Source organism: Choristoneura fumiferana, chromosome 10 (genome assembly GCF_025370935.1).
Source record: "Choristoneura fumiferana chromosome 10, NRCan_CFum_1, whole genome shotgun sequence".
Lineage (NCBI taxonomy): Eukaryota > Metazoa > Arthropoda > Insecta > Lepidoptera > Tortricidae > Choristoneura > Choristoneura fumiferana.
In genome coordinates, this window is record NC_133481.1 from 18,550,164 (window position 1) to 18,618,187 (window position 68,024).

The window sequence follows — 68,024 nt, forward strand, 5'->3', positions numbered from 1 at the left end:
AAAAATAACATAATGTATGTTTAGTCTGTCTGGCAAATGCAAATGGTTGAATGAACAAATAATTTTAATAAGTTAATATTCAACCTCATATTATTATCAGCGTTATAGCCCTGCCTGGGTAAAGCAAGAAGAGTGATCGCTCTAGTCTAGACACCAGCACAGAATAGATAATAGTACAGTCAAGGGCAAAGATATCGACACAAAGTTGCAAAAATGTGTATACACGGCCTTAATGTTAAGTGCATAAAGACGTGTATACATATTTTTGTAACTTTGGCCGTGTCGATATCTGTGCCTTGACTTTTTCGTATCGTACCGTCCCTCTCGCTCTCGTATTAAATAGTATAAGTGTCGGAGGGACCACACGACACGAACTTCGAGTTTCGAGTTTCGTAGTAGCCCTGCAGATGGCGAGGGGCGTCCTTTTCCAGTTTCCAGTGCAAAAAAAATCATGTTGGCGAATTTTGAGAGGCGCGGAAGCGGTGTAGAGTTGTAGACAATCTATCTCAAAGCTCTACCTTGATCAAGGACTAGAGTCGGCGCCTCGTATGCGTTAAGGTTTTCCTCCTCTTTAAGGGGGTGAAGGGAAGACAGCGTTTGTGGCGGTGCAACCTGAACAACACTACTTATTCAATAACAAACTAATTAGCAGATGGCTAATATCCGAGTACGGGGTGGTGGGATCGTCACGGGTGAGCAAAGTAATGAGGGCTATCGCGTACGAATTCGCCGCTAGAGGCGCTAGTGTAGCGTGAGGTCTCCGAAATGTCAAATCATGAGATTGACAAATAAAGGTACGACAGTACGATACGTGCTCGGGTGCTGGTAGCTTTGTGAATGAACTAGGAGAGTTTGAAACGGTGAGCAGTTTGTGTGGTGTTTGTGATAAGTTTGGTCTGTGTACCTATTATGCACTAGCTTATGCACGCGACTTCGTCTGCGCGGATCTAGGTTATCGCGCGGTGGCGTCCTCTACCGGAATAAAAGGTATCCTTTGTTGATCCTTGGGATTCAAAATATCTCTATACCAAATTTCATCAAAATCGGTTAAGTGGTTCCGACGTGAAAGCGTAACAGACGGATAGACAGACAGTACTTTCGCATTTATAATATTAATATTATATACGTATAGGGATTTGCACGATAATAGATAATAGAGTCAACCGCGTGATTTTATTATTTATTACTGATTCGTTTATTGGACAATTCATAATAGTTATTTATGTGGCTGGTGCATAATGAGAGGCATTAAAGTACGAGTGTGGTTTTATGAAACGAGCCGAAGGCGAGTTTCATAATAAGATCACACGAGTGTTTTAATGCCTAATTTAATTATGTATAGCCGCATACATAACTTTATCTACATGCATATCATAAGTTTTCTATAATATGTTCAGATATGGCCTGTATTTTGACTTTGACTTTGACTTTGACTTGACTTTGACTTTGACTTTGAATAATAATTATTATCTACATGCATGTCATAAGTTATCTACAATATGTACAGATATGCATTGTTAAAAAAAGTATTACCGATACTTTAATGTAAACATTAAGATGCACTGTACTTTAATGTGAACATAAAGATGCACCCGCAGATACCAGGTTTCTTAATAAAGGCCATTTGATAGTCGTTTCTGAACATATAATAGGGAAGTTATGATATGCATGTAGATAAAAAATAATTTTAACCTTTTACCCATTTTTACCCCACTGCTTGAAGGAGGGCTATTTAAAACAAATAAACCAGCCTCAATACACCTTTGATCGTTAAAGGTCAAAGTTTCACAGTTGAATTCTTTTGCGGCTAGCAGATGCATCCGGATTCTAAAAAGAGGGTTGTGGCCATCTGCAGGCGCATCTGTCCGGGCCTGCCGGCCGACGTTCGAAATTCGAACTTTGTATCGTGCCATCTCGCTCACGCTAATAGCTTTTAATAGGAGACTAAGAGGGACGGTACGATATGAAATTGCGAATTTCAGAGTAGCCCCCCCTGTTGCTAAGCAACTGGCGCGAACGAACATTAGGTACGCAGTTTTGTAAGAATTCCAATTTTCAATGCGAATCGAAATCGATCAGATTCCCGCATTACATTCTAGAAGTTAAACTTTTGACGATTTTCATTCACAAAATTACTAGCATACATACGTACATACACCAAGGACTTAATAACGTTTGTTATAAGTACTGTTAAAATAACCTTGGTGTTTTGACAACATTGTGATGCAGTTAAAACGTCAATCTGGAACATTAAGGGGCTGTTTCACCATCCATTGATTAGTATTAACTGACGGTTAAATGTAATGCCGTCTCCGTCTATTCGAACAAAACAAATTAGAGACGGCAACCTTTAACCGTCAGTTAACACTAATCAATGGATGGTGAAACAGCCTCTTAATGTTTCTTTTTTGTTTTATACGGATTAATATTTTTATACTTAGGTATGAGTAAATATATTCCTCTAAGCTAATAAGCCTAAAGCTACACCTACGCGACAGCTAGCTAAGCTGGGTCAGCTAGAGCTTGTGTAATTGGGTCAATCAACTTTTTCTTGCTTTTTATTCTGCCCTGTTGTCCAAGAGACAACAGTGACAGAGTTTCTAAAAACTTATAGAAACTCGTGATTTTAAACAGTTGTCTAAGGGAAGTAACCATGGCAACGAAGTACAAGAAAAAGTTGATTCACCCAATGAGGGCTATCGCGTATGAATTCGCCACTAGAGGCGCTAGTGTAGCGTGAGGTCTCCGAAATGTCAAATCTCACAGTTTTTGGGTGAGCTACGCGGGTTTATTTATAATTAGAATAATTTTGTGAATATTTTACAATATCTGTAATTAATTATGGCAAATATGCGTTCCGGGGCAATGAATGTCTGTGTTTTGAGACAGTTTTGTCTTTCGGAAACCTTTGTCCTCCCTTTTTCCCGAACCAAACGGGGAGATGCAACACTGTGGCATGCTTGATATTTTTATGGTACGGTTTTAAGGTGTATTAAATATGATTTTAATCTAAACTTTGTTTTCACGCCCGTAATAACAGACTTTGAACGCCATACTTAAAAACCTCACGCAACAGTGCGCCATCTAGTGAGACAAAAAACGATAGCCCTCATTACAAACTGCTTTAGATATTATTTACCTACCTACATGAGCGGCAAAAAATCTGGCCCTCAAAATGTTGCAGTAACAGGTAATTTTGTATGTAGTCGGCCAAATTTGGAGCCGCTGAGTGGCTGAGTATAGGTATTATACAAATAAAAACTTTAACAAAAAAAATTAAACCGCCGAAAAAACTGAGAAGCGAAAAATAATAAACCTCTTTTTATTTAAGCTTATGATTATAGGTATTGTTTGAAGTCGGTGCCTCAGCACGAGCCAGGAGGAGTGATAGAAGCCTATCAGGTAGACTAGTTCCACTCCTATAAATTTTTCTTTTTTCAGTTTTTTCAGCGGTTTAATGTTTTGAACATGAAACTACCGTGAGACTCACTCATATTAAATATAATGACCCGGATAACTCACGTCTTAAATCGAGTTTAGCTCGACATGTTTCGGGCTAATCCGTAGCCCTCCGAAGCCCGAAGACGATTTAATACGGTTTAATGTTTTTGTTAAAAAAAAAAATATTTTTTCCACCCTTAGGGTAGTTTTTTTTTCAAATTAATATGGAATCAACTTCGAGGTATAACCTATTCAAAAATAAAAACAAAATCGGACTACTCTGTAAAAACATATGCGTGTTCATGTGGTGGTCATACAACATTACAATCAGTGAGTGAACAATCAATCATCCCCTGTTTTCCTACCTTTACGGTTGGAATTTTTTCCAAATTTACATGGGACCAACTTCGGAGTATACCCTTTCCAATAAAAAAATAATTATCAAAATCGGAGTATTCTGTAAAAAGAGGCGTGGTATAAAAAATATATACGCGTCGACTTGAGAACGTCCTCCGTTTTTTTTTTTCGGTTAACAAGTCACAGACTTGTTAAATAGCTAAATGTATGTTATTTCTGTGTCTGGAAAATGCAATGTCTTATGTCGTAGTGTCAAATAAAGAAACAAACGATCGTTAATTTAAATTTAATGTTTTGTTAAGTTAACGTTTGTTTGTCTTAGTTAAGCTTAACGACTTCATAAAATATTATAAACCTGATGGAGCAAAGCGTTAGTTTTATGAGTACCTAATATGGCAAACTTTAATGAGAAACGTGAAAGAGAAACTATTGGCCAGATTATTTCACGGGTTACCCCGTTTTTCGCGCCCCAAATATTTGGGAACCAGTAAAAAAAAACAGTAAAATTAAATACAAAGCTCTCGTATTTTTACATATATTCCGCCAGCTGAACTCTGTCGCGACTGTAAGATCATGATTTCGATTTGTATAAAAAAAATGATTGTTTAATTTTTTTAAAGTAAATACTCGTATTCGCTGCACAAAATTACTATATGTTAATAGCTGTCTTCTTTAATCTGTCATCTCCCAGGATAACAGGATCAAAGGAATTTGGGCACAAATTTGTGCCTCTGGGAGAGGACAGGTACCTAAAAATGTATAGATAAATAATGCCATTTCTACCTACTGTCTCCCGTAAAAAATCAAAAACACGTATTTTAATGCTTCTAATTCTAACCCTTAAATCAAGAACTGGCAGGACTAGATAGGTGCTGCAACTGTTAAGTGAGTGTTATCCTTTTTCGCAAAAAACATCGACATATAGGTATATGACATGTAAATGTAAATGTAATACAAGGTGAAATTTTAAACGTGATACAAAATCAGTATAATTCTAGCATAGTTTATGCTGGCTGGTTATAATGCATGAACTCAATTGTTTTGATTAGTCTTATTGTATTCTTATAAAATTTCAAAGGTTTACACAGGGAATTTGAGATTTAGGGGCTGTTTCACCATCCATTGATTAGTGTTAACTGGCGGTTAGGTGTGATGCCGTCTCTATTTGTTTTGTTCGAATAGACGGAGACGGCATCACATTTAACCGTCATTTAACACTAATCAATGGATGGTGAAACAGCCCCTAAATTTTATCGAGTTCATGCATTAATTACACAACGTGTTATTTTTGATTTCCGTTAACTTTAAGGGAACATTCAACCGGTCAAATGTTCAGTTAAGTTTTTTTTAAATAAAATTTTACATTATATTTTACATTTAAGTAGGCAGAGCAGGCCACACTGCTTATATACGGGTCCCGCATGCACACAGAAGAAATATACATTGGAAAGGTTCCATAGAGAAAATTTTATTGAAAAATTTGTACTCTCAAATACTTAGGTTTTATTGCTTTTTTTTGACGCTGCTCTGTTGATCGGACTTGAACTTGAAAATAACGATGATCTTCAAACGGCTGAAAAGGGGCCTGAGATTGCTTTGATGATAATTTATGATAAATTACTTAAATTGAACTCGTAGGATAGAAAGGTGCTGCTGGTCACAGGCACAATCACAGGTCTCCTCATAGAATAAGTAGGCTTGGATCGTATGTCGCACGTGAGCCCAGTGTGTGAGAACTTCATACATACTACACACCTTCATACACATAATTGCTTCGCTGCTGGTTTGTGTAGGTTTCTTCTTGTTCACAATATTTTCCTTCATCGTGGTAAATTTCGAAAAATTCAGATTGAGCCCGGATTTGAACCCGACCCTCTGTGTAAGACAGCATGTCAAACCACTAGGCCACCACCGCTTTTTTATCAGCTTACTGTATCAGTACGCAAAGGACTCAAGAACGCCTAGCGTTTTCTTTGTGATAAACATTCTTAGGTAGGTATCGCCTACTAGTTCAAGAGTCAGTTGTTTCTGTACGAAGTCTTTGTGTTTCCAATAACTAATCCTATTTGGTAGCAACGTTGGAGCAAATGATTGCAGCCAACATCGCCTCCAATTCGTTCGATCCAGTACTGTTTAGTTAGTCACACACAACGCGCGACTACGCACGCCTTACCAAGCGAATGCTAGCGTAAACCGTAATTGAAAACAAGGTCGACCTTCCTCGAAAGGGTTAACTTGGAACGCATAATTTTAATTTTAATTAGAATGCATCCCTAATTTTTTCCACGGAATATTCCCGCGCCCAGTGAATTTGGCGGTAAAAATGTGACATTTATATGTGCGTTTAGTTTTCTATTGTTGACTGATTGGTTTGTGTGATAAAATAAACAACTGTTTGTTTTTGTTGTTGATTTTGTATTTCGTTGTGTGGTTAGATTTTTCTACAGGAAAGTAATACTTTAAATTGTGGGAACTTGATAAAATGAATATTAGGTGAGTTTAATACGAAATATGTTTAGTTTTAAACAGGTAAGGATTTTAGTTGATAAATTAATTTTGATTTAATTTAGAATCAAAGTGGTATATATATGCCTAATGCCTATTTATAAAAAAAATCGTATGTGGGTAGTTTTAGGCTCAAGACATGACCTTTAAAAAATAAGTAAGTACCTATTAGTTTTTTTTAAATTTAAAGTATCATAAATCATATAATAAAACAAAATTAAACCAAACAATAAAACAAAATAAAAACTAAACTAAACACTGTCATTAAATTAACAAAATACTTATATACTTACAGTCAAAAAGAATTAAAAAATAATAAACTAAACTAAAAATCCCTTCCCTGCATCGTGCCCGGTTCAAAAGTCCCCATTATCCCGGCAGCATTGCCCCTCTGTACAGCAATGGACACCTGTTGAACCAGCCACGATCCAGACCGGGGATCGCGCCCCCTATCCCTGAGACGAGGACCCAAGTCCCTAAACAAATCAAGGGCCTCCGAACCCCAGGGCCCCGCTGTCTCCACCGCAACCGGCACAAAATCGTACACTGGCTAATCATATAATATAACGCTAATGTGGTTTAATTTAATAAAGTATAGTATTGCATATATGTACCTATTTAAAGTATTGTAGCCTGAAGTTAGCAAATGGCTTATAAGATCTTGGAGTACCATATCCTCTCCAAAATTTTTGATTTTGTCATCTGCAAAATAACAAACGAAGGCAGTCAAACAAAGCAAAAATAGGTTTGTACAAAGACCTTGTTCCGAAGCAGTAACTCCTATTCCCTCGTACGCAATACTTGGGAAGTTAAGAAACAAACGAGTGTTATAATTTGATAAATATTTTTTTAGTTGGCCATGCGAATATAAAACTTAACCTTGGAGTCCATATAAACATGAACAATTCGGAACTCGGTGCACTTGAGTTTTTTAGACGGTCAACAACATTTTTATTTGCCATGTCGCTGACCTTTCATCACGTAGGTAAAGCCCAAAAAACTGTCGTGTGTCGTAATGACGACAAATAAATATGAATAAAATAAAATACTTAACTTCGTAGGTACATACCAACGATTAACGACTGCTTAGGATTTTTGAAAGAAAAAAAAGAAAAGTTAAGAAGTTTAAATTTTTTTGCCCTATTCTAAAGTAAGGTGCTAGTGGACTAATTCTTAAGCGTCTTAGATTTGTGCATTTGCCAAGTAACTTCAGACAATAGAAGGAAAAAACAACATTTGGTAAACACAATCAAATTGAAGGAGAACAAACTTGTGAATTCGAACTAATTAGTGTTTGATCAAGCCAAACGTGATAAGACGTGCTGAAAACAATTGATTCACGGACATAAAAAACGGAAAAGAGCTTAAACGACGGTGGTAAAAAATGGGAACTAAAGTTTTTTCTTCGTAATTCGCTGCCTTTAGTAGGTATTCTTAAATATCATCTAACCTTATCATCTGAGTGACCAAGTTAAAAACTACACGTAGACCTCAACCTACCTACTCCTATTTGTGATCAAAAGGCATAAATAATGTACTATATAGTAGTTTGCGTCTAAGTATCGGGAGCTCATAAGTACTTAAAAAGATAATCGCAGCCTGCATTCCGTAGAAAATATGTCTAAAACCAGCTTTTCCTGGCGTTTTGCATGCTTAAACCATTAATTAGGAGTAGCAGTTGAAAAAATGCGACTTCGCAAAAATTTAATCGTGGATTTCATTAACGTTGGATAAAAAATACCTATACCGTACTTCGTGTTCCTCTTAGCGCTTAAAATTTTGAGATTTTAGCCCAATCGTGTGGGATTACATTCCGGGTTACATTCCAGGTATCTAGCATATCAGCATTCAAATTTGTCCAGCCTACTTAGAGTGAAAGAGTACAAACACACACCCACTCACAAACTTTCGCATTTACTTAATTATAATTATGTAAGAACATATTCTTAGGATTATATTCAGTTTAACAAAAACAGTCCCTTAGTGCTTTTGACAACAGTGTATGACTGTATGTACAATGTATGTACAATCTAGCCTGCCTATCTGATAAACGTTGCTGAAGCAACTACAGACAAAGAAAAAGAGGGCACGATCAATAAGTGCCATGATTTTGATAACAAATCACCTGATAAAACAAAATTTCGCGCTACTTTTATCCAACTGCAGCGAACTGAGCGCAGGTAGGTACAATATCAGAGATAAACAATTCAGTCGATATAAAAATATTATGAAATTTCATATTTGACATCACACAAAATAAATTACATTACATTTAACATTACATTTTTTAAATTCCTTCACAATATAAAAACAATGATCATAATAGCATTTGGTCAACGTATATAGGCCGAAACGAGACGATAGGTGAAATACAAAATATTTGTCAATTTAAGAATAATGAGCGATCGTATGAGAGATTTATGTAGCATAAATATATAAAAATTACAAAAGTTAAAGTACAATCGTGAATGTTGTCGTCTGGTAACTCGGTCAAAGTCATACTTGCATCACAGCGTTTCGAGAAAATGATGGTTCGTATATTCGACTTTAATCTACATAGACGAAATAATTACATTTCGTTACAAACTCATATAGCAGCAGATCAAAGGTTTGATAATTGACTTAAAGATTAATTGGTCTTCATAAAGAACATACATAACATATAATCACGCCTCTTTCCCGTAATGTTAGGCAGAGACCACTTCTTTCCACTTGCTACGATCCTTGTCTTGTGTCTTGTCTTGTTGTTGTGTGTTGTTCTTCATAAAGAACTTATTACATAATAATATGCAAGAGCAAGAGGTAGACAAGGGACGGTGGTCATGCTGGAATTGCCAGTTGCTTCCATTCTCGATGTCGATATCTGGTAAAGTGACCAGCGGAAGGATACTAATTTCGTGATTTTTTGGAGCATAGTGCGAGTACAAACAAGCATGCTCCTGATGTTTAAAGCCGAGTTTAGACTTGCAAGAAAAATCGTGCAAGTTGCATTACATTGCGAGGCCGTAAAGCCAGCGAGTTTGTAGTGGTCAATAGTGCGCCGCAATGTAATGCAACTTGCACAATTTTTCTTGCAAGTCTAAACTCGGCTTAGCAATCTCCAGCGCCCAAGTACACTTTTTTGAGTTGCTTTCTATTTAAATAACTACAGATAGGCTCTTTTCAAATAACAACACAAAGGAAGGAAGCTTCAGCCAAAGGAAGTTCATTCTTAATATTCGACATTATACAAGCGCAGGATCTATCCCAATTCTATGACCCTTGCTTTGACCCTGAGTATTGGTTTGCCAGTGACATAGTTCTTACGTGTTGTGTTACGTTACGTGTTACGCCTATTGTAAATTATATTCTTCTTCGTCATAAAGATCATACTCATTTATAATTTCAACGCAACTGAATTAAGAAATAGGAGCATCATCGTTTGTATCTTCTTCCAGAATCGAGCTCCTCTTTCTCTGTTTTGTGGTTTGATAGATTTTACAAAGTTGTGGCAGCGACTACTAGGGAAATGATCCTTTTTGAAGCACAATCTCTGCAGTTAATATTTTTTGATGGATCCCTATTACACAGGAAACCGGGAATCTGTTTTTTTAGCTTTTAACTCGCGTCACACATATTTCTATTCCTCACATCACCAAAATTGGGTTACTGATAATTTCTGAGGTTTAGTTACTTTTAATCACGGGTTAAATTGTCACCATAACAATCTACTTAAGAGGATAAAAGTCATGATCAGCGGGACAGGGCTACTTTGGAAAGGTTAAGTGGCTCACTTTCCTGAAACTGATGTAGATAAACACTGTGGTCATCTGAGCGCCTTGTAAGACTTGAAATGTTGGTATTTGTTTTGTGGTATAAGAAAGTATACATTGTATTATGATGAAGAAATATTTTCCGCGGTCCCATATTGTTGCACGGTTGATAATTACTTAACTCTATTGTTATTAACAATCAGGGTCGTCTCAAGCCATGTGGGGGCCTTGTGCATACAAAAACATGAGGCTTTTTGGAAATTTACATACACACATGTGGCGATCGTAGGCGAACTCTAATGTTGGCACGGCTCATCCCTAGCCGGAAGCCGCACCGCACTACGCGCGGGCGGCCGCCATGATGTTTTCCGATTTGACATCTCTCGCTCGCCGGCTCGCAAGCTGAGAACACTAACACTTTCCGAAACTAAAGACTTGTACTTAATCAGTAGTTAAAGGATCTCAGAAATACAATTTACCTAAGGTGATAAATGTAGTTTTAATATATGTGCTACGAAACCACCTTGGCCGTCAAAACCACACACATGTTATTAATTAAATAACTATGGTCACAGCTATGGTTAAGTTAATGGCTTCTTTCGGTGTTTTATTTTGAGCAAAATTTGAAAAAGAAATAATGATTGATATACATCAAAGTATTTTTTTTTTTGGTTAAATCACTTATTAAATACGCTCATTTTTTTATTCTCCTTAGCTGTGTAAATAAGCGCTCTCTACCACAACCGGTAATCATTATAGGAATATTGTTACTTTATTATGGTTTATGTAAGGTAGATTTGATATACCTACTTAAATCTGTTGATTCATGTACAGTCAAGGAAACTGATTTGAAAAAAAAAAGAGAGATTTACTTTGGCTCCATAAGTACCTACCACCACCAGTAATAAGACTAAAACGTACCAGGTATTTGCGTACCTTTTCATGATCAATTTCACTATGATTTATTTGGCAGCTGTATGGAATGTCAACATGATATTAATTAGTAGTTAGTACAAAGGTTCTACCCTGATACACGATTCAGTTTCTTTGATTGTACGTAATTCAACTTGGCTAAGCCAACTTTGGCCAACTGAAGTTTCTCATATCATTCGGGGATTCTTGGTTCCGCAAACCGTATAAGTACCTGGACTGTTCATAATGCAAGCTCATGAAGCTCGACTTTGGAAATGATGTGATTCGTATAGTAGATTTGTAAATTAAGTGGTCGTTAGATGGTGTTGTAGTCTCATCAGTTATTATTGACTCTAAAAACTTTTTGTCTTACTAAAATAGAAAAAAAGTTGAATATATTTGCCTTTCGGGGGACTGAGCTGTTCGGCCCAGGCACGGAAACCGTATGCCCATATGGTAAAAACGGTACCTATATGGTATTGTTAATTATAATTTATTTAAGAATCCTCGACAGCGAAGCCGCAAAATTTCATTGGAACCTTCAAACAGTTATTTACATACTAAATTTATGCTTAGATTATTTAAGTCAAGGGTATACTTAATGCCGGTTAGCCAATACCCACAACTTTAGCTGGGAGGGACCAAATCGGCGTATTTTAGGTACCAATAAAACCTAGTGTAAAAGTTAGCTTAATTAAATTTAGTGTATTTCATTATGATTTTAGCCTGTGAATTTGGACTCTCTGGTGTTATCTGGGCCGAAGCTATGGTGGTCTGAGTATGGGACGAAACGGTTCGAGAAAAGGGTAGTACTCGTAGTGGCGTTTTGGCTAGGACACTACCCCCAGAATTCCCCAGAATTCGGATATTTCGCACGGGCGGGTGATGAGATGAATGAATTTTATTGTATATCGTCTAGTCTAGAGTCTAGACCGATGCGAGAGTTGCGAAGGTTGGTGCAGAACCGCTTTGACGTCGTATCTGTATCTTGTCAGCAAGTGTCTTGATCCATGTCGCTCCCACATCGGTCTACTCAGCTACGAAAGACGTTGTGCTCTCTGAACAGGCCACACGCATCTATAGGCCTAAATGTAGTTATATGTGAAATCCACCGGTTCGGGTCGTGAAAATCGCCGTTTTGTGTAATATACCTGCATCGCATTGCAGTGTGATGAAAGTGCAACCGTTGAGAAACGCCAATGCACTTGCTGAGTCGGTTCTAACGATCGCTTTCGTTTTATGCAGCGAGAGTTAGTAAGTATAAGCCGCAATTATTTTCAGAGCGTGGTTTTAAAACAATCAAAAACTTTCATTCTTATTTATGGAATTGTAATGATTGGTTATGTTATCTCGCGGATATTATGCGTTCCGGAATAAAATGTATGATAAGTTTGACTCAAGGTACTTATGGACACATCGTTTTTTATTTTTTATTTCCGTTAACTTTGACTTTTGACGTAATTACTGGAAATGCAAGGGATAAACCTTTGACAGGCAGTGGGACATTACAAGCTAAAAAAAAACTGACTGACTTTTTTTAATATTTTCTTCTGCTAACTTCTCAAAGGTAAAATAATAAATAACACACAGACAGAGACATAAAAAAACTAACTTTTTAACCTTATTTTGCTAAATGTGCGTCAAATGAATGTTCACTAAAAGTTAACAGAAATCAAAATTACCACGTTGTATAAAGGGTATCTGCTGTGCACGTTTAAAATGTTATTACAGACGAGTAAATCCGTGCGGCGCCTCTTTATGTATGAGTGAAAAATAAACTATAAAACCTACCCCAACCAATCATCCTTAATTTAACCAGTTTCCCAAAGTTTATTTATTTGTTGTCTCTTGGCCGGTGGCCGTGATCGTTTAAATATTTTTTATACTGACCGATCACAAGTTTAGTCACACTCTTAGTTGAGAGAAAATAAGACATTTTGATGTCCTCATAATGGAGCGAGCGTTTGCATTGACATAAAGGAACATCTCTTTGATCATGAATGAGTTTGATTGATTGTAAACACTGAGACCAAACTGAGACAATAATGAGACAATGCAACCCGGTATTTTTATTTTGCGGCCCGGTAAAATATCTTCTTTATAAGCATCCATACTAATATTATAAATGCGAAAGTGTGTTTGTCCGTCTTTCACTTCGAAACGGAGCAACGTATTTTTTTGCAGAGATAGTTTATGGGTCAGAGAGTGACATAGGCTACGAATAATAATTATTCATAGGACATAGGCTACTTTTTATTTTTATCCCGGAAAAATACACAGTTTCCAAGGGAATAGCTCGCGATAACCGAATTCGACGCGGACGAAGTCGCGGGCAAAAGCTAGTAGTGTATATATAATAAAATCACTTCCTGCCGTCTGTACGATAGATCTTTAAAAAGCGACGGATATAAATGTGGTGTTCACCATCAGTTACATAATTTTTCACGGAAGGTTTATTAAGTAGGTAAAGTAGGAGCTAAAAAATGTACGTTGATGACTTTATATTGTGTTGTGTAGGTAATATTGATTAGAAAACCTTTTTTTTTAAAACTGTGTCCGAACCAGTATTCAATGTTGTTTGAGAAAAGAAAACAAGAAGTTCGTCATGCGTGACGCTCCAGGTCGCTTTCAAGTTCAAGGCCTGTTTCCTCTTTGTTATGTTTCTCTGTGGCCCAAATACCATGATGTGTTTATTATACACCGAACAGAAAAACGAGCGTTTAAAAAAAAGGATCCAGTAGTTTTTTGGGAAATTTGAGAAAAAATGGTTTTTCCAACTCAGAATTAAGAGCACAATCGATTCCGATTGTTTTAAAAAAGTCCCTATTTTTACATACAAAATTTTATAAGTCAGTTTTGTCACGCCCCATATTAAGTGTATGAAAAAAACGTCACAAGTGTATTTTTTAAACTACTTATCGGAATCGATTGTGCTCTTCATTCTGAGTAGGAAAAATATTTTTTTCACCTCATGCTCTTAAAATGTTACTTTAGTCTGCATATCAGGACTAAAGCTCTTTTTTATTCTCTAGGAGGGATTCGTTTTTTTTAATTTACGTTGGAAACTCCTAAACAGCCAACACGTTGTTTTTGAATGGAAGATTTTTAGACGTGGAAATAACCTCAAAATGACAAATGTGCAAAAATATAAAAAAAACACGATTTAATTTCGTAAAACACAATTAATGATTAGATTACGAATATGAATCTATTCATTCTAATATATTAAAGTTTAATTCATCTCGCTCTGCTAGGGTGGCTAAGCATCTCCAACCATTCCGTTACATACATAAAACTATATATTTCTTTATTTTTTTTTATCCATTGTTCTTATGTTTGTCACGAATAAATGTTTTTCTTTCTTTCTTTCTTTCATCTCGTGTCATTATGGCTTGTTTTAGTCCCTCGTTGAACAATCTACTATTTTTTCCAAAATTTTAAAAAGAAGAAAGGGTACACTTTAAAAAAAAAAATCGGACAAGTGCGAGTCGCAATCGAGTGGAGGTGTCCATCTCCGTACGATATATTAAATATTATATTTAAAAAACTATGTTTTTTCTATGTTTAGTGTAGGGGTAGGTAGGTACACTGAGTCATTTTGCTTAGAAAAGGCAAAAGGCGGGCTCTGCTAGCACCCTCGGTGCGCGAGGCCGACTTGCACGTGGCCGTTTTTTTCACTTGCATTTGCACATGTTATCTTTTGTTATTAAAGTAATGAGTTATTTAGGTAGTGGGTGGAGAAACTGCATGAACACGCATATCTTGCATTACCTATCATAAAAGTCTCGGGTGAGCAAAGAAATTCTTTTAGTTCATTGATATGGACCTCCGCAAAGTAACGCCTGATTCAAAAAACTATAGTTATTTCTTATACAAAAGGACATTAAATTGATACATCATCATCATCATCGTCAGCCGAAGACGTCCACTGCTGGACAAAGGCCTCCCCCTTAGAACGCCACAATGAACGACAACTCGCCACTTGCATCCACCGGTTTCCCGCTACTCTCACGATGTCGTCAGTCCAAGGCCTGCCAACGCTTCGTCTTCCGGGTTAAATTGATACACTAGAGGCAAATAATGTATGTACGATAGTTCATAATGATTCCATCGGGAAAAGTCGGATTTGAATTGGAATACGACCGCACTGTATGAAATGAGTGACATTTTCATATCCATAAAGAGCGTTTATACCTGCTGAGCTGGCAACGTTGCATTTTTGTTAGGTATTCCATAAAAATTGAATGAAAATTAAAAATGTGGTCTGGTAGAACTCTTCTTAATATATAAGTTAATGTGTTTACTCCAATAATTATCCGTTTAGACTTTTCTAGGTATTCTTTAAAAACGACTTTTACGATTTTTAAAGAAAATAAAAGTCTATCACGAATAATTATTTTAGACACATTAACTAATATATTAAGAAGAGTTCTACAGACCACATTTTTAATTTTCAATAAAGTTTTATGGAATAATTGAGAAAAACTAACAAAAATGCAGCTCAGCAGGTATAAACGCTCTTAATACGAAAATGTATGAAAAATTTACTGCTATAAGCAATGGGTGCTGGAGCTAATTCAAAACAGTACGATAAATACGATTTTTTCCGATAAAATACTATGGAATACTATTAATACACTACATCTGTATTTATATTATTGACCCAGTCCAATTGACCCCATTGCGGCCCATCGGAGCCAATGACCGCCGTTGCTACAACGTTCACGCTACTCAGAAGGTTATACAGGGTAAATTCAGATTGTCCTTGAGATATCACTAATGTTATACTTAAAAGCGAATGCTTTTTAGTATGTGTGTGTGTGTGTACGCTTGTTACCTACTACTTCACACTGCAGCTGGAGAGATTTGGAAGTTAGTACGAAGATACTGGACGTCTGGAATAACTTTCTAGGCCACTTTTTATGCCGATACATATTCACACGGAAATTTTATAAAATCCCTAAATTTAAAATAAATTGCTGGATAAATATTATAATATTTAATTGTTTACGCGTGTGAAACTGCCGGTAAAGTCTATTAGGTAGGTATAGGTAACAATATTTACCTTATTATTATTGTATTCTAGTTTGGCCTAGACTCTATCTAGGTCACTGCAAGCAAAAGCTGGTTCCGCCCATTCGGCATAGACACTCGGGTACAGTACGTGACAATCGGGTAAATCATGGCTAGGCAACAAATCTAGGATAGGTAAGTATATAAGTAGTTATTAGAGCAATAGATCATGTTTCCGTGATCTGCTGACTGCTTGCTTAAAGTTTTAGTTGCATATATGCCGACAGAATTTTTCTATGAACTTCCTATTGTAAGAGAGGTTTGGCCATACATACGATCCGAATCCGTAAAAATATTAACAGGTGTAGTTGCTAAATAAGTCACTAAATCTGGTTACCGTCGTTCGAGTTCACCATACAAATAGTTCTACGTCTATACTCGGGACCGTATTTTCAGAGATTCCGATCGGACTAAGAGTCAATCAGAGATTGATAGAAATCATAGAAATCAGTGATAGAAATCACGAAGATTTTTTTAATCAGTGGGGTAGTTCCAGTGTTATTTTTACTATAGTAAAGAAGTAAATCCATTAAACACATGAAAAATAAATAACTAGCCAGGTGAATGAGAATTATCTTTGCCCTTATGGTGAGAATAGAATAGAACATTCTAGAACTCATTGGATTTCACCTTTACGACTCACCAGTCGATGACCGTGATCAGATATAACAATTAATAACGTAGTTTAGTAACTAATATAGTTAAAGACTTCTTTAAGTAGTAGTTAACGAGAGAGGACGTTATAACAAAATTACCAAACTTAAGTACTCATACTAAATAGTAACTAGTAGTATATCTACTTACGACGAGCTTGTATAGCCCTGACTCATATTATTATTATCCATTTTTTCCTATTCAATTAAAAATAGCCAAGCGAATTAGCTCGTTAAAGCGGGAGTGGCAATGGGCAGGTCATGCACCTTGAACAGATTCAGTCGTTATAGCCGAAGTGTTCTCAAATGCAGACCGCGGAACAGATAATGGCAAAGTTCTTGAGTGGAGAACATGGATCGGCAAGCGCAGCGTAGTACGTCCACCAACGAGTATGGACGGATGACCTGGTTAAAGCCGCAGGTTCCAACGGAAGCAACTGGAGGTATATAGTAAGCCTATGTCTAACAGTGGACGTCCTACGGCTGATATCATGATGATGAATTAGTAAGTAATTACTTATTTTAGGCCAGGAAACCCACCATAGGTACAATTTCAACTGGTGGTTAAAAAACAAAATCAAGAGAAAACCTAGTTAATCAACTGACCAGCAATGTAATTACCTGACAAGGTTTGCTTTCTAACTAAACCAACACTGAGCGGTTTTCAATTTTCTAACTGATATCTCTGGTGCTTTAGTGAGATTAACAAAAAATTAAACCTTGGGAAAAAAATTAGGTTAAATGCAAATGGTTTATTATTTTTTGCTTACTTACTTATCAGTTTTTTCGGCGGTTTAATTTTTTGTTAAAAAAGTTTATTTTATAACTTCAAGGTAGGTATACCTACCATATCCATAAAAAAAGAATTATCAAAATCGGACTCCTCTGTAAAAAGTTATGCGTGGTCATTTTTTACAATCAGTGAGTGAAAAATCAATCATCCCCTGTTTTCCTACCCTTAGCGTTGGATTTTAATTTCCAAATTTAAATGGAACCACCTTGGAGGTATACTCTTTCCAATAAATAAACAATAATCAAAATAGGACTACTCTGTAAGAAGTTATGCGTGGTCAAACATAAAAAAAAATATATACGCGTCAACTTGAGAACCTTCTCCGTTTTTTTTCGTCGGTTAACAAAGGTAAATGGCCGATTAAGGATGGTCTTATTGCTTCTTTCAGATACACCATACTCGTAAGGATCTATCGGCACATGGATTTTTTGTAAAAAACTGTTCGAAGATTTATAATAAATAAACCGACCAAGTATCAAAATTAACTCTCCTTTTATTTCTATACAAAAGCCTGTCATGATCCGATAGTATCGCCATCTCTTTTAAGCCGAGAAGTGCATGGTTGTAGTGGGCCTTGCAAAGGCATTAATACCCATACTTACAATGGAAAAGGTCAATAGCAAACTAGGTCGTAGCGCTTGCGTGATTGACGACAATATCCGTAACCAGAAGGGCAACGGCAGGAACAACGGAAAGATCGGCTTTTTCCGCCAGAACACGTGCTGCGGAAGGAATGGTCAATGTGAACGATACGCGCGAGTTGAATTCAGATGCCTTTGGCGCGTCATCTGACCTTAGCTTCGCCTTTTGTATGATAGTATCATCTTTATGGCAGCCCAAAAAATTGTGCGAGAATCTGTACAGTGCAATCAGAATGTCAATGTGCGTGCTGGCTGAAAATCAGCGCTGGGGTGTTTTTAACGCTTCAGCATTATGCTGAGCCAGTGTCCGATTCACAACCGCAATGACGTATACTTCCTTCGTGTTGTCTATTTGTACTTAATAATATTGTTGTGTCTTATGTTGTGAATAAATGTATTTTCTTTCTTTCTTTATAATGTCGCTCGGGACTCGTCGGTTTTCTACATTTTCCTGAAGATTCAAATGAGAAAGAAGAAGAAATATAAATCGTTTGTACCGAGTTCCGAACGACACCATTAGCAAACTAGTTAGTGTATTAAACAGTATAAAGTACTTATACACAGTATAACACATGTGTAACACGAGCAAATAATTAAAATATAGATCGTACTGGCCAAACTGAACAACATTATAAGTTCAGCGCTTTTAATAAAATAATTAGTTTTATTTTTTATTTTTATTACACCAAAGTTTATTCGGAGAAGTAATGTAAAGCAAAATATTTGATATTTTTTAGCGTGACAGGTGACGCCAGTTGGGTTCTAGGATGGCGTAGGTACATTGAATTTACGATTATTTTTTTTAAAAAAAAAAAAACAAAAGTTAACTTTTGATTTTAATTAAGTGGGACCATGATGATCCAATTACCGGTGACCGTTAGAGCCTCTGTTTTAAATATTATTCCCAGTTCTGGACTAAATCAGAATGTTTCTTCCTTCCAGGATGCTCCAACTGTTCCTCGTGTGCGCAGCGCTGGCGGCTGCGCGCGCGCTGCGCGTCGGCGTCGGCATCGCTGACGTCACCGGACCCCCCGCGGAGATCGCCTTCGTGAGTACAATGACTCGTTACCCTTTATAATACCGAATGCTGCACTTGGCAATAGGAAAATTTTGACACCAGAGGCCTACTATAAGCACTTGGAATCACAATAGTGTTCACCACTTCTTTCTATCACTCGGTGTAAGATGAGGGTAGAAAGAGATGGCGAATGCGATCGCAAGCGTTAGCGTTAGTCAATACGGGTTCCCTTTATCTTGCATAATATCGATTCTCCGAAATACACTTCGCATAACAGGCAGCCGAATGAAACTTTGGCATAATCATAACTTTGCATAATTATCAGTTCGAATAATAGTCATTTCTCAGAATATTCAATAGCAGAACACTCTTATTGCCGAATATACTCCTGCAGAATATTAAGTAGTAGAACATTAGTATGACCGATTTTATATGGCATAATGGCTTAGCAAAATACTAGTTTGGACTATTGTGTTTTCACGGAATTTTAAATAGCGCTGACTTTAACATGGCGTAATGTCATAGTTAAAGGAACTAACAGCTACCATAAGAATGGGTTAAGGTTAAAGTAAGGCCAGCAAAGTAAGCAGCAGGCAAAGCGCCAGAACAGAACAGCAGCTACATAGGGGGTTGGGTTAGGTTAGAACTGCGACCACAACAGCGCGCGAGCCTAGCGAGCGAAGCGAGCGTGCCGCGGTAGCGGCCGGCCAAGCGTCAGAATTTTACTGCTGCCTAAATAATAACCGTATTTTAATTGCAAGGAATGTTTAGTAAAATTTTATTCTGCTTTTTATTATCCTTATGCAAAATAATATTACTTATGAGATATATCTTTCTGCGTAGCAACTATTCGAATATATTATTCTCATCGATATTATGTGATGTTAATATTCTGTTTTACAAAAATATGAGAAATGATAGTATGAGAAAATATATATGCGAAAAACAATTCGGTGATATGATGATTCTGCTCAAGGTTGTTATGAGAATCGAAATTATGAGATTAAAAAAAAGTCCATTTCTTTTTTAATTGAAAATTTGGAACAAATATGGTTTTTCCTACTGAGAATCAAGAGCACAATCGGTTCCGATCGTTTAAAAATGTCCCCATTTTTTCATACAAAATTTTATGAGTCAGTTTTGTCACGCCCATACTGAGTTGAGGGAAAGAAATGTCGCAAAACTGTAATTATTTTGGGGACATTTTTTTAAACTATCGGAATCGATTGTGCTCTTGATTCTGAGTAGGAAAAACCATATTTTGCCAAAATAAAAAAAGAAAGGGTACACTTTTTCTTTAAACGCCCAATTCATTGTTTTTAAAAGTCGCTGACCATGAAGGACGTTCAGTTCGACGAGTACCATCTCTCCATCCATCCATCCATCTGTCGATCGGCCCCACCCCGTATAAAGTAGACACTTATTACTCATCATCATGATGATGGTGATGAGAGAGGATGACGGATGGCATAACCCACCATTTAAGTACGAACACACTCTAAAAACACAACACTTACAAAAGCACTGCTCACTTGCTGTGGCGGTCAAGGCCATAATGATGATTGCGCGAGCGCAACGACATGACCGTTTAATTCACGGTCTGTCATAAGATGATATAAGACTAACGTACGCATGCGGCTACCCGCGCCGTCTCTTTCTTAAGCGATACTTCGAAGAGGGACGGCGTGTGAGAACCGCGCGGTTAACCGCATAGCGCGTTCTTGCATTAAAACCAGCAACAGTGGACCCAGTAGTGGTAGATATAAGTAAACTGCATGTTTTAGGTGTTTTAGCGGTAACATTTGATCTGCTAAGTACGTCAAGGATGAAGATCATTAACCGTCATCTTCGTTTATCATCAGACGAGATCAAGGGTTGCCGAGACTCGGAGGGGAAGACTTTCCCCCCCTCTATAGAATGAAGCTGATTAGCAGGAATGCTCACTAACCTCGGCTTGCGCATGCGCAGCCTACGAGTACCTGGGCCAATCAACTATTTTACCGACACTGGGCGTCTCCTGCGTTACCAAAACTGTCTCTGGCGTTACCAAAAAAATCGTACTTCCAACAAGATATTTCACGGTTTAATAGGTTGAACTTACGTAGGATGGCATGTATTCATGTACACCATCTATTATTAAATTACAGAAAAAATATGTTTACTCACAAAAATCTGCAATTGTTTGAAAAATGTTGCGGACAGATTAGTGTGGGTAAAAAAGTTGTTTGACCCACCTTCGTTATATTATTGGTTTTTATCGCCTTGAAACTTGAAATTTGGTTTGAAACTATCCTATGTCCTTCCCCGGGACTCAAACTATAAGTAATATCAGTATACCGAATTTCATCTTAACACAAACAAACTAATTTTCGCATTTATAATATTGTATGTAGGTTTGTAACTTATCCCTTTAAGAGATCTCTACCAGCCAACCTTTGAGTGGATGAGAGGAGCATTCAGTTAGGGACAGGCAAAAAGTGAGTTTAAAAATTAAAATAGATAGTGGAAGCTAATTGTAGCTGTACAAAGCTTTAAATAATATAATACACAAATATAAAAGAATCTAACAATAAAAATACACTACTATCAAACTACTATACAAGGTGTTAATTAAATAAATAATAAATAAATAAATATCATGGGACACTTCACACTAATTGACCTAGTCCAAAACTAAGCAAAGCGTGTACTATGGATACTAGGCAACGGTTAAACATATAAGTAAATACATACATAAATACATATTGAACATCCAAGACCCGAGAAAAAACATTCGTATTATTCATACAAATATCTGCCCCGGCCGGGAATCGAACCCGGAACTTCAAGCTTCGTAGTCAGGTTCTCTAACAACTAGGGCCTTTTCAGTTATTTAATTGACACCTTGTATACAAATATGCATATGCAAACAAAATATGAATAGGTAATACGTAACAACACAATACAATACGCAGCCGTGGTGGCCTAGTGGTTTGACCTATCGCCTCTCAAGCAGAGGGTCATGGGTTCGAACCTCGGCTCGCACCTCTGAGTTTTTCGAAATTCATGTGCGGAATTACATTTGAAATTTACCTCGAGCTTTGCGGTGAATTAAAACATCGTGAGGAAACCTGCACAAGCCTGCGAAGCGATTCAATGGTGCGTGCGAAGTTCCCAATCCGCACTGGGCCCGCGTGGGAACTATGGCCCAAGCCCTCTTGATCTGAGAGGAGGCCTGTGCCCAGCAGTGGGACGTATATAGGCTGGGATGATGAACAATACAATAATCATAAAAAAAATCTTTTCAAACCCTCCCTGAACGATCCCATATTAGTGGGATAGTGGAATGATACAATACCACAATAAAATGACTCTTTATTGTACACCAGAAATAGTAAGCGATACAGCAAATAGGTAAGGTAAAGGCGCCTATTACCGGGGGTATCGAAATCGACGGCCATCACCGCGGCAATTTAAAATACGCATTTTATAATCAAACCGATAGATTTCTTAAAAAATATATTTTACAAGATAAAAGCTTATTTAGTCGACTCACTGATTTATTAGCGCTAGTGTATGTGCATGAATCAAAGATCTTGCAATTCGTGATTTTCCGAAATGGCACCGACGGAAGAGGATTTGCCATACTAACGCGTGACACCGCATACAAGCAGACTCGAATCTTATTTAGTGTTTTACAAAATATTTATGGCAATTGAACTAATGTTATGGTTTTTAAATGGCTTTTTATAGTTTTTGTACGAGTTCTGAATACTTTTTGTATATTTTTTGGCCCGGAAATACGATTAAAATGGAAAATAAAATACAGCGGCGATAGGCGCCATTTTTAACTGTTGGTTGTAATACCGTGGTATATCACGGTAATAGTTAAAGTGGTATTTTTGGTTCTTCAAGCTTTATTTTTGGTATAAATTATCGTTTATATAATTTGTTACAGTTATTCCAATCTTGATCTATTCACGCTTTTAAAAAACTATTTCCGTGGTATGAAAAGTATTAACAAACTCTTATTTTTTAGCAAAAACTTCAATACTGAATTTGTAGTTTCTATAGAAACCGTTATTTTGCCAAGTTGTTTAAATATTGCGATGAAATTTTATATTTACTTACCAGTTATGTAATTTTGGTTATATGCCAAGGATGTAATAAGTATATTTGATTTGTAATTCAAACACAACTCTATCCTATAGTTTTTATAGGTCGGAATTAGATTTTACAATACTCCAAATTAAGCCAATTAACGATGGTATGATCGCATAACCCTCGGTAATAGAATGTTTGGGCATCTATTACCGACCCATTCAATTGTCTTTGGGTCGGTAATAGGTTCTTAAAGAAGTCCCTATTACCGAGTGACATTTTATTTTTCTGTTAAAATAATTCACATTTAGGGTACCGTAAATGCAGATTTTTTTGATAAAGTTGTGACTTTTACTCAGCATGCATACATCAAACTATAACTGGTGGCATAAGCATAATAAAATACAAAGGGCTGGATACACTATTCGAATCAAACTTTAGTTTTTTATTTAAATTTTCTCAAAAATATTTGGTGTACAATACATTATACAGAACCTAAGCCATTACCTTTTTTAATCCCTCGGTATTAAGTTCCAAAACATGTGTCGCGTTCCTTTTACCGATGGTAGAAAATTGCCGTTTTTTTATACCTCGGTAATAGAAGCTCAATTCGCGGTAATGGAATCACAGCCTGTCCATTACCACGGTAATAGAAGATTTGGGTATTTTGATTTCAATAATTATTTTATCAAATACTAATAACTAAAACGAGCCCAAAAAGTTAAGACACTGAAAGTTCAATAAACGCTCTTAAATAAAAAAAATATTCTCGTTTGTTAAGGAGCTTTGATACCCTTAATTTTTGGGACTCATTTGAAAACTTCCTTAAGTACCACGGTAATAGGCGCCGTTACCTTACATAGAGAAAATTACAGGTAATAGGCGGCCGTATCGCTTAAGGGGCTACCCGAGGTTTTCATCGATTTTTGACAAGTTTTGAATCGTATCTTCTACTGTAGCACTACAGATAGAATTATAAGTCAAACGGCTATCGGTTCTCCAATCTTTTATCTCCATTTTTATCTACCGGATTTTGAAAAAAAAAAAAAATAATTTTGTATGATTTTTTTAAACATTCTCTGAAAAAACACTTATTTCGTATCTCTAATGACGTGAAAGATCGAACATATACGAAATCTATATATTTAGGTTCGTCTTTGACGTCTCTAAAAACTGGTCAAGGGTTTTCATTTAAAACTAATTAACACAAAAGTTATGATTGGTTTTTTGGAGTCTTTTTGTATTTTTTTTTTTAATTATTTCAACTCCAAATTTGTTACTTTTACGGGTATCCCGTGAAACCATATCGAAAATCCAGCGATGGTGTAGGGGTTATAGCACGCAGCACGGATTGCTGAGGACCTGGGTTCGATTCCCAGCGCTGGTCTCTTTTTCTGGTTTTTCTGTGCATCCATGTCTCAGTTTGTATTTTCGACAAAAGTTATGGCCAGAAAACTAGTTTTTTGGCCTAAAATTTTTCAACTTTGATGCCAAATATCTCGAAGACAATGAACTTTGAAGTAAATATAGGATACTAGGGGAAGATTGGCACCATTCGTACACTTTTTAGACTTTGATTTTTCAAAAAATTATAAATAAAGATAGAATGCTCAATCAGTTATTATAGCACTCAGCATATGTTCCGCTTCTTATTCAAAAAGTTTAAAGTCAATAACTTTTCAAATAAATGAATGAATTGAATTTTTGCAAAAGCTGTCAAATGTCCGAATCTACCCCACCAATGGGGTACATTCGTATATAAATAGGGGAACATTCAGGCAGTGTGGGGTAGCTTCATACGGGTTAAGTAAAAGAGCAAAATAATTGTAATAATCGTGTTCATTGGCCTTAAATATGCCAACGATAAAGTAAATGACAAAATCTTTTGTTAACAAAAAATATACATCACTTAGAAAAAAATATTTAATAGAAAAAACACATCATGTTGCAGACTAACTAAACTAATTAACTACAAATCAGTTATGAAGAGATCAATCTTTTAGTAATAATTGCACATTAATAAAATAGTTTGACATAAATTAAACATAAACCAAATCTTTAAAATAATTAGGAAATGTGTAAAAGTTAGAAGTCTCTGACCTACTACGTCTATGACTTTCCAATTACGTTGCAATATCGTGAGCCCGTAATGCATTTTTGAACTTTTTTCAATACATTCGTTCTATTGTGACTCTTCTTCAGTAGAAAATGCTTGGTAAATGTGTTTTAAGACTGATATGTAATGCGGTTCGTGCCATCATCATCAGGATTACCTTTTATTTTCTTTATCCGACTCTCTAAAGTAGAAACCTTAATATTATGTTTATCTGCTGCCTTTCTATAAGATAAGTTTACTTCTAAAACATTTTTTACCGCCGCAGACATATTTTTTTCATTTATTATTGTACACCTAGTCTCTTTATTCTTATAATTCCGGACCGTTTTTGAAATTTTGTCTGAAATAAAGTCATTGATGTTATAGGGGGCACATTCAGACGCGTACGAATGTGCCCCTGAAGAAGGCGTACGAACTTGCCCCGAAGGTCAAAAATAAAAGATTTTTACCGACACATAAATCATGCAGAAAAATCTACAAAATAGATACATTATTATGATCTTGATTGTAGTCACTTATCATTAAGCAATAATCCGTTATAATTTGACACTTTCCTAAAGCAAGAAACATCCGAGAACATCAACAAAATATTTACTTTGAGCATGCGAAAACACATTACGCCCTCTCGTGTCGCTCTCAGCGGCCGCACTGGCGGCTAACTTCGTTGACAACCGTCGGTCGCCCGCGCCTACCCACACACGCAAAGCCGTAACAAATATGCTATTCTAACAAGCTGTAGTAGTGACTGTATGAAGGATCCCCGTGTACGAATGGTGCCAATCTTCCCCTATATTGCTTAAAGCCGTTGTTGTTAATATAATAAGCTACAAAAAATATTAGAAAACTAAGGAATTCAGATCGAAGGTCATTGGGGCATGGGATCCCCTTATGAGCGATCTCTTCCAGGCAACCTTTTAACAGAAAGAAGGAATGGAAGGAAGGATGATCGTTGCGCAGTGTTTATATTTGTGAGCATTTCGTACGCTCTGCTAGATTTCTTACTTAGATGATTCGTAGAAAACCTGTTCTTTTGGAGAGCAGTGCGAGTAGATGAGTCATTGTTTACTATTCTATTAGACCTAGATTAGATTCGTGTCGGTTGCAAGCACGCCTAAACTATAAAAATGTGCTTTAGATGCAAAATTATACATGATGTTGTTGATAAATGCAGTTTTCACTTTTAAAGTTTACTACGTAAATTTATCAGAAATCTGCATCTTAGGTACTATTACCACTTTCTGTGAAGTTTAAAGATGTGTAAACGATAAATAGGTAGTTGAACAGAAAAATTTAAGATATCAAGGTAAATGATTCAAGAGTTGCAATGGCATAAGAACTAACGCATTTGCATTGCAAGTAACGATTTACTTGAAAAATCTTTCTTTGGTCAAGTTATTAAGCCCTGATTGTTCCACTTAATCGACAAATCATGGGAAAAAAAGGCAGTTTTTAAAAGATATTACAAAAATAAAGTAAACAAACTGTTAATTACTTGTTATGTCAAAATAAGTTGGACTGCGTACATTGCTGCTCAGTCGGACTTTAAAAAATCGTTACACCTAATTAATAACACTATTTAACAAAATTATTATCCTATATCAGTCGTATTACTGGATACTGTAGATGGATAAAGTATACGCCCGTATAAAATTTACACGCTGTATATGAGAAGTGTAGCAAGGAAATTATCTATGCCTGTAAATAAAAGTCAAGTAAATCGTGCGACAGAATAAGTATTTACAAGTAATCGTGCGTTGCATTTCGTTGCGTCGTTCATTAGAGCACTGGTAATTTGTAAGTTCCTCCGCAGTGTAATGTATGTAGGTATGTACATATTGACACAATTGGCAAACGAGAACGAGAGCACAAAATTTGCCCCACTACATACAAAATTACCTATTCATTACTGCATAGATTTCAGGGCCAGATTTTTTGCCGCTCAGTTTATATATGTACAAAGGCGAATATATCCCTTTGAGGGATCTCTACCAGCAGGGCTACTACGAAACTCGAAACTCGAAGTTCGTATTATACCGTCCCTCTCGCTCTCGTGTTAAATAGTATAAGTGTCAGAAGGACCGCACGACACGAACTTCGAGTTTCGTAGTAGCCCTGCAGTCAACTTTTGCGTGGATGAAGGAGGACAGACAAAAAGTAAGTGAGTGACTTTGAAAAGTGAGTTATAAATCCGTCAGTGAGTTATGTATCCGTCAATTAAAATTAATCAATAGGTGGTGAAACAGCTTAGCCCCTTAATGTACTTACCTAATGAGGTTTACACGATTTTTCTTCCTTGTATAGGTAAATTTTGCAGGTGGTAGGACCTTTGTGCAAGGTCCGCCCGGATTGCTACCACCATCTTGCTCGCTAATCCAGCCGTGAAGCAGCAGTGCTTGCACTGTTGTGTTTCGGCGTGGAGAGTAAGAGAGCCGGTGAAATTACTGGCACTTGAGGTATCCCATCTTAGGCAGAGGCCTGTTGCCAACCTATATAGAGAGGTTGGCAACGCATCTGCAATACCCCTGGTGTTGCAGATGTTTATGGGCGGTGGTGATCTCTTACCATCAGGAGACCCACTTGTTCGTTTGCCATCCAGTAGAATAAAAAAAAAGATATATATATGACTTGAGAGAAATAGGAAATATTACTGCAATGTTCTGTTCTGACACGTCAGAATGCAGCACTGGCACAAACCGTAAACAGTTTTTTTAAATGTCTTAAATGTCTTTTAAATCTCCGTAGGATGCCATAATATCATATTATTTCACTAGCTTTTGCCCGCGGCTTCGCCCGCGTGGAATTCGGTTATCGCGCGCTGTTCCCTCGGGAACTGTGCACTTTTCCGGGATAAATGTAGCCTATGTCACTCTCGGGTCTATAAACTATCTCTATGCCAAAAACTACGTCGATCCGTCGCTCCGTTTCGACGTGAAACACGGACAAACATACAGACACAAAACATACACACACTTTCGCATTTATAATATTAGTATGGATTATTTTTTGGATATTATAGCTCTATCGTAACTGGGTCAATCAACTTTTAAGTGTAGGTACCTAGCTTGTTGCCATGTAACATCTCCTGAGTTACTACTTACTTAGTCTTATTTTAAAAGTACGATTTTATGGAGCACAACTACAAATCTACCAAAAGTTGGGAGCGACAACGAGGGTTTTCACAGAGGAGAAATATCGCTAACACTAAAGAGTTTATTGACCCTACTGTCAATGTAAATAACATGTTATTTTGTTACTAATAAATATTGTCATGATCCGTCATGGCCAATAACTATAACAAGAACTGACCTTGTGTACGGTTGGCGGTTTGTTTACGGTTTGTGCTAGTGCGCCCTACACAAAATCGTGAGCAGCTCAAAAATTTCCATGAATTAATCTTAGCTCCAGGGACGCCAGGGGGTTACTGCGAAATTCGAAGTTCGTATCGTGCCGTCCCTCTCACTCTTGTATTAATATAGCTTTAGCGTCAGCGGGACGGCAATATACGAAGTTCGAATTTTGCACTTCGTAGTAGATCGTGTCATCATAGGGAGTCACTTGATTTGCGAATCGTAAACACATTCATTGCGTTTGCTATTAATTAATTGCTTCGGAAGTTTAGAATTTGCATGTTATTGTCAATCAGCAGTTTGTAATGATTGTTTTTACAACAATAGGGTCAATTTTGCGAATGTATTGAAACGTGTGGTCATAATCGCCAAGATACAGAACAGACAAAATGCTCACTCTCTTGCAAATCTGCTGAGTCTGCGCGACGAATTATTTGGACGCAAAACTGTGTTACACCATAATTGCTTCCGCATACTCAAATTCAAATTCAAATCATTTATTCAGTAAATAGGCCGCAATGGGTACTTTTACACGTCATTTTTTAAACTACCAGCGCTTTCGGAAAGACCATCATTGCCAAGAAGAATGCGCCGCAAGAAACTTGGCAATCATTTTTTCAAAATAAAATAATTACAAATACTTAAAAACAACAGTGTCTTAAAAATTAACAGTAACAATAATACTCACTCATACATACCTACCTACATTCATCGCATCTCGTCTTATAGGTTGGTTATGCGTTTCTTCTACGCTATTTTGAGTCAAAAATTTAAAAGTTACGTATCTACATTTTTCAAATTTAGACTGGTTTTGGCTCAGATTGCAGTTGACACCTCGTTTATATTTCGTTTGTAGATTTTCTACAGTCAGCGGCAAATAAGATTAAGTATGCAGTTTGTTTGCCATATTGCACCACTGCGTTGGCCGTGGTTTCCTGACCATGCCTTTGCAATGTGACCGAACACCGTAGCGCCGAAGCACATGCTATGTAGTTAAACTTGTTTGTTTGTTTGTTTATACTCTTTATTTTACAAAAAAGGAAGTACAAAAAGGTTACAACAAAAAAAAGTGCTAAGTACAGTCAAAAAAATGCCTTTTTAATACAAAATGCAGGGACGAGGGGAGGTAAGCGAGGGCGCCTAAATAGGGGTTTTGCCTCGGTTTGAAAATTTTGTTAGTTTGGTGCTGGATAAAGCTAGATTTATTAACCCCCGGCGCAAAAAGAGGGGTGCTATAAGTTTGAAGCCATTGTCAGCTTGACTGTCAGTCTGTCTGTGACATCGAAGCTCTGAAACGGACGGACCGATTTCAATGCGATTATTTACGTGAAAGCGAGTTTCCTTGGGGTGTTTTTAGCTTAGTATGTTTGACAATCGGTTCAGTCATTATATTTCAAATACTTACAGACAATTATATTTCAATTTTTTTTTTATTTTTTTATACTTATTATATTATATTATATTATTAAATTTAATTCATGTAAATCAATTAAAGAAAGTGCCATGTAAATACTAATTCTAGCATTTCTAGCATGTACATGAGTGTAACTGTAACACTAACAAATTATGGGTATTTATGCCTGAAAAATTGAATTATTGAGATATTGAACTTTGAAATGATAATGTTGGGAGTTTTTAACTTTGGTTATTTTATATTGTGGATAACTTAAGCCAAGTTTAGATCTGCAAGAAAAATCGTGCAAGTTGCATTACCTTGCGGCGCTCGATTGCCCACTACAAACGCGTTGGCTTTACGGCCTCGCAATGTAATGCAACTTAAGCTAAACTCGGCTTTACATTAGCGGCTTAGAGGCACTTGTTAGTCATGTAGTTTACGCAGCGGAACGACTTTACGAGTATTACCTATCAATGGACAAAACAATTTCAATGGCTACTATGTTTATTAAACTAGTCATGCCGTGAATAGGTACGCTACGCGTGTTTAAACCACATTGAAACTTTGTTTGTATTGCATGAGCTAGGCCTTGTCACACAGGATGTCGGTATACGTCCTGCGGTCCGGTCAATCAAATAGATAGGATGTTATGTTATGAGCCAGTGAGATACACCTTTGGTCTCATCTGCACTTGACATCAGTGCCCTTAGTGTATTTTCCCGTTCACAAAATGCGTCTCGATCGCGTTCGCGTTAAAATCTCAATTTGTATCGAAACGAAAACAGCGCCTCTAGCGGAAAGTTTGCACAGCAACTGTTGTGAAGTGTAGGTTTGCTACGTAAATTATTTCGTCTGCGTATCGTAACGAAAACGGGCGACGACGCCGCACCGTGGACATATAGCGGCTACGTATAGACGATCGAACGCTCGATTTACGTCTTCGAATAGTAAACGAATGTTTTGTGAAAACGCCACACTAGAGGCACAGGTGAGATAGAGGTCAATCACGGTTACTATTGTATGTATTGTATAAGGTGTAAATATATACTATACTAGCTTTTGCCCGCGGCTTCGTCCGCGAGGAATTCGGTTATCGCGCGCTGTTCCCTCGGGAACTGTGCATTTTTCCGGGATAAAAAGTAGCCTATGTCACTCTCTGGCCCATAAACTATCTCTATGCCAAAATCAATCAATCAATCAAAATCTCAATGCAAGACACACATTAAATTAAAAGTATCGCTACCTAAAACACAGTTTCCCTGAAAAAAGATCTAATAACTATAGGTACATAGAAAGCTATCTTCGAGATGACACCAGAGAGATATTTATGTGAACGTCCACAATTTATTTTAAATAATAAATGTTAACTACGCGTATTCCTGCGCCTTCGGATATTATATTACGCCCTATTAGTCACAGGGAAGTACGAGTATAATGTCTCCGATGAATCAGTTGTACGTAAGTGGATAAAATAGGGATAAAAACAGTAAAATCTAAAGTTAATTTCTATTCAGTGAAACTTATACCTAAACGAGTACATTCTACATATTAAGTAGTAGGTACTTATTCTGTGGTATCATTTCGCGAGATTCATTAAGAGTCGCAGCATATATATATGTATACTGTACTGTAACGTCGTTTCAGTCTTAAACTTGAATTGATGACGCTAGTAATTTAAGCTTCAATTTATAAGCTTGCAGACGAGCAAGTATAGACTGTGGTATAGAATAATTAACGCTAGTTTTTGTTAAAAATGGCATTTATAATACAAGCTTTTTTGCTGTCTGTACTTTTTGTTAACTTGTAGCATTGTCCTCGAAACTACATTTCCGTGCTTAAAGTCGATACCTATAATACTAACCTTTGTCAGGAGTTCCGTCATAATATACGTGTACCTATTGTGGTTTCGTCCCGCAATCCTAGCCGGACCAAAGGATGTCCCCACCTCGTTATTCTTTCGTCACCAAATTTACAAGTATGCCTCAAGTCAAACCACTGGAAGTGCGACTAACTTGTAGGATTTGCCCCGTACAAACATAGTACCTACATTGCAGGCTAATTAAAATGAAGCTTATAAATGTAAACCTTTGGCCTCATCTGCACATCAGGTGAGATAAGAGCCAATCACGGTCAGTTTAACGTAAAAAAAAATGTCACGAAATTGGCATGTGTGTATTTCACACCAATGCTTACTAAGCAATCACGATTATTACAAAATTTTGCTTTTGAAACATTTTTTGGAAGAGCAAGCTGTTTGAAATTTGAAGTCCGGTCAAAATTTTGTCGGTAAATGTTTGTGTGTAAGTCTTTGATGCTCAAGGAAAACTTGCCTAGTGAATGTAGAACCAGTTTTTAAAGAACTCATGCTAACCGATGTAGAAATTTAAGGGCAATTGGGCAACTGGCAATAAATGGAAACTAGTCTTAAATTTAATGCGTGCCCGCATATATGCCCAAACTTTTGACATGGAAAATTAAACTGGTTATTTGTCGCCATTAGCCATGTCACAAGAAGAAAATTCAGTGATTTAACTGGTGTTACACGTATTTATGTAACATCGACGGTTATGTTTTTCAAGCGCTATTCTTTGGGTCCTCTATAGATACTTACGTAATGCGTAGCCTAAAGCTGAGCGGTTTTCAAAATATGAGGCATCTAGCCATGTCACAAGAAGAAAATGTAATACCTTTATCATTTATCCACTCACTAGGTAGTGCAGTACTATAACAGATAACAGACTCCTCTTCTTTTTCCAGATGGGATACGCGCACTTTCAGCAGATCGGTCATGGAATCCACCTCCGGCAGTTCTCCCGAGCCTTCGTCCTAGCAGACGACAGTGGCAACAGTACGCAGCGGCTCGTCTTCGTGTCTGTAGACGCTCCCATGATGGGCCATGGCGCTAGAAAGGAAGTAAGAACCACTTCCAGTACCTATTTCCACCATCACTACCACTTTCAGTAGTACTCCTAAAATTGGGTGCTGGTGGACAACAGTGGCTTTAGCATTAACGGTAATCAGTATCCTGGGTTAGATTTATATGTCCTCCTATGTGGATATATATACTTTTGTGTCCAGGTGTGGCCTAACATGGCCTATTACAGTACAACTGGTACTGTTTAAGTATTTTTTATTCCCAAGTATAAGTTACAAACCTACCAATACTCATTTTGTTTAAGCTCTTCTTTCTCCTTGTTTAAATATTTGTTATATTCCCCGAGGTCTAACGATTTGTTCGTCCGTTAACGTTACGTTTCGCCGTAGACGAGAAATGGGTACGAAGAGTAGTGTGTCTTAAAGGTATTAAAGCTGTATCTTTTTCCGTCGACTGTTTAGATTTACAGTAGGCGTTTTGGCTAGGCTAGGCTCTCAATCACACTGTCTGCCTTGTCATAAAAAAGTGTTTAATACTTCCAGATCGTAAAACGTCTCCAAAAACGCTACGGCGACATCTACAACGAACACAACGTGATAATTAGCGGAACTCACACACACTCGACACCAGGAGGTTTCCTAATGCACTTCCTCTTCGACCTGCCGATCCTCGGTTTTGTCAAGGAGACCTACGTGTCTTACATTGCTGGGATCTATAAGGTGATACTTTTGTTCTACTTATACCAGTATTACCAGAGACTGAAGCGATGTTAGAAAAGCATACCTAGACATTTTCAAACTTGTTTGGGCAGATATGTATACCCCAGTGAGAGCATTTATTATACTCTCTGTGCTTTCTCCTCTAGATGCTCTAGACTAGACTTAGGGGCTGTTTCACCATCCATTGATTAGTGTAAACTGTCGGTTAAATGTGATGCCGTCTCTATTTGTTTTGTTCGATAGACGGAGACGGCATCACATTTAATAGTCAGTTAACACTAATCAATGGATGGTGCCCCTTAATATAATTAACATCAGTAAGTTTTCGGGTGGGTTACTTTATAAAAATGTGACATATATTTTGGGGTACTTTTTTCTGAATAAGAGAGAAAACATACATCCTATCCAAACAATACTCCACATTATTAGCTTCGACGAGATAATGAAATTCCTCCCCCCACATTTTTTTATCTTTTAATGGTAATGTACCTACACTTCTTCCCCTTGGTTAATAGAAATTTTCATGCAAAATTACAGTTTTCTGGCACGTCAGACAGACAGACGGACGGACATGGCGAAACTATAAAGATTCCTTGGAGAACTAAGAAACCTTGTTAAAATGTGACTTTTTTTCACGTAAATAAAGTACTTTGGGCGTTAGGAGGTTAGTAGAGTGGTAGAGTTGATCTCGATCAGCTCTCCAGAAATCCAGACTCACCTTGTATTTGTCTGACAGAGCATAGCGATGGCCCACGTGAACTTGGCACCAGCCCGGATGGAGTACGGCGAGGGCGAGCTTCTCGATGCCAACATTAACCGCTCGCCGACTTCGTACCTGCGGAACCCGCCCGAAGAGAGAGCCAAGTAGGTCCAGCTACAGTACCTGTAGACAAGACTACAATACTAGTACGGCTCGGGGACCACGAGATCGGCAGCAGGGCGAGGGTTTTCTCTGTTAGGGGTGATTAACGACAGCGTACTTATCGATATGGTAGGCACTCTCTGATAATTCATGCCCTCTTGTAAATTATCAGGTTGTATATATTAACCGCACCCCTTCTGTTCGATGTGTGGCCTAGTGGTTTCACCTATGGCCTTTCAAGCAGAGGATTGGGATTTTGAGCGAGAGCTTACGGTATTTATGTGCAAAATTACATTTGACACCGAGCCATAAAGTGAAGTAAATCATTAAGAAAGCTATAAAGCTATAAAGAAAGCTACATAAGTACACACACCTGCGAAACAATTCAGTGGTGCATACGTAGTTTCCAATCCGCACTGTGCCACGTCGGTACAGCCCAAGCCCAAGTTTCATTCTGAGATGAAGCCTGTGCACTGGGATGTATACAGGTCGAATTGTTGTTACCTCATCTAGGATCTTCTGACTTGCAGATACAAATACGACACCGACAAGACCCTAGCCCAGGTACGATTCCTGGCTCCTGACAACCGTATCTTAGGAGTGATCAACTGGTTCGCGGTGCATCCTACCAGCATGAACAACACCAACAAACTCATCTCATCAGACAACGTGGGCTATGCTTCTATTCTGATGGAGAAAGCACTAAACGGGAATGGGACGATGCCTGGTAAGGTAAGAACTTGTTACCAAAAGTCATCGGTACCTACTGCACTGCGACTGAGCTTTGCTTAGTCCTTTTTCATAGTTTTGGAGAAGATAAGTATTTAAATAAGCTCTAAAAGTAAAACTTGAACTAAATAAATACAAATATAAATCAATATCTGATTTGAACCACAGACTTTCAGTTTGCTATATAGTCAACACATACCGCTGAACCACCACGCTGTTGAAATATCAATCGGAATTACATGTTATCAAACAAAAGGTCAAAAGCATGCGTTTTCCCAATGATACAACAAGATAGATCGATTGTTCGCCCCGAATATCCTAACATAGCGAATTCGTCTAAATCGTTAGAGCTCCAAGATCCCTTTACAGGGATTTTTTTGAGCTGGTCGTGATTTTCATGGGGTCCCCACGGTTGAATTTTAAGTTACTTAATTTTATATGACTTGATTATTTTTTAGTTGCCATTTTTTAAAAATTAAGTACATAAACTTTTTAAAACTCATAAAACTGACTAACCTAACTATATTCACATTGGGTGGCTTAGGTTTCAGGTGCTTTTTTTAAGTTAATATTCATTCCATTTAATTTGATATTTGTATGAATAATACGAATGTTTGCTCTCGGTTCTTGGATGTTTAATATGTATTTATCTATATAAGTAATGTTTATCCGTTGCCTACTGTCCATAGTACAAGCTTTGCTTAGTTTGGGACTAGGTCAATTGGTGTCAAGTGTCCCATGGTATTTATTTATTATTATATACATATTTATTAACTTATTTATAAAATTAAATATTCTTCCTCAAACTTTAGGGCCGCATAGTGTGCGCCTTCGCATCGACCAACCTCGGCGACGTATCCCCCAACACGGCAGGTCCTCGCTGCAGCATCTCCGGCAAGGTGTGCGACCAGGAGAGTCTGCTCTGCAAGCTGCACGGCGAGGAGTGCTTCGCCTCCGGCCCGGGCAGGGACATGTTCGAGAGCACCAAGATCATCGCCACTAAGATGTTTGAAACGGCCATGGTGAGTGTCAAGGCTTGCGCTAGCTGACGCGGTTTGCACAAAGCGGGTGTACGCAGGCCCTTCTTCCCCCCTGCCCACGTGCCCGTGCACGTGCCCAGGGCCCCGCGATGCATTGGGGCCCCCTAGTCTCTACTCCAATACCAAACGATAACCGATATCTACCTACTCCACTTTCTCCTGAAAATCAGGCTTACCGAATGCAGCATGTTGTGCCCAGGGCCTCTAATAGGTGAAAGACGGCCCTGGGTTTTTTTTTCTTTTTTTTTATTCTACTGGATGGCAAACGAGCAAGTGGGACTCCTGATGGTAAGAGATCCACCGCCCATAGACACCTGCAACACCAGGGGGATTGCAGATGCGTTGCCAACCTAGAGGTCTAAGATGGGATACCTCAAGTGCCAGTAATTTCACCGGCTGTCTTACTCTCCACGCCGAAACACAACAGGGCAAGCACTGCTGCTTCACGGTAGGATTAGCGAGCAAGATGGTGGTAGCAATCCGGGCGGTCCTACCACCTGCAAACGCCTATTGAAAAATAGTATGAGCAGCTAACTGCGCGCGTCGCGTGCGACAGATTTTACCTGTAGCTCAGGGTTTCATAAACTTTTTCTAGTCACGGACCAAGGCTCCTGTCAATTTTTTTTTGGAAATTTCCTAGTAAATATTTTTACAGACTGACCTACTGCGGCGGACCCCTGATACACATGCTACGGGCCCTTAAGGGGTCCGTGGACGCCGCTTTAAGAAACCCTGCTGTAGCTGATCCCGCAGGGTGTGCCCGCGCAGTGCACCCGCGCCAGCTAGCGTAGGCACTTAAGGGTTATACCCAAATGGTCTTCATACCAAATTATATTTAAATCAATTCAGCGGTTTAGGCGTGAAGAGTGAAGAAGTAACAGACTGACGACATACTTTCGCATTTATATTAGTAGGATTTGACTTGAAAGCTTCGAGAAACTGGGCCTTGATAAGAAAAAGGCAATCCCTGGTCAGTTTTAGATAAAAAAACTATGGCATTGTTTTACAGAAAGTCCTGAAGGAACCTGGGGAGGATTTGACGGGCCCGCTGGGCGTCGTACATCAGTATGTGGACATGCCGAACGAGACTGCGACGCCTTACGATCCTGTTACTGAGACGTTTAATGCGGTAAGTATAGAACAATAAAAAGTATGTATCAGTTACGTCAGTCCACCACATCATGCTGGAGATTTTATTTTGGTTTGAATGCTACCTGCTTGAAAATGAAGCTGCCGTGAGACTTACTCAAAGTGAAATATAACTCACGTCTTATGGTCACAGCTCATTACAGCCACCCAGCACCCGACCAGCACCGCCTCGCCTCGAGCGGTTAGTATTCTTCATATTATGGATTTGTATGGGCATGCGCTCACTACATCAACTCCGTAGCGTCACCGGTTCGCCTCACTCGCGAGGTTGCCACGCGCGGACGGCGAGTGGACCACTCTGTGAGAGCCCGCTGCTCGCCGCCATAGTGACTACTAGGAAATTTGTGAACCACGTGAGGTCCACTCGTTGTTAACGCGGCGTCCACCCGTGGACACAAGGAGTGGACGCCGTAAGTCTAGGCGGTGCTGGTCAGGTGCCGGGTGGCCCTAATGAGCTGGACCTTTAGATTGAATATGGCTTGACTGTTTGCAACGCAACGTCATATATCTCTGGTGCTACCATCAGGTATCATTATAAATATAAAAAACTTAAAATCCCCCCCAGAGCGCCACAGCCTCGGGCTGCCTCCCAGCGATGGGCTACAGCTTCGCGGCGGGCACCACGGACGGGCCGGGCGCCTTCGACTTCAAGCAGGGCACGGTCACCACCAACCCGCTCTGGAACGCCGTGCGGGACTTCATCGCGGAACCCACCGCGGAGGACATCCGCTGCCAGGCGCCCAAGCCCATACTGCTCGCTACTGGACGGGTCAGTATGAACCTTCAAAAACGGCCAAAGGAGTCGGACACGCCCAAAGTATGGTAAAGTGCAGGTTCACGGTGGATGCAAGCCGCTTCCGACTGAAGCCACTGAAGGTCTGTGGGGGAGGCCTATGTCCAACAGTGGACGACCTACGGCTGATATGATGATGATGGGTAGTTTGAAAAAATTAAAAAAACACGCTGTAATGTTACTTATTAACAGCTCCATCATCAGACCATAAACAAACCTAGGTAACATTGTGCTGTCTTGGAGTTCCATCCAATGTATGCCTGCCATCTGCTGATGGAGAAGTGATGCTCCATCAGCAGATTTTTAACAGGCCCAAACAAGGCCAGTGGCATTGTCAAACGCTCTAACGCTCGTGATTCACCATCACTTTCTACTTTCATCCTACACCGTGCGACAGATGCATTTCCGAGTGCATCAGACAGTAAGGCCTCACGTTACACTGTTCTGTCTTGGAGTTAGCTGATGATGATGGTAACCTCAAAACGTTGGTTCCAGGCGAAGTTCCCATACGAGTGGCAACCGAAGATAGTGTCGTGTTCAGTGGCGCGCATCGGCGGGCTGGTGCTGGCCGCGGTCCCCGGAGAGTTCACGACAATGTCGGGCCGCCGCTTGCGCAGGTACACTCACAGCTGGTTTCCACTTGTCGGATGTCCGGCCCTGATTTTAATCGGATGTTCTAGTGGCAGAAAATTTTATATGAAGGTCATGAATCTATTCACACTTGCCTGACACGATTTTCTATAGAAATGACTGACATCCGACACGAAACGGATCCGACAGCCGAAAAGTGGAAACGGGCTCTCACACATTATGTTACAGTTACAAAAACTATTTGCTACAACAGAAAACAGTAAATAAACAATTAAAATATACTTATCTATTTATCCCAAAAACTAAAACTAAAGCAGATTATTTAAAACATAACCTACTTTCGGGCAGTCGAGTAACAGCCCTCTTAGAAAACAAGTTCTCTTTTTGCATACGAGTAGCTAAGCTAAATTCTTTGTCCGAGGAAGCTGCCTCTAACAGTTTGTGAATTAAAGATCATGCGTCTTTTTACGAGTATACAGAAGAATCTTGACTTGACCCACCCAGTGAATTTTGACCCACTTCCATTTATCTTCCAAGTTATCCTAATGTCTTTTCTACCGTTATATGAATATGAGTAGATATATTATATATATAACAATGTTTATTTATTGCCAGTGTGGTGAGCCGAGCCGCGGGCGGCAGTAAGGTGGTCCTAGCGGGACTCAGTAATGTCTATTCAGACTACATCGCTACTCCAGAGGAATACCAGGTATGTTTACCTCATACATCGAGAAGGAGTAGACAACATTTATTTTTGTTACATATACTGTACTAGAATACATTGGAAACACCAGAAAAGTTAAAGCTACGCCCCAGGAATCTACCCTCGCTCGTCAACGTTCCGTATTGTAAGCCGATACTTAGTAAACTACTATAAATAAATATTATGGTTTGCTTACTTAAAATTAAAGCTATTTGTATGGAACTTCTCCTTAGCAATGCTTTTTCCTTGGCATAGTTTTCTTTCAGCTAAGTAGAGCAAGCAACAAATAAATCGTCAATGTACCGGGAGAAGTTCCTATGCCTTAAGTATAGGCAATAGAGGATTTCATGTATTTTTGAGTGTATAGCTTAATTTATATGCGATTGCTATAATTTTTCCAGGCACAAAGGTACGAAGCAGCATCCACCATCTTTGGGCCGCATACTTTGGACATCTATCTCAACAAATACCTTAAGTTGACTGAAGCTTTGATGAAGGTAAGTTAATCTAAAATCTTATCCCAAATGAATGTAAGACTTTTCCCAAACCTCAAAAAAAGCACCAGTTTAGTTTATTTTTTAATTTCGTAGTTGAAACTGACTCTCGTAGTTGAGACTTTGGATTTTTTTTAATTAGTTTTCACGTTTTTGACGTCAATTAATGATTGAGTGTCAATAATTGACGTAATAACAGGTTTAGTCCTTTAGGTCCAATTCCCTAAATGTCTGGTCTGTCTATATCATCTACTTTCCAAAATGTCTATTCTCCGAACGTCCAATTTTCCAGATGTCCAATTCACCGAATGTCCAGTCCATCTGTTTCTATGGCTTTGTGTCCTAACCTAACCTGTTTGTGCCGGACACACCCGTCAAGCGTTAGGTCGCACCAATCGTCCTAAAGAGTCTTACAAAGATTCTATGACACCGTCATGGTGTAAGAGACTCAAACAGCTTTACAACCATGTTACAATGTACATATATTTCTTTCAGGACGTGACTCTAGACCCTGGCCCTCAGCCGCCAGACTTCAGCGACCAGCTGATCACTCTGGTACCCCCGGTGTTGTGGGACGCTGCCCCGTGGGGCAAGGAGTTCGGAGACTGCACCCAGCAGCCCCAGGCGCAGTACAGCTATGGGGACATCGTGACGGCTCTGTTTGTAAGTCTTGGTGGATTGCGTCACCTCATCATAGCAGCCTTTAATTTGCAAGTCTTCGGATATGCCTCCTCTCCATTTCTCCACGCCTACGATCCATTGCTTGCATCCATCCACCACCTGCTAGCCGACAGATGTTCCGCCAGCACTTCCCGCGCCAGCTAACTAACGCAGTAGAGGAAGAACACGAAACGAATGAGATGGAAGATGTGCGTCATATTAAGTAATGATAATACTGAATATTTACTTTCTACCTTTGTAGAATTAGCATTTTGGAATGTAATGAGGAATTTATTGCCTAAGTTATCCACTCAGCAAAATACAATAAAACATTTTAAATCATTTAATGAAGAAATATTGTGCCTTTAGATTTTACTTAAATGTACTGTCACTAGAAAGAACACATTAAAAAAATACAAAAAAAAACATTCGTAATAAAATAACGAAATACTTAAACGTAAAGTTAAAAATACAAAAGGTTGAAAGCCAAATTTTGTGAAGTCCGAAAGAGATTCATTAGTTAGATTCATTTTTGACAAAACATCACGTACTCGTATGACATTTATTTTGTAGTTGCATAACGTTGTTACTCGACTGTTTTACGTATACAGCTTTTTTACCCAAAACAGAAACAAAATAAGTATTTTTTGCCTATTAAAAACCAACTTCCACGATTCTTTATGCCTCTCTGATCGTTAGCTTCTAACATCTGGTCAAGACCGGACGAGGAAGAGGAAGATTTTCTCAACGACCGAAAAGCCTTCGAGCAAAATCGGGCCTGAACAGGGCCTTCCCTGCTGCTCTCTCCTGTTTTGTTGCTAATAAAAGTTACGATGTAGGTGTCCGGGCATCCGCGGAACAGTATCCGGCACGGTGGCTGGTACGCGACGGTGGAACGGTTGGAGTCGGCGGAAGACGACGCGTGGACGGTGGTTGCAACTGACGCGGACTGGGAGACCAAGTAAGGCTCATCGTGATTTATATTTTAGAGAAGACGAGGCATGTTCTTTGTGTGTTCTATAAGATTTGACAAGACTTCTTGCGGATGTATCCGTTTTATGTTTACATGTTGTTGACGAAAAATATTTAGCCATATGAATATTTCTACATATGGTTTTAACTAGTCTTTAATTTATATTTATTGTTCATCATCATCCCAGCCTATATACGTACGTCCTCCCACGGCATTAGTTCCCACGCGGGCCCAGTGCGGATTGGGAACTTCACACACACCGTTGAATTGCTTCGCAGGTTTGTTGTGCAGGTTTCCTCACGATGTTTTCCTTCACCGTAAAGCTCGTGGTAAATTTCAAATGTAATTCCGCACATGAATTTCGAAAAACTCAGAGGTGCGAGCCGGGGTTCGAACCCACGGCCCTCTGCTTGAGAGGCCATAGGTCATACCACTCGGCCACCACGGCTCATATTTATTACTATAAAGAATATTTTAAGAGGCTTATCATTGGTATACATTGGGTCGGTTCCAGGGAAGGCAGTTAGTACTCGTACTTTGCGCTGCAGCAGAGCGTCACCAGCACTAGTGCTGCATACCCTGCTGCCTACGTAAACGTAATGCACGCCATAGCCTGAATGACTACTTTATCAACGCCCAGCTCCAACTCTTGTACTAGAAAAGAAAGCCAATTTGTAGCATAGGATGTACCACAATTTGTCCTTTATGTTGACCAACAACGTTCTTTTATAAAGTTTAAAAAATACCACTTAACTGTCTTTGAACACCTTTTTTGACGACTACGTGTTTATCCCCAGGTACATTTGGCACCGCAACAACAAGATCTTAGGCACCAGCCACGCTGAAATAGAATGGCACATCCCTGTGGGGACCCCCGCCGGAACCTACCGCCTGCACCACTACGGAAACTACAAATACATTCTAGGCGGAATCTATCCTTACCATGGGTTCTCCAACAGTTTTGAAGTCAGATAACTATAGTTTATGCCTAGTCCTACATTCTGTAGCTTTAAGTTTCAAGATTGAGTTCTATCTAATGGTGCATGACCAAAAATGGCTAAGTACTGAAAAAACATTTTACGAGGTTATAATATTAGCGCCATGAATTATTATTGTCCACAGCTCTGAATGAAATAACTTGGGCTTTGTTACGAAAACGTCTGTTTAAGGAAGTCCAAGCTTGTTTCTTAACGAATCCTTATGATTTTCTTTGTGAATAAAAAGTCCTGTAACGAAATATACGTACCGTCGAACAAACTGAATCATGTACCAAGGTGGAACCTTCTAGTAATGAATTTCACTATGAGTTTCTTGACAAAAAAATGGGGTCAACAGACATTAGGTAGTGGCATAAAGGTTCCACCCTGGACATGATTCGGTTTGCTCGCGTGTGCCACGGGTTCTTTGATAGTTTAAGTTAGGTCCAAAGTTTTTCTGAAGGATAGACTAGTCATATAAGTACACTTTTGAAGCTAGTTGCTGTCATTGTTATCTTGAAATATAAATATGAAGGTATCTCCAGTACCTATGCATATTTTTTAAAATTTAGTTTGCATTTCATCTCAGATGGAGACGAGAATAGAAATCATGTAAAACATATATGTGTATGTTGAAATAACATAGGTATATTTTTACAACGAAAACTTAACGATACATCGCGATGTGTGTACATACATGAATTTAACTACAAAAGTAAAAAAAAAAAGATAATAAACTATCGAAACTGACTAAACCACACTAAACATTAAATTTAAGCAATTAAATCGTGTATTACATATTTTGTAACTTTGGCTGTATCGATATCATTGTAGTTGACTGTATGTACATGGTATTTAAGCTCGTCTTTATTTATGGTTTTCATAATTAGAATATTACTAGAATTGTTGGCTGTTGCTCTAGTTTTGAAGTACCTAAGTAATATTTTATTTTAAAATCTACATTTTGTAAACTGAACAACTATTTGTAATTTTATGATAAAAATGGTCCTTCGACTGAAATCACTATGACATTTCTTGTGATAATCATTTATACGTTAATAGAATGTATACCAAAGTAGATAATAAATGTAGTGTAAAGACGTGTTAATTTCATGCTTTCTTAATTTTATATTATTTATTTTCTGGAAAATAAATAATAGGAATGTTGAATATACTTATTCAGTATTTTCATCAGCATGCTTATGTTATGGGTTATATGGCTTTATAGTCTGTTTTTTTATTAACTATTATTTATATTTTATATTATTTAATGGCTTGCCCTTAGCTTAAGATTCAACTGCAAATCGTATTTTGTATATTTTTTATTTACTTTAGGTAAATAAATATTTTTTATAATGTAGGTATGTACCTAAGTATATTGTCCATGCTTGATGTTGTAGACAATACTTTTTTGATTTCTTTAAAGTGCCAATATGAATAAATTGAACTGAAAAATAAATAAACTGATTTACTATTATTTAATAACGGGTTTTTATTTAAACCATGTTTTTTCAAACCTCTATATTTTGGTAGGTTAATAGGTAGGTAGTCCTAATTGTCATGTTTAATTTTAATTTAAGAAGCGTTGAACTAGACTTTATTCTTGTTGAAGTTATGGTTATCCATATACCTAGATGAAAAGATGGAGCGAAGTGAAAATTCTGTATTTACTTTATAGGTCCAGTCCAATAGGTGATAGTTCAAATATTGTATGCACAAGTTGCATATCTTATCTTATCTCTAATATCAGTTGCATCAAGCAATTTAAACGCGTAAGTAGATACTACCTACTTTTATCTTTAGTGTAGTCTTTAGCCCAATAATAAGCATGTAGATTATCGTTGAAATTACTAAAATAATCAAATTCCTCATGTAAATACTAGATAACGAAACGCAGTAAGTACTTCTATCCAATCTAAAGAAGCAAATAAAAAAACTTAAATTAAAAATTTAAAAAACCCCCCACAAAAAAACGCCAGCAAAAATAAAAAAAAGCCCGACAAAAAAACGCCGTCAGAAAAGACAACTAAAAAGTTTAAAATAATTATGCACTACCTAGCTGTTCCCCGCGACTTCATTTGCGAAGAATACGTTTATCCCGTGTCGTCATAGTGGGTTGTATGTTTTTATATGTTTTAGTTTTTAAATGGGTCCCACTGAAAAACAGCGTTGCGGCTTGCCGTAACACTATGCTGAGTGGGGTCCACTTTATACTATTAGATGTTATTTTTATTTTTTTCCATCTAATGTATTTTTATGTGTATCGAATATGTGTAAATAAATGTTTCTCTCTCTCTCTCTCTCTCATCCCTATCCCGCGGGGACTATGCTGATTTTCCGCAAAATTAGCCTAAGTTAATTTAGTATAAGTACCTAGTAAGTAATATTTTTTTTATCTAAGCGTAGCCGGTGTCGGGGGACCGCTAAGGTTAATACTTCAAAAAATACTATTAAAATACTTTAGTTTCCTGTGAACTATGAACTCCGGACTTCAGCTCTGCTTTATGGATGCAATGGGAAACTAGAACACTATTTTCTAAAGAAATTAGTCATGAAGGTTTAGTGCTGACCTTCTTCCGATGCCCACCACCAATTTGTCAAGTAAGTACCTACTTACATCGACTTAGAAGAGAAGAGAGTGATCAACTTACGCATCGGTTGCCATAATGTAAATTTTTAACTAAACTTATACCTACCATTAGCTAAATAAGTATTAAGACGGTGTGTTCTAACTACTCTAAGCATCATTATCTCAAAATATTAATTCTTTACGTTGGAAACCAGATAAATGATTAAAAAACAGATTATGGCATTAATTAACATATACGTTAATGCTCTATCTAATTAATCCGATAAGGTGCTTAAAATAATTAATTGAAAAAAAGACACGACATATATTTCACCCCCTAACTGTGGGTAGCACTCCCCCTTCAATGCAATCAAATGGCAATACATAAGTACAGTCCAGGAAACTGAATCACGTCCTGCGGTGTACATTTTGCCATGATTCCTTTGGTAAATGCTTGGTAAATGTTATAGAATGTCAACATGACATTTAGTAGCATGCAGGTTCCACATTGGTACCGGTATTGGTATTGGTACCGGATCAGTTTCCTCAACTGTAGAGCCGTCATCATAAATAAGTTCTCAGTGCTCGAGTGAGCGCAAAGCACGAGCGAAGCGTCTCCGCTTGGGCAGAAATGCTTCCGGTTGTCAGTTCTCCTCTTCAGCTCGCGTTTCTCAACCGATCTCCTCGTGAAATTTGATAAGCAGGTTCAATAATTATTAATTACATGGATTTTAGTCGATTTTTATTTTTATTTTTCGTAATGGCGGAGCCAAGGGGTTTCAAAACGTAGTAAAAATCAACTCACGCAAAATAATGCGTCATACATAGCAACGACTATAAAATCTCATTTAGATCTTATCTGGCTGCGAACCCCTATAGTCATTTTATTGTTATTGTTTTTTTCTTAAATCTACAGGATGTATGTCAAAGAAATGCCGGTAATAATCGGAGTACTCGTAAGGAGAGCAAAAAGTCATTACTTTGATGTTATGTTATTTATTAAAAAATAATTACCTAAATATAAAAGTTTTTCGTAGGTAATTTTTATATTAAAACTGACTTCAAGTGTCGTAAAACAAAATATTTAAATAAATAAGAATTGTAGAACTTTTTTGCAAGTTTTCAAAATTTTGTACTTGACTTTGACTCTTCTTTCCATCATTGCATTTCCACCCATAATCTGACTATAAAGTTTTTTTTATCTCAATAGGTGTCAATGGGGAGATTGCTTCCCTTCAGAATAACTCCCAGCTCGTTTGCCTTCTATCTATAAAAATATTATTTATAATAAATATCAAGCTTCTATGGCTGGCATACTTCTTATGATGAGAATGTGTAGTATCTAGCTATAGGGCATCCAAAATCGGTTTTACTTGTATCGGTAAAACTGTTTTATTTTTAAATGCCCAACATGTACATAGGTACTCATAGGTACCTAGCTATTTGTCTACAGCAGTTTCAGAAAAAAACAAATCTACAACCAGTTAAAACTGCTTCTCAGTATGTAAAAGTTATACCATAAACATAGGTCCATTTACTTATGCACACCCTGTATACTGATTTCAGTATGATTGTCTCTACTTTATATCATGGTTAATTTTGATTAAAAGTAGATAATTTAAGATTAATATTATCATTTGACTTATGCGATTGATATACATTATTTTATACTCGCCTGTTGGCTTAGTTGTAAGGACATGTAGAATAAGTTGAAAATGAAAGAGTCAATATAATATTTCGTAATTTTTCTTAATAATTTGTTGAAATAAATTTTAATTTAAAGAGTACCTACGTAGGTTAGTCTAAATTGAATTAAACTAAAAGGTGTTGTTAAGGAAAGAGATAACAAGGATTACAAAACAATTAAAGTAAGTATTTCTTCCGTGTTAAACATACTTAATAGGGTTCTTGTCGGTGAGATTAAAATACAATCGCAGTTTCGTCTAATCTTATGCATATTTGAGACAGTAAACAAAACATTAGAGGTATTACCTATACTAATTAATGGTCAATAAATAAGTGTCTATACAGTATATAGGTACACTAGTTTGAGTTTCTTGCTGGGGTTCTTTTCAATTCAACAGAGGTTTTTCCGAACCGGTGGTAGATTTTAAGTGCTTGTTATAGCCCAAATTGAATAATGATATTTTGACTGACTTTAAAAAGTTCTTGTCTGGATCTTCTGAATGGAAGAAGCCAGCAGAAGCGGCTAATAGTAACCTACGCTCAATTAGCTGATTACCTAATTGTAATCCCCGGAATCTTCTCTCAGACTCTTGCAGCAGTTCTGATTAAGTATTTCGGACTCTATTTTAAAGATTCTAAGATTGTTGTAGCTTGAGATGATATATTTGGTATGGTGATAGTTTGAGATCCTGACAAAGACCAAATAATATTTATAACGAATTCTCAGACAAGCTAGTAGGTACCTACCTAATAACATTAAAAATAATAAAGGTCGTCGTAACAGTGTTTCAGAAAGCAAAGTAAAAGTGCTGCTGCAACCTTGCAATACAAAGAGACTAAAAAGGGCAAATGTATTCCCTTGAAGACGTGAGAGCTGGTCGATGGTACACCTCTCTGCAAACGCCACTTTCTCCCTCCAAAGATCTGATTATAGTCTTGCGACTGATGGCAGATAATAATCATAATGTAAAATAAAGTGTATAATGAACTATTGTTTCAGTCAACACAACCATGGCAGTCTCCCTACTCGGTAAGCTCATCATAACCGTGGTGACATTGGGCGTCATCGGCGGCATGACGGCCACTATATACCTCGTCGTGACAGACGAGGCGTCGAATTATGACGAGATGACGACGGCAGCCCCGGATCCGACCACTGAAGACCCTGGCCCTGATCCGCCAGCCCCTGGTCCAGACACGGATCTGCTCTACAATGTTGGAATCGGCATTGCTGATATGACTGGGCCTTGTGTTGAGATTACGTTTGTAAGTTGTATTCGAATTTAGATAGGGCCTTAGGGGCTTCAGACTAGCGTTTTATACGGTCGTTTTAGACATACGCGCTTACACGCGCGCTAGATCAAACTGAACGCGCATGTACGCGCGTATTCCAGCAAGTTCAACGCTCGAAGAAAACAAAACCGCACAGTACGCGCGTACACGCGCTTCCAAAAACAAGCTTTTATGCGCAAATAAAACGATAGTCTGAAACCGTCCTTTTGAGAAAAATCACGTTTGATGCCAGTTTCAAATCACGTTTACGTGATGAGCACTTCGATCAACAGATGAGCACGAAGCCAGCAAAGACCTTTTTAATATACAAGGGTACAAGGGCACTCAAGGACACTTAACAACCAATGGTTTTCTAGATGGGCTACGCTGAACTGTCCCAGTCCGGGGCCGGTATCCATCTCCGGCAGTTCTCTCGCGCCTTCATCTTCGAGCAGAACGGCTCCCGGGTCGTGCTGGTCACCGCTGATGTCCAGTCCATCGGCATTGCAGTGAGACGCCAGGTCTGTACTGTATCTACTATCAAATGTTGAAATTGAATTCAAGGGTCTTTGGGTATTTGATATTGAGGTACCTAATGAGGCATGATTTGTAGTCAGTTCGTGGTCCTTTGTCAAGGAGCACTTTAGCCAGTGCTTTTGCAGCTCGGCTACTTTGGCGCCGATTTGATTTGATTCGTACGATAGTTTCAGGTTATGTATCATGCTAAGCGCCATGCACATTTCTTTTATCTAGCGAAATTACTGTTCTATCTGTTTAGGCTACTCAATGCTCATTACTAAAGATTTGTGACTAATTGTGACGAAGTGGAGCGATGTGCGGGGGAAAATTACCATCAATAGGAGAGCAGCGCTCAGTGAGACTAGGAAAATCAACTAGAAAACCTAATCCTATTGGTAGAGTTTTCCTTGGATACCGCTCCCTTTCGTCGCACATCACTGGTAGACCTTGGTAAATATAATGATATAAACTTTCGCGATTTTCACCAATAATTGCTGCTCACTCGGATCTTAATCGGAAAAAATGTGATTTATTTGCTGGTTTTAATTATGTGGCTTTAATTATGGCACAATCAGTAATATTTCTTTCACATTTACCAGGTCGTCAGAAACCTGCAGGAGCTTTACGGTAACACTTACACCTTACGTAACGTCATCCTGACCGCCACACATACGCACGCCACTCCAGGAGGCTACCTGGTGGACTTCGTGCTCGACGTCAGCATCCTTGGATTTTCCCGAGAAACCTTCAACGCTTACGTAACGGGAATCACTAACGTAAGTATTGTTACCTTTTATTTCCATATTTTGTTCTTCACTATGTATTAGCTTTTCCGGGCGAATTCGTCTACGAAGAGTTCGTTTGTCGTTCTCCCGAGCTATGACCTATTTCTAATTTTTTCTTCGTAAAAACGTAGGAGCCTCGGACTTCGACACAAATAAAAAATAAAAAATATTGCCATTACTGGTCTTACCTCGTACCGTACCTAATGCCGAAAGGTGTGTCTTTGCAGAGTATCATAGCAGCCCACGAGAATATGGCGCCAGCTCGTCTGTTCCTCAGCACAGCGGTCGTCCCCAACGCACACATGAATCGCTCGCCTTACTCATATGATTACAATCCTCCTGAAGAGCTGGAAAGGTATGAATTTCATTTGATCTCTCTTAAGTGCTGAATTTTGGCTCAAAGGATTTAAGCAAGTTGAAACATTTGGAAATTACGAACTTTTTTGTTTATGGCCTGAAGAATGCACATGTTTGGGGAAACAGGAAGTTTAAGAGACTATGTGAAGCTATCCCACAAGGATCGGTTTACCCATGAAAACCCACACGAGGCCAACTGGCCAAAACAGATGGTGCATAACAAAAACAACTTTTCTGAAAAAAAAATTTTGAATTCCAGATACGATTCCAACACCGACGATCTCTTAACCCAAGTTCGTGTGGTGAAAGAAGACGGCTCTCTGCACGGTGTGCTCAACTGGTTCGCAGTGCACACGACCAGCATGAACATGACCAATCTGCTCGTGTCCTCTGATAACTTGGGGTATGCGGCCATCAAGATGGAAGCAATGCTCAACCTGAAAGTCTGGTTGGGAAGGTGAGGGAGCTTGCACTTCTGAAGTAGCCTCAATCACTAATCAAATGATCATACTTATTTAAAATACAGATTGGAACTTAAAGCAGGGATCGAAATGTTTTAAATAAAGGTTCCGTGTCTCAAAAGGAAAACGAAAACTTTTCGGATCACTTTGTTGTCCGCCTGTTTGTCCGTCTGTCCATCGGACAAAAACCTTTTTGTCAGGAACGCGTGGAGGATCAAGCTGAAACTAATAGAAAAATGCTCTCATGTCTGCTTGAGGTTGAAAAAAGCATGAATGGCTTCTAGAAAAGAATGGTATGTGTGTGCAGCCGTGCTTATGTTTGCTCGACTTGGCGGAGGCACTGCTATGCCCTCAGAGAGGCAGATACAAGGTTTCCTAGCAACCCTGTAGGGGTGTTTACTCTTAATCCAACAATCCCTCCCTTTCAGGGCTCTATCGTGGCCGGTTTCTTCTCGTCCAACCTCGGCGACGTCTCCCCCAACATCCGCGGCGCCCGCTGCGAGTTCAGCGGTGACGAATGCGACAACCAGTTCCTGCTGTGCGCGGCTGGCGAGCGGTGCTACTCGCTGGGACCTGGCGACGACATGTTTGAGAGCACCAGGATTATTGGGACGGCGGTTTATGAGGGAGCCGTGGTAAGCTGAATGACCAGGAGCTGTTTAAAGCTAATCTGTAATTCCTGCGTCCGTTGTTTCGCATCCAACCTTGGCACCCTCAATATACTCAGCGGCGCCCACTGTGAGTTCAGCAAAGAGCCAGGATGCTATTTCCTAAATAAATTTAGCCCTGGTCCGCCGTGCACCGTGCGACGTGCCCAACGAGCTGGGGCCAAAGACGAAATATTTGAGACCACCAAGGTCATTGGGATGACGGTTTATGAGGGAGCTGGGATAAGTTATCCAGTGGCTTGTAGTGAATTTGATAGGCAACTCGGACAGTAAGAGAAACATGAGGTACTCTTATAGTTATCTTCGGAAATAATTAGATACTGCGGAGTTTAGTTGGTGTACGCAATATGCCATACCACACCTACATGTCACCACTAACGTCACATTAAATTTTTCGAAATCCATTGGGAATAGAGTGGTTATAGCGCCATGCCACTGGTGGCCTGCCAACTATCTTAGCAATAAGATAAGTATAAGATAGAAATTAAATAGTTATTTTTTCTCCTCAGGAAGCACTAAACGCTGCTGGTGAAGAGTTGCGCGGGGATATCACCGTTGTGCACCAATTCCTGGACATGCCCGAACAGGTTGTCTCCAAGTACGACCCGTTGACGAGGACCTTTAATGAAGTAAGTAGCTCATTTACAAACAGAACAGATGTGGAATCTGTTTCACTTACTTACTACTTAACTTAATGTTTCTGCTACATCATCATTCATCATCATATCAGTCGTAGGACGATCACCACTGGGCATAGCCTATATATTCCCCATATACCTCCAGTGGATCAGTTGGAAGCGGCCTGCTTCCACAGTGAAACCGCGGTTTTACCAGGTCGTCCGGTCCGTTCATTTCGTTGGTGGACGCTTCGCTTACTAATCCGCGATCTTTATTCAAGAACTTTACGGCCCCAACCGCCATCCAATTTCGGTGCTATACAGTATACACCTGTCTAGTTGTTATTTTAATTACGCTGTACAATATGAATAAACTAATTTCAGAGTGATACGGTGGCTGGCTGCGTGGCAGCCATGGGCTACAGCTTCGCCTCTGGAACCATCGATGGTGCCAACACATTGAACATAACTCAGGTAAACAAATAACATATATGTTATAACTGAAAAGAAATGAAAGCTTTTCATTAATCATCTTACCATCATCACCTTCCTATGACTGTGCACATGCCTACTCTCGGAATGAGAAGTCTTGGGCGGTAGTTTAGGCTTAGCCCGATCAGCTAGGTATTCCAACCAAGATGCTGGCCATTTCGTTTGATCTCACACCACCTTTTAAATGTTCTCCAGGGTACAATCGAAGGGAACCCCCTCCTGGACGCCATTGGCGGCATCATAGCGGAGTCGACGGAGGAGGATATCGAGTGCCATGCGCCTAAGCCCATCCTCCTGCCCACCGGACGAGTGAGTTCATTTAATCTTATATATTTATTTTTATTATATATTTATTGGATGCGGAAAGCACAAGACCGGTCTGAGTGGAGAGCCTTGGGGGAGGCCTATATCCTCGTAGACGTGGACGTCTTTCGGCTGACATGATGATGATGATGATTTATTTGAGCAATTCTTGTATATTTATTTATTTAGGTCGACCAAGAGTAGGCGCGGACTTCACCATTATGCTGTCAGCATAAGGCAGCTATGAGGCAGCTCGTCCTTTATTATCCAAACAGCTAAGGAGTGGAATGCTCTGCCAGCTTCTGTGTTCCCTGATCGCCGTTTGGGCGTCTTCAAATCGGGGGTGAATGGGCATTTATAAGGCAAGCGTGCTCCATTTTAGTCTATGATATTCGCTCGCTTACCATCAGGCGTCACCTTTAGGGGCATCATTGTGGTCAAATGCAAGCCTACTTTTGTGACAAACAAATCATTATGACTTTCAAAATTGTGCGACTTATATGCATCCGTCTAATATGCCTGATATTGTTGTTTGTGGTGTGGTAGGCGAATTTCCCTCTTCCCTGGCACCCGAGCATAGTATCCGCAACCCTCATCTGGCTGGGAGGTCTGGCCATCGCAGGAGTCCCCGGGGAGCCTACCACCATGGCCGGGAGACGCATGCGGGACGTGGTGGGAGACGCGTTGGAGCGCCACGGACTCGAGAGGCGGGTCGTCGTGTCTGGTCTCACCAATGAATACATACACTACGTGGCCACTATCGAGGAGTATCAGGTAGGTCTTTGATTGCCTAGGCCACGGCGCAAACTACCAGCTGGCTGGCTACCCTGGAATTGACCCACTGCACCCAACAATGTTGATTGATAGTGCTAATAAATGGAAATCCTAATTTCGGTTTTAGGGTTCCATACCCAAGGGGTAATAATGAAAACGGAAACCCTATTACTAAGACTTCGCTGCCCGTCCGTCCGCCGCGTCCGTCACCAGGCTGTATATCATGAACCGTGATAGTTATACATTTGAAATTTTCACAGATTATGTATAACTGTGGCCGCTATAACAACAATACTAAAAACAGAATAAAATTAATATTTAAGGGTGGCTCCCATACAATAAACGTGATTTTTTTGCTGATGCCTAATGAATGTTGTATAGATGGTACGGAACCCTTCGTGTGCGAGTCCCATTCGCACTTGGCCGATTTTTTATGAAAGAAATTAAACAATTGACTTATGGTTCTCACGAGACTGCGGAAGATGCGTCACGTTCGAGGCCTTATTGTTAGGTATACACTTAAAATCACAATTGTTTTCACCACTTCTTTTTGTCATACGGTATAAGACGAGAGTAAGAAAGAGATAGTGAATATGATCACGGACGTCAGCGCATTAGACAATACGGTCTGCCTTATGGCAAGCCCCCTAAGTAGGAGGCCTTTGTTCAACAGCAGACGTCCCTTTTAGGCCCTTTCAAAACGTTATGCTGTAAGTTCGGCTTCATATCGATACAGGGGATTGTAAACAATCTTTCTAAGCAAGCTGATTCATGAGTTTCTTTCATATAACTACTTAGGTTCTTATTGCAGGTGCAAAGGTACGAGGGTGCCTCAACGATATATGGCCCCAACACGTTGGACATATTCTTGAACAAGTTCTCCGAGTTCACCGACGTTGCTCTCGAAGTAAGACAATTTAATTATTACTGATCCTAAAATGATGTTCAATACAGTTTACTAATCAATACGTGGCTTTATATATTTCCGTGCGCTACAAATTTCCTTTTTATTAAAGTTTTTTAAGATATTCGGCGAGTTTTTGATTTGGTTTGAAATATTTCTCCCTTCCCAGGGCGGCACAGTCCCAGAAGGCCCAGAGCCAGCCGATAACGTCGACCGCACCATCAGCCTGATTCTACCCGTTGTTGTCGACAACACCCCGTTCGGCCAGAGCTTTGGCAACGTGGTGGAACAACCTCCCGCTGTCGCTAGGAGGGGGGAGACTGTTACCGCCACATTTGTAAGTAACTACGCGAGACGCGAGGCTCGGAGACACGCAACGAGCTATGGAGAGATGCTCGGAGTTTCTTTGCGCGGTAGAATCTGGAATACGGGAATCTGCCGAAGAACTAAAGTTACCGACATAGCTTGAAGAATATGCCAGTTGAAGTGGGCCACTTCGCTCGATGAACAGATAACAATTATATTATATTATATTATTTAGCCTATAACTGTGTCCCACTGCTGGGCAAAGGCCTCTTCTCTTGACTTCCACATCTCCCTATCCAGAGCAGAGCTATGGAGCGCAGCATATTAGGGGCAAAAAGGACTGATCGTATCCGGAACACCACATTGCGCTCCAAGACTCGAATAGCTGATGTTGGAAAAGCGGCAGCCAAACTTAAGTGGGAGATAACAATAAAAAAAACATTGAGTAGCGACCACGAACTGGAAGACGAAGCGTTGGCAGGCCTCACATCCCACTAGATGGATTGACGACTCGTGAGAGCGTTGTGGGTAACCGGTGGATACAAGTTGTTGTTCGTTGTGATATTTAAAGGGGGAGGCTTTTGTTCAACAGTGAATGTCTTCCGGCTCATGATAATGATGATGCGAGGCTATCGGGGAAAATTCCGTCGCCATTTCCTTAGAACCGCACAGTCCCAACGGATCCAAAGCAGGCTGTCCGTGTTAGGCCTATACTAGTCATTGAGTTGAATTCTCAAAAAATGACATTGAACCCGCGCCGAATTTCATGTCTAACCCAAGTGTTTGAATTTTTGGGATTTTATCCAGATTCTGTGGTAATTTTGGGATAACAAGTAGTTTATGTGTTCGTCCAGACTTCCATCTTTCTAAATACCAAATTTCGTTCTAAGCGACTAGATATGACAAAACCATTGTAGCTACTCCTAGCGCCATCTAGTGAGCAAAATATAGAAACTCCAAACCATACACCGTGCCATCAAACTCGAAGTACCTATACCTACAATCCATTTAGGTATTTTAACATTTGAAACTTAACGGTAAAATTTTCACACGGTTTTTAAAGAAACAAAGAAGCTATTTAAAATTGTGTTAACTTCTGTAATAAAAACATAATAAATACCGCTAATAAATGTACATGTAGCTATTTTTAGTCCATTTGTGTTCGAAATACCAAGAAACGTGTGTTACAATTTGACCGTTAATTCAACACAAACAAACAAACATCACGCCTGTATTCCCAAATGGGGTACTTAGAGGCAGAGCACACGAAACGTTACCGCTTCGGAGCCACTTTTAGCAATTTTAGGTTTTAGGTTGGACAAAAACGGTACAATCAAAGACTACAGTATATATAGGGAGATAGACGGGTATCTCAGAACTTGTATTGGTTTGTATGGAAAGACGTGCCATCTAGTTCTCATTGTTAAAGCTCGCGCCTATGCATGTGTGCGTGCGTGCGTACGCTTACGTATACATAGCTATCTATACAATTAATGTTTCATGCTCAGTTATTGCTGGGTAATATAATGCATTACTTCTTTGTTTGAAATAAGTCTGATGAAATTTCCGGTTTCCATACATTGTTCATGATTTCGTATTTCAATAATGTATAGAAACCACAATTTTTTTTAGATTTATTTCAACAAAAGAGTAAATGCACTATACTACCCAGCGTTAACTGAGCATGAAACACAAATTTTATATTAAGTCCTAAATTTCATCCTGTAGATTATCAATATTACGCCTATAGATAAAATTAAGTAAAAATGTATGAGATAGTGCAAAATAGAAGAAGACAACTAAGTTCACGGCACTTAGGAATTTACTATAAAAATCAGTACTTACCAAATGTTAATATACCACGTATTACTTTTAATGGTCTTACTACTATTTTGCTTAGATCTCTGCGCTATGACGGGTTGGGATAAAAAGCAAGGGAGCAAAGGTTTTAATTCAGTTTCATCAATCGCCATTTATTAATATATAAGTTTTTGCAATAGACTATGCATGTTAAGCACATGTAAAATGTGACTAAGGGGCTATCCAGGTAAACAATATCACCACCAACATTCTGAACCCACGTTCGAAATCTGTTCATTTCCTTCGCCGGATCTGGGAATGCATGAAGACTTACACCTAAAAATAAAAATAAGTTATGTTATACTCTTTTTTCAGATTCATAAAAAGCACAAGTGCACACTTGTTCTTACATATAATGTGCAATTGTGCTTTATTCTCATAAAACAAATTTGAACTTGTGCCACAAAAGAAAAAAAAGGAACCCCATAAATGATCACATATATGATCCCTTATAATATAGGTATATAAAGGCTTATATGATCTGTCTGTCTTTTAAGACCTTTTTTCTCTGGAAAGCGCAGAGATAGCCTCATCATCATTCCATCTGTTATCCTTAATCAGAGACATAGGGCTCTCAGCATATTTTTCGGCATAATAACGATGTGATACGATGGCTGTGGTGCCAAAAACATTGATCAAAATAAGAAACCCTATTTCAACAACGGTTAATGATTATTATTAACCTTTTAAATACAGTTAGAATGTATACCTAGCGATATCATTCGCCTTTGCCAAGCTTACTTCAATAGGTATTTTATGAGAGACTGAAAGCTCAACCTTACAATTGGTAAACTAATTTATTAGAATGGTTACCTTTTCCACTTCTCGTCATGCATCCAGGCACGCAGCAAATGAGAAAAGACATAATATTTAACAATTACGTTCAGTAGATAATAGATACTAAAATCAGTCTATCTCGTCTCGACGCTAAATCAGAGGAGAATTTAACGGAGGAGGAAGCACTAAAACACAAATGAAAACACAACTCACTAAAAAAACGGCAAAAAAGGTTGGAAAAACTGTAAAACCACAAGTTTTCTAAAACTTTGCAGACATAACCGACATTTTGTTTTTTTTACCTCGGAAAAGCAATGACAGATACAGCGGGGCTACTACGTAAATCGAAACTCGAAGTTCGTATTGTACCGTCCCTCTCACTCTCGTATTAAGTAGTATAAGTGTCAGAGGGACCGCACGACACGAACATCGAGTTTCGAGTTTCATAGTAGCCCTGCAGTACAGTCCATAAACGAGTAGGTAAGCAATGTTACTAGTAAAATGTTCTCTGTTCCTTTCAAATTTCTTGAGAAAGTTCAATTAATCTTTGAATAAAATGTTTATTATTAAGATTGAATGTTTAATATGATATAAAAACATATTGATGTACTTTCACTATTATATTTTGGTTATGGCAAGAAAGCAGAATTTATAGGTAAGTTATTTTAACAAGGAGCGCTAGATTTCGCTAGCTTCTATGCAAATTGAGGAACCTACATACTATTGAGAAGAGACCATAGCGACCATTGACAGGTTGCTAGCCTGTCGCCTACGGTATACTTTAACCTATATCCTCCCTCAGTCGCCTCTTACGACATCCACGGAAGAAATGGAGAGGTGTAATTCTAACCCGACACCACACGGGTGAAGTCTAATCTTAAATTAAACGTAGTATAACTCAACTCAGACGCATAAGTTGTAGATACAACTTCCGACGCTGGTCCTTCGGACTTTGGTCCCCAGGCTCCATCTGCCTGGAGAGAGATCTCTCTATTGTGGCTCACCCCTCACCATCCGATTGATTTTATAGCATCCGTCCTAGTACCTAAATGAAACATTCTGGCTCATCGTTAATGTGTAGAAATACTTATTGATATGCTAATATTTCAGATAGGGGCAAACCCTCGCAACAACCTTCGTCAGGGGTCATCTCACGTCGTAGTTGAAAGGCAAGACCTTGGAGAATGGGTGGTGGTCGCCACTGACGCTAACTGGGAGACCAAGTAAGTGCCTTGACCTTGTACCTTTACGACAGTGGCCTTTGTTTACCTACATATGTATATATATCTCGAGCAAGTCGATGTACAGTTGTCGGGGTAAGAAAAGGTTCGTCATCGTAAAGTCAACATTTGCTTGCACCAAGGCAATTATAACATTAATTTTATTACTCCTTAGATATTAATGTCTTTTTGACAAGATTTGAATTTTGTGTTCGTATTTATTGGTAATATTTTTTGGAATTTTATTATAAAAAAAAGTAAGTATGCAATTTCCCAGAAACTACTTTTTGGTTTTAGCCAGTCCGTAAGATGGAAGTTTAGGCTTCCCTGCGTTTCTAGTAGCCTTTGGCCTATCGACGTTAGTGGGAAAATCAAAAACATAAAACGACGGCAGGGTTAGAATCTTAGAATATCTGTTTCTTTAAAAAAGATCTTAATGATTCAGGCGTCTTCAAATTATAAATTGCTCTATTTGCCTAAATGCATTTGCAATAACAGGTTAATTGACTGATAGTGACAGGTCAACTAATAAAGAAAAGTACCGCGTAAACAAGACTATCTATCTAGTCTATAGTCCATATTTTGTATTATTTTTTACAGAATTAAAATAAATGATAGCCATTACGGAAAATTGTATTAAAAGTAAATCTTAATTAAAAACGAGCATATCCGCCATTCGCATCAATCACGGATTGCAGTCGCTTTGGCATTGAGCTAACAAGGCGAGAGCATAATGTTCTCTGAAACCCCCCCAAACATTTCGGCAATGCTCAGCGACAGCTACCTTAGTTCTCTCGATATTATTTATCCACCGCTGCACCATCAAACTCCATATATTTTCTATGAGGTTCAGGTCAGCTGATTTCACAAGCTAAGGAATCACCACTACTTCAGGATGCTGACGGAACCAGTCGTTCACGATACGCGCTTTGTGAATAGGGGCGTTGTCATGGACATAATTGAACTCTGCCAGTTCATCAGCTGGAAATACAGTACGAACGCTTTGAAGCATATTGTCCTACAGCACCGTTACGTAGGTAACTTGCTGCATTTGCCCTAAGTGGAAACTCAATAAACTCGCCTACTCTATCAGCCGAGATCTAACCACAAATGTTGGCAAATATGCGTCCAGAACTAAGATTTGGCAATACGTGATCCTCCAAATACCTCGTTCCGTTTACTTTTCACAAGTTTAGTCTCCCATGTTAGGATGATTGGAAGCTCTTTTCATCAGTAAAAATACCAACCAATACTCCAATCAAAATTTAAATACTTGTTCCGGCAAAATTTAAACTGCTTTTTGAGCATTAGCTATCGATGACGAAAAAGTCCCATAGAGTGCAACGCATTTCTTATTACTCTCGGATATTTATACATCAATTAATTCGGCGAAATAACTACTTAGTTTTCATGAAACCATTTTTTTCATATTTCCGACTCAAAAAAATATTTTGCGCTTGGGTAAGAATTGGTACACTCGTATGGCGGTGATCAGCTAGATTACCCTCTTCCGCATGTCTCCTAATCCAGAACCTTACAATGTCTTTCGTAATATTACTATATAAGGGGTCCATATCGACTCTCATAACTGTCGCAATTTATAATAATATAATGTACTTAATGTATTGTTTTTCATCACTCTTATTTCTCTGATCCATTAATTGTTCAGAATTGTGATAAAACAAACCTAAATAACCTACCAATAGAGTTCTACAAGATTTAATAACCTAAAAAATATATTAGAATAAGTACCTAACCAAAAAAAAACATTACATTAATGACTTGCGAAAATTTAGATGCGCATCGGTAAAAACAAAATAAGAATACGTCCACTGACTTCTTCACTTATTTCTGTAGGTACACAATATTGCCTAGCTAGTGTAATGGTGTTATAGAGCAGCCAACGACACAAATTCTCGTATAATAGATTATAGTTTTTCGCGCACAAATCGGCTACTTCCAACACCTTTCTTCTCTTCCTTAAGTGAAACGCTGAAACGCAATGAAATTTGACATTCCTCCATCTGTCCAGGTTCCACTGGGAGCGCGTGTCCACTCTCCTGGGGACCAGCCAAGCGACATTCGAGTGGACAATTCCAGAAGGAACACTAGCGGCTCCCCACCGCTTCGTGTACTATGGCGCCTCCCGGTCGCTGCTTGGTACCATCACGGAATTCACTGGGACCAGTAACAGCTTTACTATATTAAACGAATAGTGGTTAACTGTGGTTTTATTTGGTACCAAGTGTGTCCTACCTGTTATGACCTGCTTAGCTTGCCGTAGCTTGGATATTCACAACCATTGGCGTATTCAAGATCACTTTCCAGGCCTGTCCCTTGAAATGCAATGGGCGGTTTATCGAAGCATTTGACACCCAAATCTTAGGAAGAGCGGTTCTCAATCTTTTTTTGGCGACGGAACCCTATTGGATGGCTGGCGATATAAGCCGGAGCCCTAAAATAGGTATAGTCAAAAACAGCTATGAATGGGATTTTGTACTTTGGAACCTATAGCATATAAGTTAATTATGTTCAGTATTTTTGTGACCTCCGCAGAAGCTTCGCGGAGCCCATTTGGTTTGCTGGTTTAAAGTCGCTCAGCGAGCTATACCTATTCGAGTGTGTTATACCTATTCTGAGTTTCCCCGAAGGATGAAATTTCAATGAGGTTATCCAACAGAGAACCGAAGTCGTCGACATAGCACACAGGATAGTAAGCTGAAGCTTGTACTATTACTTATTATGTGGCTGAAGTGGCTATGAGCTGGCTATATCTGTCTAAGGTAATAACCACTGGAAGTTTAAAGGGGATTTCCTGGGTGGAGAGGCGACTTGCTTGGCAAACGTAACGAAGGGTGCCCTACGCCTAGATGGAGGGACGATTTGCGAAGGGCTGGCAGCAGCTAGAATAGAGAAGTCAAAGTTTTCAACATATGAAAAATATTCAAAATTACGCGTTTTAGGGTAGGTCTAACCTGAGGCTATATTGTCTAGTCTAACGAGCTGACGTTCACGATCGCATACGCCATCCCTTTCTAGCCTCATCTTATACCGTGTGATAGAAAGAAGTGGTGAAAACGATTGTGATTCCAAGTGTGTTAGACAATAAGGCCTCTGCTTATAGGTCGATGACGATGATGATGATTGTGATGAAAAGTACTCCAATTAGTGATAAACAGTTCAGGCCAAATAAATCGCGTAAATCGTGCCATCTGGACAGGCTCAATGGTTGGCAGTTCAATGCATTTTAGCACTAGATACCGCGCGAGTAAGCATGCGTCGTCGTGTTAGTTCTTCAGTTTGCCTACAGATGGGGTTACTGGAACCATACATTAAATTACTTTACAAATGTACACAGTGAACCAATATGTATGACATACTTATACGTAAATAGAAACTACTAAACTTTGCTCGCGTGAACCGTTAGATCTGGCAATTTTATTGAAATTGCGGAATTTCACTAAATTTCCGTGGGTATTCCCAAAAATTATATCAGGATTCTCATTTATGTTTTATGAAGAATTCTCGTCAAAATTAAGTAACTACTTAGTGCTGCTGGCAGAAAAACGAAATGTCATTAATAAAAAGATAAAAAGAAATAGGAAAATAAAATAAGAAGAAAAATGATAATTAAAAAAATTAAAAAAAGGAAGATAATAGCTGGGAATAGGAAATAGGAAATAGGAAGGAAAGTATATACTTGTGTTTTACTATACTGCTTACTGTGTTGGTGTGCAATAAAGAGTTATTGTATTGTATTGTATTGAAGGTGAATTACTTCCTAGGTGGTACTTAAGTTTATTGACAGATCACTTTCAATTATCTTATAGTCTAGAGCTGGATCTTGTTACTTTAATTATAACACTAACCTCCATTGGCTAGCACAGCACTAATTGACATTCTTATAAAGCGATCTAACTGCCGCCATTCAATTCAGAACCATCTACTCTAAGCTCATAATTTTAGGAATCATTTTACGTCGACGACATGATGACATAAGACTTTATATTCTTAAGCATTCTTTTATTGTGTGATTGAATGATCGCTGTTATGATGAATGATACAAACAATCGTGTATACATTATATCTTATGCTAGCGGTAGCCAGTCGAATCTTTTCTAGTTGTAATAGTTTCTAGGCACATTTCGAGCTGCGAGTAAGTATTATTAAATCTAGCTGTTGCACTGAATTGCCTTTTTAAGACGTGCGTTGCGTCGAGCATTTTGTAGTACCTACTGGGTCTGGTAGATTAATTGACGGAAATGTTGGCAAGTTTTTAATAAGGTAAAGTAGGTAAACAAATGCTATCGGGGGTCGTAAACTTTAGCTTTAGAAGATAAGATAATTCTTAAGATTATGGTGGTGTCCATAAATATGTTATGAAGTTGTGTTGTGTGTATCTGTCAACGAATTACATAATTAGTCAGTTGAGTGAGAAAAATAAGTGTTCGGTTAGTTTCGTGTTGGTATTTAAAAAGGTGGGTGAGTATTTATTTTACTGTTAATTGCAATTAAGTTAGCAAAATGGGTTTAATTTAAAATGTTTTGACGTAACCTACGTATAATTTCAGTTGTAGTAGGTATTACATATTAGTTACGGTGCGCCGGTAAGGAAAAACCACAATAAAATAACATGAAGTTAAAAAAGTAGGCACATAAAATTTCATTAAAATATTAGCTACCTAGTTACTTAGTCTCTGAACTTACGTAAAACTTAGTGAACAGAAAAATATGCTGCATATTATAATCTGTTCACTGAGTTTTATTTTAAATTTGGCGACATCTAAAAACCTAACTGCATTTTCTTTTGGCTAAATATACTACATTTATTTTAACATTTGAAGCTAAACGGTAAAATTTGCACACTTTTTTAAATGAAACAACGGAACTATTTAAAATTGTGTGAACTTCTATAGTAAAAACATAATAAATAACGCTACTAAATGTACATGTAGGTTTTTTTAGTCCATTTGTGTTCGAAATATCGAGAAACGTGTGTTGCAATTTGACCGTTAATTCAAACCTTAAATTAAACGGAGTATAGGTGTAGTGTGTATGAAGTTCCAACAGTGGCGTAGCTACCGGAGGGCTAGATGGGGCAGTGGCCGGGGCCCCCACCCCAAGCTCAGGGGGCCCCTCGGACTGACTTGCAAACTATAAATGACAAATCTGGAGGTACGTCGAATTCAAAATACGGCGAATACGGAACAAACGAATTTAAATAGTTTGGTTGGGGCCCTAGTTTTTTTGCCCCAGGGCCTTTGGTTACCTAGCTACGCCTCTGAGCTCCAATCATACTCGTATTAACAGTACCTACCTATTACATTGAGTTGTAACCTGTTGGCGTCGTTTAGTGCTGGTTCTGTGTGTTGTTGAATGACAGGTTCAACATATTATTATGAGATTTTAGGGGAAAGCGGGGTTCAAAGTGCCGAATTTTCGTTAGAAAAAAAGCTAAGTATGATAAAAATCTCTACAAACTTTGTGGCGTACGAACGTTATGTAAAGAATGGGGCATTTCCGAATATTGATAGTGTTTTGTGTAACAGTTTGCTTGCTTTGGCAAGCAATGTTTTGACATTTTTATGAGATCATCATCATCATCATGTCAGCCAAAAGACGTCTACTGCTGGACACAGGCCTCCCCCCAAGGCTCTCCACTCAGACCGGTCTTGTGCTTTTCGCATCCACCGCGATCCCGCGATCTTAACCAGGTTGTCGCTCCATCTTGTTGGAGGCCTAACGACAGGTCGTCTCCCGGTCCGCGGACGCCATTCGAGAACCTTTTGACCCCATCGGCCATCAGTCCTGCGAGCAATGTGCCCCGCCCATTGCCACTTCAGTTTCTTTAGTTTTTTATGAGATCAATCGGAACAAATACGAGTACCGCTGTGGGCCTGGGGGGCTACTGCGAACTTTGAAAATCGAAGTTCGTATCGCACCGTCTCTCTCACTCTCGTAATAATAAATAGCGTCAGCGGGACGGCAAGATACGAAGTTCGAATTTTGCAGGGTTGTTTCGTCGTTTCAAATGCAAACAAATACTTATACGTGTCTTGACTGCTGGGCTTGTACTGTGAGGTCTTAGAGTCCAAGTAACGACCAATTAAATTGAATTAAAATTCAACAGTCGAAGAATGTCTCGCAAGCCAATAACAAAGAAGATAATCAACACTGCGGAGAGTTGCGTGGACGACAATCTGCGGGGAGTGGTGGCGACCTACCCGCAGTTGCAGCTGCATCCGAAGCATCGGGTGGTCACCGTTAGAAGCACGGTTAGTACCCCAGAACAAATCCTACTACTATTACAAGCAGCTGTTGCTGTTGCCCGAGACTCAATCCGCATAGAATTCTTTTATCGTTACCCTGCGGGAACTAAGCAATTATTCGGGATAAAAACTATCCTATGTCCTTCCCCGGGACTCAAAATATCTTTATACCGAATTTCATTTAAATAGTGTACGGTTCAATACCGCACAGCACTTTTTAGATTAGAATCGCGCCCTACTTTAGTTATACGTCGCAGCGCCGACAACAGCACTTTTACCTAAGATCGCACTAATATAAACTAATATTAACGCTTAATCTCACACTCTTAATACGAACGTAGAAGATACACGGTCTCGATATACTAGCTTGTTACTTTAACGTAGAAATATCAATAAACTACTAAAGAGTCATAACTTTAACTTATCTTCAACAACCTCAACAAGGCGCTCTACTAAAACTTAGTAGCGGCCCCTACAAATAGGTTCAGCGGTTTCGACATGATGAGGTAATAAACAAAAAAGCAGACTTAAACTATCGCATTTATAATATTAGTTGGATTAGTGGGATGCGAATGTTTGTATGGGAGTGTGTCCATGCGTATGTTAGTTACTCCTTCACGCTTAAATGTTTTTTCCTTAAATTAAACACGACTATTTTCTTTCAGGTTGATTCGAAGAGAGTCGCTGTTTTGGGCGGCGGTGGTTCAGGCCATGAACCATTCGCAGGAGGTGCAGTATCTTAAAACTTTTACAAATACAATATTTTCTAACTTTTGCTTCTTCCGCATAGGCATTAATGAAAATCTACCCGCCTTCTCCTTTCCTCTGAAACTATAGCGGCCACATTTCATCCCTTTTTCACCTGTTTCTGTTTAGGGGTTGATTTTCAAAATACAATAAATGTCATAGCTCACTTATAACTTTGTATTTGATTTAAATTTTTCACACATTTTATCCCTTTACTCCAATAAGGGATGATTTTCAAAAAAAGATTAATGCTGTTATTTTTAATTTAAAGGACGTAATCTTCGTGCACGCCACGATTTTCTAGCAACTTTACGGGATATAATATAATGTAATCATAAACATATCTATATCAGTATTGTATAGGTGGCTATCCGAAATAAATTTTATTATTACTATGATATGAAATCAATTTATTTTTGCAGGTCTTGTGGGAAGTGGTATGCTGGACGGTGCTGTAGCCGGAGGAGTTTTCGCGTCACCGCCTACGGGTCACGTACTCTACGGAATAGCTCAGCTCTACAAGTACAATTCAGGTACCCACTGATTAAAAAGACAAATTATCATCAACGTACAGTTAAATACCTCTTTTTTTAAGTCGCTGCACTTTTCATTGAGTGGTCGTAGGCCGGTCATTCTCATTTTATCGTGCACCTGTCTAATTACCGTATACCTATACCGCATATTATTCATGCAAAAGCGACACGGCACTGATACTGAGCTGAGACTGAGTGCACATCTAGAATAACCTAACCTAACCAACAAAAAGTTGGAAAAGCCCCGACTTTGTCACTTCAAAGTTCAATATCTCAAAAACGGCTGATCCGATTTTGATAAAACATGTCTAAGGACCATTGCTAGAAAACCTGATTTCATATAAAAAAACCTCATTCAGTTCAAGCGGTCCATCCGTTTAAGAGCTACGGTGACACAGACAGACAGACACACACACACATAGCGGTCAAACTTATAACACCTCTCTTTTTGCGTCGGGGGTTAAAAAGGTTGGCTGCCATTTACATTTATCTGTGCAGTCAAGTCTAAATACCGTGTAGTGTAAAGAGGGGGAAAACGAGCATGCGAGTCACCTGATGGGAAGCAATCACCGCCGCCCATGGACACCTGTCAACAACAGGGGTATCACAGGTGCGTTGCCGGCCCTTTGAGAGACTGATAAGCTCGTTTTTTAAAAATCCCTAATTTGTACCGCTCCGAAAACACTGTCCCAGAAAACTGGTTCCATACTTCAGTCGTGCGTTTAAAAAAGTTTCGCTTAAAGCGGACGGTGCTAGATTGCCAATCATCAAGGTGGTGAGGATGAAATGACTGACGCCTGCGCGAAGTACGGTAGTGAATCTTAGCTGTAGGCAACAATCCGAATAATTCATCTGAACACTCCCCATGATATATGCGGTACAAGATGCAGAGAGATGCAAACATCTCTCCGCATTGCCAGAGGGTCAAACCGGTCGTCCGGTTGCCGACAAATCTAGCAGCTCTACATTAGATGCGACACCTGAAGAATAGTCCACCCTATTCTAAACCTGGGCAGGGACTCCACCGAAATCGAATATATTTTTTAGGGTTGTTGAACCTTGAATTGGTGCTACTGAGGGTTACTTTAAATATGAAATAGTCTTGCAACTTGACTCCATTTTACTAACAGCTAAATACATGTTAGTTTGCGGTAACGGCTCTCGACTGACCACTTTTTAACCGATACCGGCACGTCCTGGGCAGGTTCTTTTCAATCCGACCTCAACCCGACTGAGTTTCTTGTCGTTTCTTCTGTTCGGACTACTTCGGACTAACGTATATAGTCTTTCCGAAACGATGTAGCATAAAATTCCGATTGATTGCCAATTCTTCCTTAGCGTCCAAAGTCCGAGGTCGGCTCAATAGGAGCACCCTTTAGCATGCTAAGCTAAACCTCTTCTTCGAATAGTCAGATAATTACATCGTGCTACTTTTTAATTAAATACCTATGCCAGTACATAAAACTACCCTAGACTTAAAATACTTACATAATAAAGTAGAAGAAAATAAGTTGTCAGATTGTTTATCACCAAGGTATAAAAGTATATTGTACATGTGCTGTTTCAGGAGGAGTCATCGTGACCATCGGAAATTACACTGGCGATAGATTGAACTTCGGAAAAGCTATTGAAAAAGCCAAGATTGCTGGTATTAAGGCATGTTCAAATCTTTTTTGTATGCTATCATCTGAGAAAGACCTTGGAAGCATAAGCCTGATTTGTACCTAATGTTTTAAGAAGGCAACTTTTACAATTTTAAATTTGCAGGTAGAAGGACTTATTGTGGGGGAGGATGTGGCTTCCAGCCATAACAAGACTGGGGGGAGGAGCATGTGTGGTGAAGTCTTCTTTTATAAGGTATTTATGTCATAAAACTATTGGTTTACCAAACATCAAAAAATTATATCGGTCCAATCTAATCGGTCAATATGGTTAATCTTGAGTCAATTCTTTGGATTGAATTACCCTTTTTAATTATTCTTCTTGCTATCGACGTTAAAGTTTAATAAAGGCACACGATTAAACTAAAGATCAGTTCAGTAAGCATTATTTTATAAATAAAAAGACGCATAAAGTCGTCTCAATGAGTATCTAGGTAGTAACCATCTTCATATCAGCCGTAGGCCTCTCCCCATAGACCTCTGCCGGTTTCTACGGCACCCACGAGGGGAGGGTGACCACATTCTAACGCAGGCGCTCCTCAATCTAAGCAATAAAAAAGTAGCTTTTAAACATAGATTCTTAACTTTCAGTTGT

General features: G+C 38.8%; 3 protein-coding genes and 1 long non-coding RNA gene across 6 annotated transcripts in view; 3 read left to right on the forward strand and 1 right to left on the reverse strand.

Moving 5' to 3' along the window:
- Positions 1-5,920: 5,920 nt before the first annotated feature.
- Positions 5,921-43,854, forward strand: CDase (neutral ceramidase). Of its 3 annotated transcripts, none has more exons than XM_074093776.1 (15): positions 5,921-6,327; positions 19,070-19,175; positions 32,842-32,997; positions 33,502-33,678; positions 34,415-34,542; positions 35,071-35,272; positions 36,082-36,291; positions 37,319-37,438; positions 38,024-38,227; positions 38,747-38,868; positions 39,458-39,551; positions 39,947-40,042; positions 40,535-40,702; positions 41,539-41,660; positions 42,470-43,854. In XM_074093776.1, exons 2-15 carry the CDS (start codon positions 19,071-19,073, stop codon positions 42,645-42,647), a joined length of 2,082 nt encoding a protein of 693 aa, XP_073949877.1. In that variant the 5' UTR covers positions 5,921-6,327; position 19,070; the 3' UTR covers positions 42,648-43,854. The 3 variants fall into 3 exon arrangements, with proteins under 3 accessions (XP_073949877.1, XP_073949876.1, XP_073949874.1); XM_074093775.1 differs by having other exon boundaries at positions 5,921-6,291; XM_074093773.1 differs by lacking the exon at positions 5,921-6,327 and having other exon boundaries at positions 19,053-19,175.
- A 4,051-nt stretch (positions 43,855-47,905) lies between these two features.
- LOC141432242 (neutral ceramidase-like) lies at positions 47,906-60,442 on the forward strand. The gene is given in 15 exon segments (XM_074093777.1): positions 47,906-48,170; positions 48,554-48,697; positions 49,295-49,471; positions 49,708-49,835; positions 50,097-50,269; positions 50,272-50,294; positions 50,727-50,933; positions 51,476-51,595; positions 51,968-52,057; positions 52,271-52,384; positions 52,925-53,152; positions 53,964-54,059; positions 54,226-54,393; positions 58,110-58,222; positions 60,252-60,442. Coding segments are annotated over 15 exon segments (2,220 nt in total). The 5' UTR covers positions 47,906-47,915; the 3' UTR covers positions 60,436-60,442.
- Positions 56,315-57,550, reverse strand: LOC141432243 (uncharacterized). Its single transcript, XR_012451800.1, has 2 exons — positions 57,036-57,550; positions 56,315-56,498 (listed from the first exon to the last, which is right to left on the reverse strand). It is a non-coding gene; the product is annotated as an uncharacterized lncRNA (long non-coding RNA).
- A 2,067-nt stretch (positions 60,443-62,509) lies between the features above and the next one.
- The window catches only part of LOC141432245 (triokinase/FMN cyclase-like), an 18,196-nt gene continuing 12,681 nt past the window's right edge, over positions 62,510-68,024 (forward strand). Inside the window, exons 1-4 of the mRNA XM_074093779.1 lie at positions 62,510-62,697; positions 64,350-64,494; positions 65,154-65,217; positions 65,658-65,768. Coding sequence (XP_073949880.1) covers positions 64,357-64,494; positions 65,154-65,217; positions 65,658-65,768 — 313 coding nt within the window. The 5' untranslated portion in view covers positions 62,510-62,697; positions 64,350-64,356. The remainder of the gene's footprint in view (positions 62,698-64,349; positions 64,495-65,153; positions 65,218-65,657; positions 65,769-68,024) is intronic.

What these genes read in the sequence shown, in the direction of transcription:
- CDase (XM_074093773.1), top strand. Translation starts at nt 19,053, where the DNA reads ATGTTTCTTCCTTCCAGGATGCTCCAACTGTTCCTCGTGTGCGCAGCG. An exon ending in ACATTGCTGGGATCTATAAG is followed by an intron (nt 33,679 to 34,414) that starts GTGATACTTTTG and finishes TTTGTCTGACAG; the next exon opens with AGCATAGCGATGGCCCACGT. An exon ending in GACGCGGACTGGGAGACCAA is followed by an intron (nt 41,661 to 42,469) that starts GTAAGGCTCATC and finishes GTTTATCCCCAG; the next exon opens with GTACATTTGGCACCGCAACA.